At 64.5% G+C, this 53,233-nt stretch overlaps 4 protein-coding genes across 4 annotated transcripts in view; 2 read left to right on the forward strand and 2 right to left on the reverse strand.

The window, feature by feature from the left end:
* The window catches only part of LOC132317879 (semaphorin-3F-like), a 21,349-nt gene extending 2,824 nt beyond the window's left edge, over positions 1 to 18,525 (forward strand). The window contains 18 exon segments of the mRNA XM_059823318.1: positions 6,650 to 6,810; positions 6,973 to 7,035; positions 7,768 to 7,887; positions 9,308 to 9,388; positions 11,601 to 11,694; positions 12,085 to 12,204; positions 13,429 to 13,568; positions 13,643 to 13,757; positions 13,956 to 14,025; positions 14,152 to 14,296; positions 14,412 to 14,634; positions 15,497 to 15,586; positions 16,177 to 16,217; positions 16,473 to 16,592; positions 16,594 to 16,631; positions 16,711 to 16,782; positions 17,795 to 17,921; positions 18,013 to 18,525. Of these exon segments, the coding sequence (XP_059679301.1) occupies positions 6,650 to 6,810; positions 6,973 to 7,035; positions 7,768 to 7,887; positions 9,308 to 9,388; positions 11,601 to 11,694; positions 12,085 to 12,204; positions 13,429 to 13,568; positions 13,643 to 13,757; positions 13,956 to 14,025; positions 14,152 to 14,296; positions 14,412 to 14,634; positions 15,497 to 15,586; positions 16,177 to 16,217; positions 16,473 to 16,592; positions 16,594 to 16,631; positions 16,711 to 16,782; positions 17,795 to 17,921; positions 18,013 to 18,423 (2,231 nt within the window). The 3' untranslated portion in view covers positions 18,424 to 18,525.
* Positions 18,526 to 21,707: 3,182 nt separating this feature from the next.
* On the forward strand, positions 21,708 to 25,314 carry GNAT1 (G protein subunit alpha transducin 1). Its single transcript, XM_059823287.1, has 8 exons — positions 21,708 to 21,813; positions 23,466 to 23,508; positions 23,797 to 23,938; positions 24,011 to 24,168; positions 24,262 to 24,390; positions 24,484 to 24,613; positions 24,721 to 24,874; positions 25,124 to 25,314. Exons 1-8 carry the CDS (start codon positions 21,708 to 21,710, stop codon positions 25,312 to 25,314), a joined length of 1,053 nt encoding a protein of 350 aa, XP_059679270.1.
* A 1,835-nt stretch (positions 25,315 to 27,149) lies between these two features.
* GNAI2 (G protein subunit alpha i2) lies at positions 27,150 to 42,841 on the reverse strand. The gene is made up of 9 exons (XM_059823218.1): positions 42,724 to 42,841; positions 33,530 to 33,572; positions 33,208 to 33,349; positions 32,665 to 32,825; positions 30,049 to 30,177; positions 28,695 to 28,824; positions 28,303 to 28,456; positions 27,722 to 27,929; positions 27,150 to 27,563 (listed from the first exon to the last, which is right to left on the reverse strand). The coding sequence occupies exons 1-8, from the start codon at positions 42,839 to 42,841 to the stop codon at positions 27,739 to 27,741; spliced, it is 1,068 nt and encodes a 355-aa protein (XP_059679201.1). The 3' UTR covers positions 27,150 to 27,563; positions 27,722 to 27,738.
* Positions 42,842 to 46,929: 4,088 nt separating this feature from the next.
* SLC38A3 (solute carrier family 38 member 3) lies at positions 46,930 to 52,607 on the reverse strand. Its single transcript, XM_059823001.1, has 15 exons — positions 52,484 to 52,607; positions 52,254 to 52,338; positions 52,043 to 52,158; positions 51,451 to 51,524; positions 51,278 to 51,370; positions 51,094 to 51,175; positions 50,162 to 50,244; positions 49,947 to 50,005; positions 49,301 to 49,477; positions 49,087 to 49,166; positions 48,517 to 48,617; positions 48,291 to 48,415; positions 47,796 to 47,940; positions 47,206 to 47,309; positions 46,930 to 47,096 (listed from the first exon to the last, which is right to left on the reverse strand). Exons 1-15 carry the CDS (start codon positions 52,591 to 52,593, stop codon positions 46,992 to 46,994), a joined length of 1,539 nt encoding a protein of 512 aa, XP_059678984.1. The 5' UTR covers positions 52,594 to 52,607; the 3' UTR covers positions 46,930 to 46,991.
* Positions 52,608 to 53,233: the final 626 nt, after the last annotated feature.

The raw sequence follows: 53,233 nt of genomic DNA on the forward strand, positions 1-53,233 counted from the left end.
GCTAACAACTCCCCCCGCTCTCCTGTACACATCCTGCGGCCCCCTCTCCTCCAGGCCTTCCTCCATGCTGGGGGCTTAGGCACCAGAGGGGTCGGTGCTTTCCCTGTGAGGATGCAGGAGGTGATGATGATGATGGTGATTCATCCCTCCGCGTCCTGCTCCCCGTCCGGTGTGGGAAAAGCGTGCGGGAAGGAAGGGTGGGCTCTTGCCCCGCATCGCTGTGGGAAGCCCTCGAGGTCAGGGCTCTCCGTGGGGCTTCAAAGGGGGAGCCGCTCCCCCCGGCCCCAGCGACTGGAACAGCCGTGCCGGCACTCTCGGAAAAGCCGCGGCAGAGGTCCAGCCAGGGGACGGCCCTGGCCGGGAGGAGCCGGGTGAGAGGCAGGGCAGTTCCTGCAGGGGAAAAAAAATCACTTTAAAAAGAATAAATCAAGCGGTGGAGTCTCCTCTTGGCTCTGCTGCCAGCTCCCTGCCTGACCTCGCTCCTGCATGCCTCGTGCCTCAGTTTCCCCTCCCGCCCCACTGGCATCTCAGCTGGTAGTGGGGGACATCGGCATGCTTGATCCAGGGCGGGGGGTGGCAGATGGCTGGAGAGGAGCCCAGCGAGGGGGCCGTGTCCCCGGGGGCCGCCCAGGCGCCCTCCTAAGCTGCTGCAGCTGTGGGCACTGCTCGGTGACAGCGGGCTGGGATAAACATGGGGGGGACATGGGGGGGACGCGCGGGCAGGGCCAAGGGCTCTGGGACAGCCAGCCCTGGGGACGTGCTGGGAGGGCTTGCACCATCGGTCCCCACCCTGGTGTGGGTCAGGGGGTGCACTGGACCCCCATGCTGCTCCTCAGAGCTCTTGGAGGTGGGGGGGGATGCCGTGGTCCCCTATCCCATGCCATGGGGGACGGGGGCGCGGGGCTGAGCCCTGTGACCCCTAAGAGGATTTCTCTGGCTGGGGCGGTGGGGGACTGCGGCAGGGTCCCCCCCACCTGCCAGGACTGGCTGCCGCTGGGGCTGAGCCCCCCAGGGCTCCGGCTGCAAAGCTCCGTAAGCTCCTTAACGCCTCCCCCATGCGATTTCAGCCCCCCCAAACCAATATCTAATAAGCTTGTTATCCCACAAATGAACAACAGTCCTTCTGGAGCTGTGCAGCCAGCGTGGTCCTTCCTGGGGTCCTGGCGCCTGTGTGTCCCCCCAGCTCCGGTGCTGCTGGCCCCCGCCCGGAGCACCCCCAGCCGCTCCCTTCCCTGCTGCCTTTTTGGCGCAGAGCAAATGGCCTGGAACAGCAACCGCCTTCCCGCCCAGCGCCTTGCCCTGCTCTTGGGGGCTGCGGAAGAAAATAATGTCAAAAAAATTTTAAAAAAATGCCCAAAGGCGGCGGGCGGGGACCCCTCCGCTCAGCCCTCTGCTTTTGCGGGGATTAAAGTGTTTTTTCCAAAGCCCGGCTCCTTCCTGAGGGGGTTTTCCTGCTGCTGGAACACCCCCTGGCCCAGCTCCCCGGTGGGGACCGGGGTCACCGCTGGCGAGTGATGCTTGCTGGGGACAGGGTCCCCCCTGCCAGCGATGCTCGCTGGGGCACGTCCTCCCGCCAGCGCTTTGGGCAGCCTCGCCGGGGGATGAATCAGCGGTTTCGGCTGAAAAAATGTGGTTTTACTTTTTTTGTTGTTGTTGGTTTTTTGGCCTGCGCCCAACTGGCCGGGCGGCGATGGCGGGGCGGGGGGGAGCACCCGGCTGGCCCCGCTTTCATCCTGAGGGATTTGACCCGGGCGGCCGCGGCACCTGTCCCCTGCTGCGGGGGCCGGCGAAGCGGGTGCCGGCGTGGGGCGATGCTCCCGGGGGGGTGCTGGAGATGGTTGGGGGTGGAAAGCAGCGAGCGGGAGCCGGAGCCATTTCATCTCCCAAGCCCCGGCAAGGCATCTTTGGTTTCCTCCCACCTGTGAATCGGTTAAATGGGAAAAGAGCTTGGCTGGGGGCCACGGAAACTCTCTTATTACATGTAATTAGCTTAATTACATCATAAATAACCCATCAAGGGGTAGCGGAGTGACGCTCAAACAAATAAGCAATTCTGCTTTCATCGAGCGACCCACCCAGCTCTTTGATCAGCCCCAAAAACAACAAATGCTTTAAACACGCGAGGGGATGCATCCAGCCCCCCATCCCTCTCCTGGCATCGCTCCCCATCCCTCCCCTCTGCCACATACCCAGAAAGCTGCATCCCAGATTTCAAGCGGGGAAAAAATTAGGGGGGAGCATCCCCAGAATTTGGGGTGTGCTTATAAATTTGTGGGATAAAATACTCTGGAATGGAGCTGGGATTTATCCCTGCTGGGCCAGGCTCCTTTGGGATCAGCGCTGGGCTTCTCCATCGGCATTTGGAGTGAATTCATTCGCCCCTATGGAAAGAAAGGGCTCCCGAAAGGCACTGCCACTGCCAGCCGGGGGGGAAAGCAGTTATTGAATATAAACACGCTGTGTAATTTACATGCTAATTATGTTGAATGCGCTACAAGCCCATAATTAGAAACTAATTAGGTGAGAGTGCCTGTAATTGGTTTTGGGAGGTGCAGCAATGGTGCACCTGGGGAGGTGACCGGCTCCGGTCCTAATGGCATTCATCCTTCGTGACGGCACCTTGGTGACGTTTGGGGGGGCTGGGGGGATTTGGCGGGCTGGGGTGGGGTGAGCAGCACCCCGGGATGCTCAGTTTATCGGGGACCCCCAAAATCTCACCCTTGCTTTGGAGGTTGGTGCTGGTCTCTGTGCCGATGGGCAATGGGTAGGGACCGCTCATCCCTGCCTGACGGGGACGGTGGTGGCAGCCAGCAAGGGTGGAGGGGTGGGCAGCTGCCAGGCAGCTGCTGGAGCTGTAAATTCAGCCCGAATTTGGCTTTATGGGGGGAATTTGGCTTTGCAGAGTGTGTAATCGGGCGGTGCTGCTCACCGCCACTGCGGGCAGAGCCGAGCATCGCCCTGCCTTGCCGGCCAAGGGTCTGACGGGTTCCTGGCCTCCAGCATCGCTCGAGGGCGCGGGGTAATTAAATCCCAACGCCCGAGGCCACAAAAAAAATGCTGGGGAGGCGAGTCCTGGCAGGGGGGGCTCGGTGGGATGTTGCAAGGGGATGTTCCCCAGGGAGGCCACCCCGGCTGCGATGCTGGGCGGCTCCTGGCTCCGGTGCTGGGCAATTAAAATGGGATTAGGCTCCCGGCCAGCTGGGGAAGCTCCGTCGATGCTGGGGTTGGTGGCTGGGATGCGGGAGGGAGTACGCTCATCAGGGCGCATCTGGTAACGAGCCAGCTTCTCCAGCCCCCGGGGGGGTCCCCCACCCCGCTCCATCCCCGGGGACCCCCTATGGCTGCCGGGAGCTGGTCTGGGGGCACGGCGGTGGCAGGGGATTAGGCGGGGAGGGCTGGGGGGTGGTGGTTCGGGAGGTCAGAGGTTGGGGCGGGGGCTCGCCCGCCCCTCCATCCCCTTTGGAGAGGGCGTCACGGGGCAGCAGGTCTGTCACCGCCCCGCTTTGGGGGTGCCCCCTCTGATCGCTGGGGCGTGGGGGGCTGAATGGGGCCCCCGGCGGAGGATGGCAGCCCTTTGTGCTTCTGGCCCCATCCCCTGCCGAGCCCTGGGGCCGCCCATCCTGATGGATGTGGGATATTTGGGACTGTCGCTGGCATGGGACCCTCCGCCTCTGGTGTCCTGGCGCTGCCTGGCTCAGCCCTGAGGTCCTGGTTTGGAGGGGAGGGCAAGGACGGGAGCGCGTCCGCTGAGGAGGTTGGACGTGGCGTCCCTGGGCCAGGCAGCGATGGCAGATGTGGGGCTGTCCTGGCACGGGGGCTCCCGTCCAGTTTAACCACCGTCCCCAGCTCTGCCTGCACCGGGGTTATCTCTGCCCCAAGCGTGGTGGCTACCGGTGCCAGCAGTGGTTCCCCGACGCAGGGGACGACCTCGCCTGCTCCTCCGCCTGCGTCACCCCGCTGCCGGAGCCGCCCTGCCCTTTCCTGGCTGTGAGCCCTGGCCCCCACCGACACAGGCGTCCCTCTGAGGGAAGGCCCAGAAAATTCATACCGTGCCCCCAGAGCACTGCGTGGGGCACACAGACGCATGGCGTGGGACACAGGCACCCACACAGGAGCAGGCACACACTATGGGGCACACCCGTGCAGACACATGTACACACACACTGCGGCGGGCACGCATGCACATACACACAGGTTGTACGGAGCACTCACCTGCACTCGCGCATTCACACACACTTGTGTGCACATGCACGCACGTACGCGCACACATGCACACACACATACGGTGTAGGGCACACACATGCGCTGCATGGGGCACGCACGTGCACACACATTGCACACTGTACACGCACACCCCATACACACACGCACACCCTGCAGGGGCCAGTGGGGCAGCCTCAGGCCGTGGGGCAGGCAGGGGCTGGACCCAGGCAGGGGACACCGTGGGACAGGCTGGGGATGCCACGGGTGGCGGGAGAACCAGCACTGGCAATAGGGAGCATCTGGAGCCCAGATGGGAGAGGCGGGAGGAGGAACATGCCATGGGGTGGGCGGGTGGGCAGCCCCCCCCGGCCCCCCATCCTTTGCACTGCTCCACCCCACCTCTGCCACGGCGGGGGGCACCCCCCCTGCACACAGCCCGAACCGCCAGCCCCTCCACATGCCCAGGCGGGCACCGTGCTCCGCAGGGCACCGTGCTCACCCAGTCCATCCAGCCCCGGCGGGTGGGCAGACCCCCGGGCTGGGGGGAGGTTGACGTCACTCCTGTGACATCGTTTCCCGAAATGTGTCCCAGTGGGTTTCCACCCCGTGGTGCCCAGCATGTACTGGCCTCACTGCTGCAGCTGAGCGGTGCCAAGCGGGTTGCGGGTGCCCCGCTGCAGGGCTGGGGACCGGCGAGCACCGCTGCTGGCTGTGGGACAGAGCGGGTTCTCCCGGGATGGCAAGTGGGGGGTCCCCAGGGCTGTGCAAGGGGGTCCCTGGCACCACCAGGGTGCAGGGCACAGCCCCCCCCCCCCATCCCTCAAGCTCCCCAAAGAGGGCAGTCCCCCACGTTCCCAGGGTGCCCAGGGTGGGAAGGGGACACCCGTGGGATGTTGCCAGCCCTCCGTGGGGCTGGGAGGTGGGAGGTCGGAGAGATCTGCGGGCGCTTGGCATCCCGGCAGGAACAGCAGCTGGCCGCTGGAGCCCTGCCTGGCCCTGCCTGGAAGCCGGCGTGCTCCTTGGCGCTACCGACCTGGACCTGCAGGACCCTCCCCTGCTCCTGCCTGGGAAGGGGGGGTTCCTCGGGGGCTGCCCCCAGCCCCCGGCACCTGCACAGGGCACGCCCTTGCGTGGAGGGACAAACTCTGCAGGGTGGGATGCTCATGGGTCCAGCGTCCCATGGGAGTGGCATCCGATGGCCAGGGTTAGCATCCAAAGGGGTGGCACCTCCAAAGGGGGTGGCATTTGGGGCAGGTGGCATCTGATGGCTGTTGGTGGCACCCAGAGGGGGTGGCGCATCCAAAGGGAGTGGCATCTCCAAAGGAGGTGGCATCAGTGGCAGATGGCATCACATGGAGTTAGCATCCAATGACTGGGGGTGGCATCCAAAGTGGGTGGCACCTCCAAAGGGGACGGCATCCAGGGTAGATTGCGTCCTATGGAGGTGGCATCTGGTGGCTGTCGGTGGCATCCAAAGAGGGTGGCAGCTCCAAAGAGAGTGTCACCTCCAAAGGGTGTGGCATCAGGGGAAGATGGTGTCCCATGGGGGTGGCAGCCAATGGCTGTTGGTGGCATCCAAAGGGGGTGGCACCTCCAAAGGAGGTGACATATGAGGAAGATGACGTCCCATGGGGGTGGCATCTGATGGCTGTTGGTGGCATCCAGAGGGGGTAGCACCTCCAAAGAGGTGGCATCTCCAAAGGCATGGCATCCGGGGCAGATGGTGTCCCTTGGGGGTAGGGTTCTCTGTCTCACTCGTGCCTTGGCCCCTGCCACGTGGTCCTTGGCACCGGCCCACATCATCTGCAGCACTTCTGCCTTCCATCTGGCTGCCTCATTGCACTTGTGAATATTCATGACCCTCATTATCCTCTCTCACTCGTTGCTCCCACACTCAGGCTAAAAATAACTTTCAAAGGGGGGGATGGGGTGCACGGGGTGGGGGAGAGGCTCGTCCCCTCCCTGAGAGCTGACTCCTTGGGGTCCCAGCTCCTCCATCTGAGGAGCTGGTGGCCTGGCTGGGACCTGGAGACACATGCAGGGGGACCGGGGCAGAAGAGGGACAATGCCGGAGATTTTGGGAGCTGTGGGCTCTTGGCTGGGGTGCCGCGGAGCCACCCCCTTCCTGCCTCATCTCAGTGGGGTTCTGGGTCTTGTGAGGCCAGATCCTGCTGCCCCCTCCCCTGGCCACCCTTGGTTGTCCCAACTGGCCATGAGCATGTCCATCACTGTCCCCTGTCCTGCGTAGAGGTGGCAGCATTGTGGTGCTCTTGGAAGGGGAGGTGGGCACCATGGGCTGGAAGGTTGGCACCATGGGCTGGAAGGTGCCCAACTCCTCTCGCAGGAGGTCCTTCAGCTGGGACCAGGCTTGGACTCAGGGGCAGGGATGGCACCAGGGAAGGTGGGGATCCCCTGGTTGCTGACGCTTGCCCCTTTGCCCCTGCAGAGCTGAAGGCGACGGGCACGGCGCACTTCTTCAACTTCCTCCTCAACTCCAGTGACTACCGCATCCTGCTGAAAGACGAGGACCACGACCGCATGTACGTGGGCAGCAAGGACTACGTCCTCTCGCTGGACCTCCACGACATCAACCGCGAGCCCCTCATTGTAAGCTGCCATTGCAGGGCACGGGTGGAAGGGGGGCAACAGGGCGCCCAGGGAGGCATTTCGGATGCCAGGGCAAGAGCTCGATGGGCATCGCTGGTGCTGGTGGGGAAGAGGTGGGGCTGGGTGGGATCCCTGGTCTCCCCTGGGCTGGTGTCTCCACAGATCCACTGGCCCGCGTCCCAGCAGAGGATCGAGGAGTGCATCCTGTCAGGCAAGAACAGCAACGTGAGTGGCCACCACGAACCCGCTTCTGGTAGCGGTGGGGGGGGCTGGTGGTCAGCACTGGATGGGGGGATTCGTGTCCTTGTGTCCTACCCTGGAAAAGCCATCGCCCAGGTCCCCTGTAGCTCGGCAGCATCTGCACCCATGCTGGGTTGGGGTGGCACTCCAAGGTGTCGCGGTGTCCTGCCACCCCTTCTGTCCCAGCCGTGCAGGTCCTGGTGAGCGTTCATGGGTGAGCAGGAGGCCAAGCTCCCCACACTGCTTCCTTCCGTCAGCCAGGGCTGGGCCCTCTGACGTGCCAGATCGTGGCCCATGCCAACCCCTGACCCATGGTGTTCCATGCCACATGCCACCCCATGCCAACCCGTGATCCACAACAACCTATGACCCATGCAAACCCATTGCCCCATGCCAACCCATTGCCCCATGCCAACCCATGACCCATGCCAACCCATGGCTCCATGTCATCCCAAGACCCATGCCATCCCATGACCCATGCCAACCCATGACCACACCAACCCGTGGCCCCATGCCATGTCCAATGCCAGCCCATGCCCCATGCCAGCCTCCCACCTTCCTGGCTCCTTGGCCTGCTTTCTCCCTTCCCAAGGTCCTACCCTGTGCCAGGGGGCTGGACCCCGTGATGCCCACCCCAGCGTGGGTGCTGGGAGCTGGTGGGAAGGGGGGTGCCCCTGTCCCCTTGCTGGGGTTGGCACCCCCTCCTCTGCTTCCCAGGGGGAGTGCGGCAACTTCATCCGCCTGATCCAGCCTTGGAACCGGACCCACCTCTACGTGTGTGGCACTGGCGCCTACAACCCCATCTGCGCCTTCGTCAACCGCGGGCGCAAAGCCCAGGTGAGGGGCGGGAGGGACAAGGGGGCTGAGCCAGTGCCCAGCCCAGCGGTGATGGTGCAGCTGCCATGGGACTGCAGCGGGGTGTGGGAACGCAGTACGGCACGGCTCTGCCGGCTGGTGCCGGGAGGTTTGGGGGGCAGAGGATTGGGGGGCAGCGGCAGGCTGAGGGGTGACCGTGGCTAACGGTGCCATGCTGCTGAGCGGGGCCAAGACGTCTCTGCAGACAGGATTTCTCTTCACACCGGAACTGGGCCATCCTGGCTGGACACCAGCTTCCATGCGACATGCCCTCCCGCCCCACTGGCCACAGCCGCCACTGGATCTCCGCTGGGGCAAGGGACGCGTGTCCCCCCAGCTTTCCATCCATCGTCGGGCCACCAAGCCTCTCGCCAGGGATGCGGAGGATGCCCAGCACTGCGCCAGTGCCAGCGTTGCATAAGGAGAACCATGGCAGAGGCCATGCCGGTGCGTGCAGCTGTGCCAGGGGTGTCCCTGCATGGATGTCACGCAGCCCCGAGGAGCACGGCGTACAGCGAGAGGGTGGCATCGAGGCCGTGTGCCACCAGGCTGGATGCATGCCAGACGGAGGAGCACTTTTGGGACGGCCCTGGGAGGGAGCTGGTCTCTGCAAGTAGCAGCTCAGGCGTCCCGGGGGACCCCGAGCCCTGCGAGGTGTCCGTCCCCTCTGCGCTGGGATGGCAGGTCCTGGGCTGTGTCCTCTCCTGTGGCTGGAGCGAGCCGGGCGCTGCCAGCCCGAGCTGATGGAGGAGCACGGCGCTGGACGTGGAGGACAGGTGTCTGCCCAGTGCCCACTGAGCCTGGCATGGGCACCGAGAGAGGCGGATGCTGTTCGGGCCACTCCAGATTGGGACCGGATTGGGACCGGATTGGGACTGGATTGGGACCGGACTGGGCAGTGGCAGCATTTGAGGAGGACCAGGGGTGCCGGTGCAATTGAGGCCAGCATCGTGTGTCCCCTCCAGCAGCGGTGCGGCAGGGACAGGGGGTCCCGGTGACCCCTGCGGTGCAGGTAGCTTCCCCCGTGCCGCAGCTCGGCACCAGGGTGTTGCTCCTCTGCATGGGGCACTGCCAACTGGGTGGCAAGTGCCCGTGTTGTGTCCCTGGGTGTGAGCCCAACCTGGCCGGCTGCGGGCAGCCGCCTCTCTGGTCTCTTCTGCCCTGCACCGGGGCACCCTGGTTCTGCGGGAGAGAGCAGGATCCATCCCGGAGAAGCTCCTGCTGGAGGTCAGCCCAGCCCGGAGCATCTGGGGACCCGCCGGCACCACCCGGGGGGACCACAGCTCTGCTGCTCCATGGGTACTCGTCACCCCAGCTCTTGGGGTCCCCCTGCCCACCCCTGGCCCAGGGGGTCCTTCTCCCCCCGCCGGTGCTAACTCTCTGCCCTGCTCCTTTTCCCCAGGGGTTTCCGCCGAGCCAGCCGGGAGGCCGGGAAAGCAGATTCGCCGACGGCCCCCTCAGCCCGAGACCAGCACAAAGCAAGGTGGGAACCGGTCTGGGAGCCCGCCGCAGCCATGCCCACCTCCCTCCCAGGGTGCGCTGGAGCCACAGGCTCCTCCTTCCCACCGGCATGCTTCTGACCCCTGGGCCGGGCGCCCCGGGCCATGGGCATCCTCGCCATATCCTTCCATCTCGGCACAGCATCCTCCAGCCACCGGCCTGGCATCTCTGCTCTCCTTCTTTCACTAACTCCTTCCTCCCAGGCCGCGCACGGGTCCCCTGCAGGGGACACTGTCAGGGACGGTGGCTCTCCCTGCTCCGCTGCTGGCTTTGCCCAGCTCCAGGCTTGCTGAGTCCCTTGGAAGCAGGACCATGTGTCAGCAGAGCCACGGGAATCAGGATAGTTCACAGGGGAGGATACCAAGGCAATGTGCAGGTGTTTTGGTAGGGTCTACAAAAACATCGCTGAGCAGCTGCTTCACCCTGCCCCGGGTGGCACTTGTGTCATCCCAGCGGGCAAGCGGGCTCAGGGAGGCGACGGCGTCTCCGGCTTCTGGGGACACCCAGCGCCCAGCCCACCCTGACAGTGTCACCCCCCGAGCCTCTCCCCTCCAGACTAACGTGGGTCGGTGCATGGGCCGGGGAGCGCGTGGGGCACGGGCACCCTGCGGCAGTCTAGGGCTCCCCCCTGCCTGTCCCTCTGCCCCCTTGGCCCCTCCACTCCAAGGGTGGGTGGTAGGTGGGCAGAGGGCGATGCTTGGCTTCGAGCATCTTGCCAGCTGTGGGCAGCTCCTGCTGCTGACTTCCCCAGTGGGGAAGCATTCTATTCCCCAGTGGGGAAGCCATTTCAGCCCCCTTGAGCCCCCCCCCGGTTCCTCCCTCCCTGCCAGATCTGGTCCCAACATCCTCGGGGAGAAGCTCCCCGGTGTGAGTCCCTGTGCCCTGAGCAGGGGCTCCCTGGGGGCTGCCGGCACCCGCTTTCTGGCAGCTCAAATGTTGGCACGTTAGCCAAGCGGCAGTGCTGGCACCGCAATGGCTCGTGGGTTGCCCGGCGGGGAGGGTGAGATGGTGCGGCCAGGGCCAGGGCTGCGGTGGAGAGCCAGGTTGTGCCTGCGAAGGGTTTGCCCAGCTCAGGCGTGGGGCCGGTGCCGGGCAGAGGCATTTGTGATGGTGACGGTGACGCAGACAGCACGATGCGGCAAAGGGGACAGCAGAAGTGCGGCTGTGCCCATCTCTGGGGCTGGTTGCCCCAGGAGGAGCTGGTGCCAGCAAACCCTCCGGTGGGAGCGGTGAGTGGTGAGCATCCCGGCTCCCCACCCCCTCCTGCCCTTCCCGGAGCCGGGGGCTCCGCCAGCACCCTGCTCGCCTCTTGACAGAGGGTGGCCGCCACCGTGTCTGTCACTCCAGCATCAAAGCCAGGGCAAGGGGCCAGCGGGCAGCTCCACCAGCCTGGTTTGATTGCCCGAGGTCCCCCCCGTACCCAGGCTCCCCGTGGGTGCTGCCGTGCTGCTGCTTCATCCCGGCTCCAGGGGTATGTATGCCAGGGTCGACGTGGCTGGTCCAGCCTGGCCCTGCCTGCCCCTAACCGGCACTGGCAGAGGGATTTGTGTGTGTCTCTGGAGGCAGTGTGGGTCTCGCCCCTGGCCAGGGATGCGTGACGGTGCCAGGGATGGCTGCGGGAAGGCAGAGGCGATGGCAGGGAGAAGGCTCCTAATGGCGTGGAGCAAATCCCCTTGGAGCGGGCACAGCGGCTCACTGCAATGCCACCCCGGCAGTGCCTGCTGGAAAATGGGTCCTGGCAGGAGGAGCATGGCAGGTCCAGCAGCCAAGCCATGCCGAGCTGTGCCACTGGCCAAACCTTGCCTGCCGAAGCTGCCAGAGCTGCGTGACCTGGAGCCGTCCAAGCGGCACCCCATGATGTGCAGCACAGCCAGCCAGAGCGAAGAGGCGGCCAGAGGGAGACGTTTGCCCAGAAGCGGACATGGGGGATCGATGCCCCGTTTCAGCCTGGTGGCTCAGCCAAGTCTCCAAGCGGTGGAGGGCCCGGAGAAGCACCCAGCAACGTCGGAGGAGTAGCTCACTGGGGCTTTGGCTTCTCAGGAGACCTGCAGACCCCTGCTGTGGTCCATCCGCATCCGTCCTTGCTGCTGGGCTGCATCCCGGAGGAGGCTGCCTCTCCCAGAGGGCTTTGGAAGGTGCCATGGGGATGGAGGGGTGAAAGTGTAACCAGCTCCTTGGTTTGCTTCCTTCTCCAGGATTATATCTTCTACCTGGAGCCGGACAAGCTGGAGTCAGGCAAGGGAAAGTGCTCCTACGACCCCAAAGTAGACACTGTCTCTGCATTAATAAGTGAGTCCTGTAGCTCCCCTGGGCCAGTGCTGCCTGTGTGGGGCAGAGGGAACACGCAGGCCAGGTGGGACGACTGCTCCCAGCATCTTCCTGCATTGCCCAAATATCCCCAAGGAGTCGGGCTCCTGCCCCTGCCACCCTTGCCCGCTCCAGCTGTGGATGGCCGGGCAGCCACGATACCCCGTCCTTGGGCACCTGGCCCAGCAGAGGTGGGGGTCCTGGTTACAGACCAGTGCAACCTCCCGAGCTCTCTGGGATGGCCACAGGCAGTGACTAGTGGTTGCCTGGTGGCTACCAGCCAGGCCTGGGGTTGGATGGAGCCTGGGGCAGTGGGAGAGGTGGGTGGATGAGACTAGGTGGGGGTCCCCGGCTGATCTTTGCCCTCTGCAGATGAAGAGCTCTACGCTGGTGTCTACATCGACTTCATGGGCACTGACGCAGCCATCTTCCGCACCATGGGCAAGCAGACGGCCATGAGGACGGACCAGTACAATTCACGCTGGCTCAATGGTGAGTTCGGGGTGTCATTGGCTCAGGTTCCCTGCGGACCCCACGGCTGCAGCCCTAGACATGAGACCCATTGTGTCATACAGCGTCCCTCTCCCAGGACAGAGACAGTAGGTCTGTGGATGGGTGGTGGTGGTGTGGGAGGGTGGATGGATGGATGGGCGGATGGACGGACGGACAGATGGGTGGACAGATGATGGATGGGTGGATGGATGGAAGGATGGTTGACAGTTGATGGATGGGTGGACAGATGGATGGACAGATGATGGATGGATGGGTGGATGGATGGACAGGTGGATGGATGGACGGGTGGATGGGTGGATGATGGATGGATGGGTGATGGATGGATAGATGGATGAAGGGTGGATGGATGGATGGGTGATGGATGGATGGATAGATGGATGACGAATGGGTGGGTGGATGGATGGATGACAGATGAGTGGGTGGATGATGGATGGGTGGGTGGGTGGATGGATGGGGGGGGGTGGGTGGGTGGGTGGATGGATGGATGGATGGATGGATGGATGGATGGATGGATGGATGGAAATCTAGGCAGAAGAGCAGAGGGATAGCTGTGTGGGGCACGGTGACAGATGTGCTGGGGGCTTCGCTGGGCAGCGGGAGCAGCCAGCTGGTGAGAGATGGAGCTGGCTCTGCCAGAGTCTGTGCGTGGGTTTCTGCAGGACTGAGATGTCAACTATGTCGCCTGCGATCGGTGACCCTGAGCACTCATCCTGCCCCCCTCGGAGCACCCCTGCCCGCGGGGCGGCAGCTGAGTAAACAGAGCAGAGCAGATGGGCTGATCCTGCCGGGCTGGGGAGCCGGCAGGGCGGTAACCCGAAGAGGGGGAGCTGTCAGCACGGGCTGGGCACTGGCTGATGGATGGCAGGGAGAAGCTTCCTGAGAAGTTTCCAGGCTGTGTGGTTCCTCCCCAGGGGGGAAGACCAGTTCCCACCGCCCTGCTCACAGAGCTGCTGGAGCCCTCCACCCTGTGGACCTCAGGGATGCTCCGAGCCCCTCCCGGAGCACCTATGACCACCAGAGAGACCTGGTTCCTCAGCCCACCTCTGCAGCTCTGGTGCAGATCCAGCTCTTGCCCTGTGACCACGGCAGTGCTCTTCCAGGAGTGGGGCGATGCCAAAGGAGAGGGGGACTCAGCATCCCGCTGTGGCATGGAGCAGGGGTGCTGCTGGGCTGACGGTGCCATGCCATACCATGCCATTCCAGACCCAGCCTTCGTCCGTGCCCAGCTCATCCCCGACAGCAGCGAGAGGAACGACGACAAGCTGTACTTCTTCTTCCGAGAGAAGTCGGCCGATGCCCCGCTGAGCCCTGGGGTCTACTCCCGCATAGGGCGCATCTGCCTGGTAGGTGGAGCAGGGCAGGCAGGGTGCGGGCAGGGGCGCAGGCAGGGCTGAGTGCGGGGGTCCCTCTGTTGCAGAACGATGACGGGGGCCACTGCTGCCTCGTGAACAAGTGGAGCACCTTCCTGAAGGCCCGGCTCGTCTGCTCTGTGCCGGGACCCGATGGAATCGAAACACACTTTGACGAGCTCCGTAAGTGAGGGGGATGGGGGCTTCTGCACCCCTGTGGGCTTGGGGGGCACCCTGGGGAGGGGTGGGGACCCCTTTGCTGCCTGCCACCTCTTACCTCTCCCATGGGGAGCTGCTCTCTCCCCTGCCCTGGCGTCCCTGGGTACAAGGAAGGTCCCTGCACACCTCCCCATGGTGACACCCCCATCTTTCTGTCCCAAGAGGACGTCTTCATCCAGCAGACTCAGGACACCAAGAACCCTGTTATCTACGCCGTGTTCTCCGCTTCGGGGTGAGTGCTGACCCTCCTGGCATGGGGCAGCGGAGGGGGGGGGTCCCCAGCTGGGTGGGGGTCCCAGCGATGCCGTGGTGGCAGGCAGCACCAAGCCGGAGGGTGGCAGCAGGTCCTTCCTCCCAGGTCGGTCTTCAAGGGCTCTGCTGTCTGTGTCTACTCCATGGCCGACATCCGCATGGTCTTCAACGGGCCCTTTGCACACAAGGAGGGACCCAACTACCAGTGGATGCCCTACACAGGCAAAATGCCCTACCCCCGGCCAGGCACCGTAAGTACCCCCTGGGCATGCACGGGGAGGTGAGCCAGCGCCTGCCGGGCAGCTGGCACCCTCGGACCCATGCTGGATACCGGGTCACCAAGTGCTGGTGATGTTTGTGCCACAGTGCCCCGGGGGGACTTTCACCCCATCCATGAAGTCGACCAAGGACTACCCCGACGAAGTGATCAACTTCATGCGTGCGCACCCACTGATGTACCACGCCGTCTACCCCACCCACCGCCAGCCACTGGTGGTCCGCACCAACGTCAACTACCGCTTCACCACCGTGGCCGTCGACCAGGTGGATGCAGCAGACGGGCGCTATGAGGTGCTTTTCCTGGGCACAGGTACCCACGCCGCGCACCGCGGGGAACGCAGCATGCTCCGGCGCGGCCCCGGAGAGCACGGGCACCACCAGGGCTGGCCAGACCATGGTGCCCTCCGCCACACTGGAGTGGGGCGAGGGGCTGAGACCCCTGCCCCGAGATCCCTGCCCCTCTTCAAGGCTCCAGCCTGGTCCTTCCCCTGCCCTGGTGCCCATCCCACAGACCCCACCATCCAGCCTGATCCTTCCCCTAGCCCAGTTCCCGTCCCCAGGGCCAGCAATCCAGCATGATACCTCCCACCCTAGGGATGCCACCATCCAGCCTGGTCCTCTCCCTACCCCTGTGCCCATTCCAGGGGCCCCCCCACCATCCAGCCTCATCCTTTCCCAACCCCAGTGCCCATCCTGCAGGCTCTGTGATCCAGCCTCATGCTTCCCATTGCCCATCCTAAGCCCACTGTCATCCAGCCTCGTGCCTCCCCTGCCCAACTGCCCATCCTAGAGGCACCAGCATCCTGCCTTGTCCTTCCCCAGCCCTGGTGCCCATCCTGGGGGCACTGTTGCCCAGCCTGGTGCTTCCCCTGCTCTAACACGCCTTCCCAGAGCCCCCCATGATCCAGCCTGGTCCTTCCCCTGCCCTGGTGCCCATCCCCGGCTGCTGTCCCCCACCCTGCCACGGGTTGTGGCAGTCCCTAGCCACAGGCAGTGACCTGAGCTGGTACGGCCGCACCACAGGCACAGCTGCCCGCTGCGACAGGAGAGATGGGGATGGGCTTGGGGGGGTCCTTCCTCCCCCTGGCCCCAGCAGGGAACCCCTTCCCAGGAGGTGAGGGCACGGGTGCCCGGGATGGCACTGAGTTCCCGGGCACCGTGGTGTCTTGCAGATCGGGGCACCGTGCAGAAGGTCATTGTGCTCCCCCGGGATGACATGGAGACGGAGGAGCTCATGCTGGAGGAGATCGAGGTGTTCAAGGTAAGGGTTGTCCTCTTCTCCACCCTCCGCTGAGTGTCCTTGAGCCAGTCAGCCAGCCCCTTGGGACGCCAACCAGCCCCCTGGGATGTCAACCAGCCCCTTGGGACGCCAGCCGGCCCCCTGGGATGTCAACCAGCCCCTTGGGACACCAACCAGCCCCCTGGGATGTCAACCAGCCCCTTGGGACGCCAACCAGCCCCCTGGGATGTCAACCAGCCCCTTGGGACGCCAGCCGGCCCCCTGGGATGTCAACCAGCCCCTTGGGACACCAACCAGCCCCCTGGGATGTCAACCAGCCCCTTGGGACGCCCAACCAGCCCCCTGGGATGTCAACCAGCTCCTTGGGATGCCAACCAGCTCCTTGGGACATCAGCCAGCCCCTTGGGACACCAGTCATCCCTTGGGACATCAGCCAGCCCCTTGGCCGGCTCTGGAGGGACTCCAAGCATTGGTCCCCCTGCCTGCTGCCCCCTCGCAGCTCCCCCTGCCCGCCCCTGCTGCCTGGGGAGGTCTGGGGTGCCCACCCCCCTGCCGCAGCACCAGGCCAGGTGCTCACCCCTCCATCTCTTTTGCTCCTGCTCCCATCTAGGTGCCAAGCACCCATCAAGACGATGACCATCTCCTCCAAGAGGGTGAGTCGTGGCGCGGTGGCAGGGGGCTGGGCAGATGCCACCATGGGCCCGGACATGGCACTGCCAAGTGTCACCGCCAGCACCAGAGCAGGAGGCACGTGGGTGGCCCCAGGGCGAGCTGCCTCTGGTGGCCCTGGGTGGCTCTGGTGTCTTGGCCAGTCCCAGTACCGGCAGGCTGCAGCTCATTCTGGGGGTTGTCCTTGCAGGGTGGGGACGAGTTGACATCTCACCCTGTCCTCTTTGTCCCCCCAACAGCAACAGCTGTACGTGTCCTCAGCCGTAGGCGTGACCCACCTGGCCCTGCACCGCTGCGACGTGTACGGGGAAGCCTGTGCCGACTGCTGCCTGGCCCGGGACCCCTACTGCGCCTGGGACCGGCAGCGCCTGCACCCGCTACTCCGCCTCCTCCAAGAGGTACAGGGGGCCGGGGAAGAGTGGCTGGGAGGGACCCTCTGGCCCCAGGCTCCCCCACTCATCTCCTGCCTCCCCACAGGCGGAGCCGGCGGCAGGACGTCCGGCACGGCAACCCCATCCGCCAGTGCCGAGGCTACAACTCCAATGGTGAGTGAGGTCTGGGGCATGGGGGGGGGGGCTGCTGAGGGGCAGCTGGGGGGCGTGTGAGGGCAGGGGCAGGAGGGTGGGGGCAACGGCCAGAGGGGGACATGGGTGGATGCATGTCTTGGTGGGTTGATGGTTGTGTGGGTGGATATATGGGAAGAGGGTGAGCACAGATGGATGGATGGATGGATGGATGGATGGATGGATACATTGGGGAGGAAGATGAGCATGGATGGGTGGGGTGTGAGTGGATGGATGGATGGATGGATGGATGGATGGATGGAAGGAAGGAAGAATGAATGAACTGATGAAAGAATGGATACATTGGACAGGAGGATGACCATGGATGGATGGATACATTGGGGATGAGGCTGAGCACAGATGGGTGGGTTGGTAGGTGGCTGGCTGGCTGGCTGGATGTTTTGATGGATGAATAAATGTGTTGGAGAGGAGGATGAACGTGTGGGTGTGGGTGGGTGTGTGGATGGATGGATGGATGGATGGATGGATACATTGAGGTGTAGCATGAACATGGATGAATAGATGGACACATTGGGGATGGAACATGGATGGATAGATGGATATGTTGGGAGGAGAATAAGCAGATTTGGATGGGTGGGTAGAGGGATGGATGGATGGATGGATACGGTGGGGGAAGGATGACCACAAATTGACGGGCGTGTAGATGAATGAATGGATAGATGAATGGATGGATACTTCAGAGGAAGATGAACATGGGCAGATAGATGGATGGATAGATGGATGGATGGATGGTTGGATAGATGGATGGATGGATGGATGGATGGATGGGTGGGTGGACGGACACCCTTGTGGAAGCATGGCTACACTAGGGAGGAGCACACTTGCTGGGTGGCTGGGGAGCAGGCAGACCCATGGCTGGAGGTGGACAGGAGCTCCCCCCTTGGAGAGCAGGTGGGCTGGGCAGGAGGGCAGTGGGGCAGGGGTGCGAAGTGCGTGTGTGACCTGGCTGCCCGTGGCCCACCCCTGCAGCTAACAAGACACGCGGTGGAGGCGGTGCAGTACGGGGTGGAGGGCAGCACCGCCTTCCTGGAGTGCCAGCCCCGCTCGCCCCAGGCCAGCATCAAGTGGCTGCTGCAGAAGGACAACAGCGACCGGCGGAAAGAGGTAGGGCAGGGTGCTGCGCCGGGAGTGTCGGCGGGGTGCCGGGGGTGCTGGGTGCCAGCCGGCTGAAGCCATGCCGCCTCTCCCCCTCCAGCTGCGGGTGGAGGGCCGGGTGCTGCGGACGGAGCAGGGCTTGCTGCTGCGCGCCCTCCAGCTTGCCGACAGTGGCCTCTACTCCTGCACCGCCACCGAGAACAACTTCAAGCACACGGTGACCAAGGTGCAGCTCCGCGTCCTCAGTGGTCGCGCTGTCCACGCCGTGCTGGTCCAGGCGGAGACCCCCCCTGGCCTGCCAGGTGCCCCCACTCCCCGCTACCAGGACCTTCTGCAGCTCCTCACCCAACCCGAAATGGGACTCCTGGACCAGTACTGCCAGGGCTACTGGCGACACACAGCTGCCAGCCCCCCCCAGCCACTGGCTGGCCTCAAAGCCAAGGAGCAGCAGGACCAGAAGAAGCCTCGAAACCGCCGGAATCACCAGCCAGAGACCTACAGGCATACATGAAACCGTCATCAGGGACTTTGATAGCACAGTGGTCTATTTTTCCCCCCTTTTAATATTAAAAATATCTATAAATAAATATATATATATATACATCCACGCACACACGCACGCAGACACACGCACTCCCCCCTCCCACGGGAGACGGTATTTATTTGTAGGGTGTATATAGTCACTGGGGCGATGCAACCTCCACCTCCCAGCCCCGAGGAAGAGTGGGGACCCCCGGGGCGGCCGCAGCCACCATCACTGTCTCCCCCCCTCCGCGGGACCCCAGGATCCTGGTGTGCGGGGACCACTGGGCACCGTGACCGCTGCCTCCCCCCCGGCTGGGGCACGGCACCACACCGGGGGCCGGAGGTGCCACCTTCTGCTGCAGGATGCGGGTGATGCCCTGGGGAGGGGGACAAACTCCAGCCAGGGGGGATAAGGCAGGGGGAGAGGTGGCAGCCCCGCAACCTGGGCACAGCCCTCACAGCTTCGTGCCTCAGTTTCCCCACATGGTTACTGAGGAGCAAGTGCTTTCTGCGGGGAAGCTGCAGACTACCAGGCAAGCCTAGGACAAGGGGGCTGTGGGGCCAGGGTACGTGACCCCATCCTCCCCCCAGGGGCTTGGCAGGGGGGAGACAGGACTCTCCGGAGAGGACCCAGGTGTCCAGGCCACAGTGGGAGCTCAGCCAGGGTCTTTGAGTGGGAAAGGGAAGCAGAAAGGTCCGTGCCAGGGTAAAACCTCAGGCAGCCACCAGCACTCGCTGGCACCCATGGGCATTTGGGGCACCCAGCGCATCAGCTGCCCCCCTTGGGGTACCCCAGTGGGCATGTGGGGTTGTAAATAGTTGTACATGGGGAGAGCAGGGGTGGCCAGGGTTGAGGAAGTGTCCCCAACACAGGCGGGGGCACCCCCAAATAAACACTGGCTTTGGGACGGATGCGGGGCGCCTGCGTGTGCTCTGTCGGGGAGGGGGAGCAGGCGCGGGGAGTGGCTGTGCTGCTACCTGGCCCCACCATGTAATCCCCTTAACTCTGCCCCTGAGCCCCCGAGATCGCTGGGAGAGCGGAGAGCTGGGCTGGGGCCAGGTGGGGAGCGGGGATGGTCCTCAGGGAGCACTGGGAGCACTAGGAAGCCGAGGGTGCTGGGTGCTGGGTGCTGGGCACTGGGCAGGATGGTGGGCACGGGGAGGTGGCAGTCCTGGGTGGTACTGCCTGGGTGTTAGGGGAACACTGGGGGCATACACTGGGCTGTGCTGGAGGGCAGTGCAGCGTGTTGCTGGACGCACTGGGAGCACTTGGAGTCAGTACTGGGAGCACTGGGGGAAGCACTGGGGCGTTAGGATTTGGTACTGGGAGACAGTGCTTGGTGGCACCGGGAGCACGGAGTGGGGGGTGGTACTGGGCTCTATAGGGGGGCACTGGGGGTGGTGGTGGACGATACTGGGCTGTACTAGAGAGAGTCTGGTTGGTACGGGGGGCAATGGGGGTGGTACTGGGCTCCTCTGGGCAGTCCTGGGAGGCACTGGGGGTGGTGCTTGGATGTCCTGGGCTATAGTGGAGGCAGCACTGGGGACACTGGAGGTTGGTACTGGGCGGTACAGGGAGCACTCAGAGTCAGTACTGGGGGCACCGGGGGAAGTACTGGGGCATTAGGATTTGGTACTGGGAGCCACTACTTGGTGGTACTGGGGCACAGGGTGGGGAGTGATACTGGGTTCTCTAGGGGGCGCTGGGAGTGGGTGATACTGGGCTGTATTGGGGGCACTCTGGTCGGTACTGGGGCAATGGGGGTGGTACTGGGCTCCTCTGGGCCGTCCCGGGAGGCACTGGGGGCGGTGGTGGGAGGTCCTGGGCTATACTGGGGGTAGTACTGGGCGCACTGGGGGCCGTACAGGGCTGTACTGGGGGCTCTGGACTGGACTGGGAGCTGTGCTGCGTCCGTTCGCCCCCTGGCGGCTGAGCGCGGCGCTGCAGGAGCGACAGAGCGGGGGGGGACACAGGGGACAACGGGGGTGGAAGGTCGGGACAGGGGGACACTGGGCTCTACTGGGGACACCTGGGGGAGTCCTGGCAGGGCCTGGGGACACTGGGGGCGGGGAGACACAGAGGGGTTACTGGGGTGTCCCTGGGGACACTGGGGTGGACACGATGGCAAGGGGGGGCAGTGGGGACATGGCGGGGGGAAGTGGTGGCCTAAGGACACTGGGGAGGGGGGCTGAGGGGCCTGGGGACATTGCGGGGGTCACTGTGGTTGGCATGGGAGCACGGGGATGGCACTGGGGTGCGCCTGGATGTTGGGCAGGTTTGGGGTTTTTTTCTGGGGGGGGGTGTCCTGAAGACACTGGGGGGACTGGGATTGCTTGGGGACACTGGGGAGATACTGGGATTTCTCCTTGGAATACTGGGGAGTTTTACTGGGGTGGGGCTTGGAGACCCTGGTGGGGGTACTTGGGTGTCCCTGAGGACATTGTGCAGGTGTTGCTGGGGGGACCGGGGACACTCTGTGGGGTGATACTGGGCTGGCCTGGTGACACTGGGACTGTACTGGTGGGTTGCTGGGGACACTAAGGCGTGCACCCGGGGGGTCTGGGAATGTTGGTGGAGGGTCCTGGAAGGGCCCCTGGGGACACAGGGTGGAGTGACTGGGACTGTCATTCAATCACTGGGGGGGGTGCCCCTGGGGACACTGGGCACGGGCACCTGGGGAAACTGGGATGGCTTACTGGGGGGGGGGCTGTGAACACTGGTTTGGAGCAGTGGAGACGAATAGCATGAGCTGGGGACAATGGGGACATTTCCACCCACTGCCCCCAGCCCCTGCCAGACCCCAGCGGAGCCCCCCAGCTCCAGTCTGCCCCGGGGTCCACAGCAGAGGCAGAGCTGGGTGGGGGTCCCACATCCCCGGGGGTAGCCAGGTCGCTGTCCCCAGCCCCAGGGCAGGGGCAACACAGGGGGGCTGGCTGGCCTTGGCCCCCCCCCCCCCCCAGCAGAAGCGCTGACGCCAGAAGCCGCAGGATTGCTGAGCTCAGCCCACTGCAGATTTAAGGGGGTTTATCAGGGGAGGGCAGGGGGGGCCCAGCTTAAGCCACGGGTGCTGAGCGCAGCACCCCACCGGGCGGCCCCCCAGGACCTTGGCCCCGTCCTTGGCCCACATTGGGTGGTGGTGGCGGCAGTGGAGCAGGCAGCGGCGGGCGCAGGGAGTCAAGCGCTGGAGGTGGCGGGGGGCTGGAGCTCGTTGCCCATCCTCGTGCTGACCTCCAAGGAGCGGGGTGAGCCGCAGGGCTGTGGGGCTGAGGATGGGCGCCGGGGCCAGCGCTGAGGAGAAGCACTCCCGCGAGCTGGAGAAGAAGCTCAAGGAGGATGCTGAGAAGGACGCCAGGACCGTCAAGCTGCTGCTGCTGGGTATGGGGGGGACAACACCCTGGGGGAGATACCCATCCCTTGAGCATCTCACTCCAACAGCCCACCCAATGTTCCTCTGACACCTCCCAGCACCCCTCAACGCAACCAGCCCACCCCAACAGCCCACCCAATGTTCCTCTGACACCTCCCGGCACCCCTCAACCCAACCAGCCCACCCCAACAGCCCACCCAATGTTCCTCTGACACCCCCCAGACACCCCCCCTAAACCCAAGCAGTCCACCCCAACAGTCCACCCATTTTCCTGACTCCCCCAGCACCCCTAAAACCAACCAGCCCACCCCCACAGCCCCCCCCAAACTCTATCAGTCCACCCAACATTCCCCTGGCCCCCAGCCACACCCCTAAAACCAACCAGTCTACCCCAATTGCACACCCATTCCCAGGCAGCCCTAAACCCAGCCTGCCCACCTCAAGAGCCCATCCAATGTTTCCCTCATGCCTCCAGCACCCCAAAAGCCAACCAGCCCACCCCAAGAGTGCCCCCAACAGCCTCCTACTCCCAGGCACCCCTAAAACCAATGAACCCTCCCCAAGAGCCCACCCAAAATTTCCCTGACCCCCCACTAAACCCAACCAGCCCAGCCCAACAGTCCAGCCAACAGCCCCCCATTCCAAGGTTTCCCCCAACCGGCTCATCTCAACAGCTTACCCAACAGCCCCCCACCGCCTGCTAGGCACCCCTAACCCAACAACCCTTCCCAACAGCTCACCCTAAGAGACCCCATCTTCCAGGTACCCCCAAACCCAGCCAGCCCACCCAAAATTTCCCTGCCCCCCCCCCGAACCCAACCAGCCCAGTCCAACAGTAACAGTCCAGCCAACAGCCCCCCATTTCGAGGTTCTCCCAAACCAGCTCATCTCAACAGCTTACCCAACAGCCCCCCATCACCTGCTAGGCACCCCTAACCCAACAACCCTTCTCAACAGCTCACCCTAAGAGACCCCATCTTCCAGGTACCCCCAAACCCAACCAGCCCATCCAACAGCTCACCCCACCATCCCCCCCACACCCAGGCCCCACCCCAAACCCAACCAACCTATCTCAAGAGCCTTCACCAATACCACCTATGACACCCCACCCTGGCAGCCCCCTGCCACCCCATCCTCCTGGGCACCCTCAGTCACCCCTGTGCAGCCCATGCCACCCGTGCCTCTGCCCAGCCCTGGGGCCTGTCCCTGCAGCCCCCCAGGACTGCAGGTCTGTCCCAGCCCTTCCCAGCTGCCCCAGTGGTGCCTGAAGACTGGGGTGCCCTGGACATGGTGGACATGGGTGCCATTGCTGTCCTCGCAGCCCAGCCCAGGGCACATCCTGCTGCACTGCCACAGGCTTGGGGCATCAGGTGGTGGGTGGTGGGGCTGCCATGCCACCGTGTCCCCTACACCTCCCCTGGGTCCCCAAGTACATCCCCAGCTGAGCCACCACAGATCCCATTAGCCACAGCAGCTCAGCCCAACCTTAATGCATGCTGGCACCAGGCTGTAATCCCCCTGCCCTGCGCCACAGACCTGGCATGGCCACCAGTGTCCCCTGGCTGTGCCAGGCACCGGCGGTCCCAGGGGGCCAATGTGGGGTGCAGACAAGGGTGCCCATGGCACAGGCACTGCCGTGACATGTGCTTTGTCCCCACAGGAGCAGGGGAGTCGGGGAAGAGCACCATCGTTAAGCAGATGAAGTAAGTGCCAGGAGGTGACACTTGGCTGTGCCCCACCGTGCCACATGCCTGCCCCACGCTGCAGCCATGGGGTGCCCCTGTCCCACCATTCCTGGCTCTGCCCCATGCCACAGCCATGGCGTGCACCCATCCCTTAGTGCCTGGGTCAGCCCCACGGCGCCCAGCTCAGCCCAGCACCACAATCATGGGTGCCCTCACCCCATATCTCAGCCCCATGCTGCACCCACGGGTGCCCACCCCACCCCGCAGCACCCAGCTCAGCCCCGTGCCCCCCCCCTCCCTGGCCAGGATCATCCACCAGGATGGTTACTCGCTGGAGGAATGCCTGGAGTTCATCGCCATCATCTACAGCAACACGCTCCAGTCCATGCTGGCCATCGTGCGGGCCATGACCACCCTCAACATCCAGTACGGGGACTTGGCTCGCCAGGTGAGGAGCACTCCACGCTGGGCAGGGGGGTACCCCCAGCCCCCGGCCCCGCTGAGCCCCTCTCCCTCGTAGGACGATGCCCGCAAGCTGCTGCACCTCTCGGACACCATCGAGGAGGGCACCATGCCCAAGGAGATGTCAGACATCATCGGGCGGCTCTGGAAGGATGCGGGCATCCAAGCCTGCTTCGACCGTGCCTCTGAGTACCAGCTCAACGACTCGGCGGGCTAGTATGTTTTCGGGGGGGTGGGTGGGGGCACTGGTCAGAGAAGGGGGTCTGGGGGTGCCAACCCATGTCTCATGCCCACTGCGTGCCCGGCCAGCTACCTATCGGACCTGGAGCGCCTGGTGACCCCTGGCTACGTACCCACAGAGCAGGATGTGCTGCGCTCCCGTGTCAAGACCACTGGCATCATCGAGACCCAGTTCTCCTTCAAAGACCTCAACTTCAGGTGGGGGGGTGGGGACCGAACCCCCAGCAAGTGCTGGTGCCAGCGGGTGGGCAGGGGGTGGGGAGGTGCTGACTCCCGCCCCGTCCTGCCCAGGATGTTCGATGTGGGCGGCCAGCGCTCAGAGCGGAAGAAGTGGATCCACTGCTTCGAGGGTGTGACCTGCATCATCTTCATCGCAGCCCTCAGCGCCTACGACATGGTCCTGGTGGAGGATGATGAAGTGGTGAGGAAGGCTCCCAGGGCACATGACCACACAACACACCCCACCCTCATCACCATCATGATGGGGGGGGGGTCTCCATGGGGCTGACAGGGCTGTGTCCCTCTTAGAACCGCATGCACGAGAGCCTGCACCTCTTCAACAGCATCTGCAACCACCGCTACTTCGCTACCACCTCTATCGTCCTCTTCCTCAACAAGAAGGATGTCTTCCTGGAGAAGATCAAGAAAGCCCATCTCAGCATCTGCTTCCCCGACTACGATGGTGAGGGTGGCAGTGGCTCGCCCACCGGCTGCAGGCGGGTGGTGGTGGGGTGGCGGTGAAGGGTTGGGTGCCAGCACCCCGCAGCAGCCACCCACCAGGTGTCCTCAGCACCCCATGCAAGCGATGCTGCACTAGCATTGCTCATGGACCAAGCAAGGTTTGCCCACCCGGGGGAGCGCTGGTGGCCAGCACCCATGGGGTGGGATATACCAGCCCAGGAGGGGATCCCACTCACTGCCATGCCACCAGGTCCCAACACGTACGAGGACGCGGGCAACTACATCAAGCTGCAGTTCCTGGAGCTGAACATGCGGCGGGATGTGAAAGAGATCTACTCCCACATGACCTGCGCCACCGATACCGAGAATGTCAAGTTCGTCTTTGACGCCGTCACCGACATCATCATCAAGGAGAACCTCAAGGACTGCGGGCTCTTCTGAGCCCCAGCCCCAGCACCCCCTCCCCAGCCCGGGCCTCCCCCTCCCCTGGGGCCCAGCCCCACCACTGCCCCTACCCCACCTCCGCAACCATCTCCACTTGCCCTGAACCCCTGGGATCTGACCCGTTCAGCCCTGGAGCCACCCCTGGGTGGGGGGCACGTCTCCGCTTCCACTCCCCACCAGCCCTCCCACTGGCTACTGCTGTGGGGCACCCAGTCCCGCTGAGTTCTGGGGGTCCCTGGGTGACCCTGGATGCTGGAGGCCCTTGGGTGCTGCAGGGTGCTGAGGGTCCCTGGTACCCTTCAAGCTGGGAGGTGCTGGGGTCTCTGGGTACCCCTTGGAGCTGGAGGGTACTGGGAGTCCCTTGGGTGCTGAGGGTCCCTGGGTACCCCTTGGATCTGGAGGGTGCTGGGGGTCCCTGGGTACCCCTTGGAGCTGGAGGGTGTGGGGGTGGAGGTGTCCCTTGGCCCCTGAGGGTTCCTATGTACCCTTGGAGCTGGGGGGTACTGGGGGTCCCTTGGGTGCTCAGGGACCCTGGGCATCCTTTGGAGCTGAGGGGTACTGGGGGTCCCTGGTAACCTTGGAATTTGGTGGTGCTGGGGGTCCCTTGGGCACTGCAGAGTGTTGAGGGTCTCTGAGTGCCCCTTGGAGCTGAGGGCTGCTGGGGGGTCCCCAGATGACCCTTGGCACTGAGGAGGCTGGGGGTCTTTGGGTGCCCCTTGGTGCTGTGAGTCCCTTGGGGTCCTACAGGGTGTTGGGGGTCCCTGGTACCCCTTGGAGCTGAGGAGTCCTGGGCACCCTTTGGAGTTGGGGGGGTGCTGGGGGGGTCCCAGGGGGTCCCTTGTGTGCTGCAGGTTCCTGGGTGCCCCTTGGAGCTGGGGGGTGCTGGGGGCCTCCAGGAATCCCTTGGAGCGGGAGGCTGCTGGGAGTCCCTTAGGTGCTGCAGGGTGCTGGGTGTTCATGGGTGCCCCCTGGAGCTGGGGAACTCTGTGGGCTGCTGGGTCCAAGGGGTGCTAGATCTCCCTTGGGACCACAGGTCAGTGGGTGGCCCTGGGTGTCCCCAAGCACTGAGTGGTATTGGGGTGCCAGGAAGCCCTGGGTGCCATCATCCCCCTGCTGCAGGGCCAGGGGGTGGTCATGGCCCCCCACAGCAGCACCCCGAGGGTCCCACTGCTGCCCTCACCCCCCACACCCAGGAGATGCTGCTGAGCCCCCGGGGTGATGCCAGCACACCCCATGTCCCTTTCCCACGCCCGGGGACCCCCCCCACCCTCCTGCAGAAGTGAAGCACCCACACCCACCCCTGGGTCGGGGGGGGGGAGGGGGCAGTATATATATTTTTTCCTCTTTTTTTTTTTTCCTTTCTACATTTTATTATTTCAAACCATGTGAACAATTCGGTAAAACATCCCGTGGGAAAAGCGAGGCCGCGGGCACCGGCTGAGGGGGCCCCCCCGGGCTGGGGGGGGGGGGACAGCAGGGGCCGCTCTGTCCAGCGGGCTCTCCTCGCCCAACGCAACAGCTAGCCCTACAAAACTAGGCTTAGAAATAAGGGGGGGATACAGGCAGTGGGCAGCACCCCCTGCCCACCCTCCTGCACAGCCGCTGCCCACCAGGGGCTGCCCATCCCTCCGGGCGGGGGGGCAGCAGGGTGGGGTGGGGCGCGGACCCCCCCCAAAGGCACACGGTTGGGGGGGTGGGCTGGCCATGGAGGACACCGCCACCACGTAGCGCTCGACGCTTTTAAATAGTTTGGTAAAAAGGTTTCTTTAAAAAGCAACCTCACCCCAGCCGGTGTGGTGTGGTTTTTTTTTTTTTGCACGGTTTTGGTATGGTTTTTTTTTCTTTTTTTTTTTTTTCTGGTTTACTAAAAGGAATGTTGTCGGTCGTGTTTTCGGCCGGGTGGGCATCCCCGAGGGGACCCCCGCGTCCCTCCCGAGCCAGCAACACTTGCAATGTAAACAGTGAGAGCGCCGGGGCTTGGGAGTGAATGAACGGGGTGGGGCTGGAGGGGTTCAGGGGTTAAAAAACCAAGATTAAAACCTCATTTTCCCCACGAAGGCAGAAAGGGTGACACGGGCAAGGAGGAGGGGGATGGCGGGGGGTGAGTGGGGGCAGAGGGAGGGGACATGGGCCCTGCCACCGCACTGGCACCAAAAAAGTCTCTTTATGGGGTGGAGGGATGAATCCGAAGAAAAGCTGGGGAGGGACATGGCGTGGTCCTTCCTTCGCCGGCGCGGCTGGGGGTCCTAGGAGAGAGTGGGTGGTGAGCAGGTGGGATCTGGGGACAGGGGGCATGGGCACCCCTTGCCACCCCGTGCCACAGCGGGGACGGCAGGCAGGAGCACCCTGGAGGGTGCTCCGTGACCACCCCATTTGGGGGGCCACCACCAGGACCACCACCCACCTGGGCAGCGCCGGCCCTCAGAAGAGCCCGCAGTCCTTCAGGTTGTTTTTGATGATGACATCAGTGACGGCATCAAAGACGAACTGCACATTTTTGGTGTCGGTGGCGCAGGTGAAGTGGGTGTAGATCTCCTTGGTGTCCTTCCGCTTGTTCAGGTCCTCAAACTTGCTCTGGATGTAGCCGGCTGCCTCGTCATACTTGTTGGCCCCTGGGGAGGAGGAGACGCTGGGCTGCCCCGCGGCCGCCTGGGGACACCAGCGCCCCACTGCCACTGGCACCAAAAGGGTTTGGGCTCGGCTCGGCTCCCCACGCCACTGCAGCCACCACCCTGATGCCGAACTGATGCTCCCCAGGCACAGTACACCTCAGCTAAACCCCTCCAGGGATGCTGCTCCTTGCCTCCCTGCATCTTCCCCCATCCCCTGAGGCACCTCAAACACCACTGCACCCCACATGCCGCTTCCTGGGCACAGGAGATCAACATCTCCATCTCAAACATCTCCTGCTACGCTGCCCGGGCAAGGCACTGCCTGCTCCTCCTGCCAGGGGGGCTGGGGGGGCACTGAGGGACCCAGTGGTACCTGTGTACTCAGGGAAGCAGATGGTCAGGGGGCTGTGCACGATCTTCTCCTCGAAGAGGTCCTTCTTGTTGAGGAAGAGGATGATGGACGTGTCCGTGAACCACTTGTTGTTGCAGATGCTGTCGAACAGCTTCATGCTCTCGTGCATCCGGTTCTGGGAGGGGAGACAGCAGCCTGAGCCAGGCAGGGACGCCCAGGCAGCGCCTGCCCCACTGCTGCCCAACCTGCCACCCTCCCACTGCTCCTGCCTGCCCAGGCAGGGAGTGCTGCGGGCCCTGCAAGGCTTGGGCCACGCTAGCCAGGGCGCTGGTGGCCACCAGAGAAGGGGGTGCTACCCCAGCCCCCCAAGGAGGGGACAGCTCATGGTGCCGGCTCCATCCCCCCCGACTCACCATCTCCTCGTCTTCAGCCAGCACCAGGTCGTAGGCGCTCAGGGCCACGCAGAAAATGATGGCCGTCACCCCCTCGAAGCAGTGGATCCACTTCTTCCGCTCTGAGCGCTGGCCGCCCACGTCAAACATCCTGTGTCAGGGAGGCGGCATGGTGATGGGTGGCAACTCTCGGCCCCACCACCCTTGCCCCATACCCTGTCTCATTTTCTCCAGCTGCCCGGAGCAGGAGCAGCACTGGGGCGGGCAGAGCACGGTGCCTCTGGCCCAGGGATTTTGCCAGTGCCGTGAATCTGCCCCAGCACCGCTGCCCATCCCAGGGACAGGGCGGTGCCCGGGCTCATTTCCCAGCCAGAGCAAATCCCTGCTGTGAGCCGGGGCAGGATCAGACTGCCTTTCCCAGGGGTGCCAGTGCAACGCTCCCCAGAGCTGGGCTCCAGGAGGTGCTCTCGGAGACCCACTCCAGAGCGGGCGCTGTGGCATTTTGCCAGAGACCTTGGACCAAGGGGAGCCGTGGTGCTCAGCTGAGCCGCTGCGGGCTCAGTGAGATCGTGGGCAGCTCAAGGACTCAGGGGATGATCCCGGCGCACCACACGCCTCTCCCGCTGTGGGCAGCAGAGGATGCCCTGCCTCCACGGAGAATATCCCAGCAGCAGCAGCGCAATGTCCACCGCCAACCGCCCGGCTGGCAGGGAGGCTTCCACACCGCTGTGCCCCCACCGGGACACGCTGGATCCCCCCAGACCATTCTCTCTGCCGCACTGCCACCTCCAAAGCACGGCCCTGGTGACCCACAACCGAGCACCACCATCCCACCGGGGTGGCAGAGGGGTCCCTGCGAGCCCCCCACACTCGGGGAGGACCCCAGCAGACCTTTCTGCCAGCAGCACCGTTGCCAAGTGACTGAATACCCCCGGGATGCATGCAATGCCAGCTTTTTGCCTAGGAAACCGGAGCCCTATTTCCCGCAGGTTTTTGGTGGAAAGCAACCCCGGGGTGCCAGTGGGCAGCCGCACTGGTGCCTGACCCCAGGACCCGTGGCTCCTGCCCAGTGCCCTTCCCTCGGCAGAAGTGGCGTCACAGCACCCGGAGACGCCTTCCGCCTTCCTCTCCTCACCAGAGGCTGGATCCGCCCCCAGGCCAAGCCCTGCAAGGCGTTTTTGAGGCTGCTCCAGCTATTTCGGCAGTTTCCGCTCTCTCTGAGGCAGCAGCTCCCACCATGAGCAGCTCCTCGGCCCCAGCAGCAAACCCGGGGGGGCTTGGCGTGTGTAGCGTGCAAGCAGGATCCAGCCCAGGGAGGAAGGGTGGGGGGTTTTTTTTGCCTTGGAAAAGGCAAAAGGGAAAGGATCGGACATACTTGAAGTGCAGGTCCTTGAAGGTGAAGTGGGTCTCTACGATGCCAGTGGTCTTCACTCTGGTGCGCAGCACATCCTGCTGGGTGGGGATGTAGTCGGCCCGGGCTATCCTCTCCAGGTCGTTCAGGTAGCTGGGGAGGGAGCAAAAAGGCACTGGGGAAGCTGGACCATGGGTCACAACCCACCCTGCATCCCACAGGGCATCCCCACACCATCCCAGGGTCCCCTGCCCATGTCCTGGCATTGTCCATTTGGGGTGGGCAGTGCCAAGCCGGGCAGTACCGTGGACCCCAGGGTCACCCCCCTGCCCTGCCAGACACAGGCAGGGCAGGGCAAGACGGCCAGCTGCCGGGGTGGCAAGGGGACGCACGGGAAGGAGGGCTTGGGGGGCAGCGTGCTGGCACCGGGGGTCGGGCAGGGGATGCAGCTGGGGCTGGGGGGGCTCCCCCCCCCCGTTTGCCCGGCCGTTTGCATGGGGGAAACGGCAAGAGGAAAGTATTCACTGCTATGGCAACCGGCCGCAGCGCCGGCGGAAACAATCGATGGCGCTGTGCCATTTATAGTCAAAAAACCACAAAGGGCCAGCGTCCTGGGAGGAAGCGGGAGGCGGGCGGCTGAAGGGATGGGGAGCAGCATGGCCAGGGGGCTGCTGCCCACCCCGAGCCCCCCAGTGTGGCATCACCTGCCCTGCTGCCTGCTCGGCCCTGCCAGACTCCAGCTCCTGGCAGCGATGGTGGCTCGGTCCCCAAGCAGCTGCCAGGACCAGCCAAGGGATGCTGGGAGGATCAAGGCGGGTTATGATTTCTCCAGCTCACATTGCTTTAATTGGGTTATGATAAACGGGCTGCTTTAAGCAAATTAGGCTTGCGCTACTTAAGGCCTTCGCAGCCCCATAATCTGGTGAAAGCCAGATTACAGATCGCGAGGCCACAGGGATCCCCAGCTCCGATGGCAACGCAGCCGCTCACCAGCTCCCGGGAAGCCAGGGCAAAGCTGGAGCGCTGGGTGCCCCGGGACCCTGCGGCGGGTGCAAGGGCGGGGGGGCCGGCATGCTGCCACCGCCGAGCAGCTTGAAAACAGCCGGAAACACACGCGGCCTCTGGCTGACAAAAAAACAGGAAACACCGCGGCAGGGCCGTGCGCGGCGCCAGCAGTACTCGGACCTCACGCCCAGCCCCGGGGTGCCGGCAAGCGCCCGCCCCGGGACCCCGAGCTCCTGGCACCCCGAGGGGCTGCAGAGGAGGAGGCTGGGGGCTACTGCAGAGCGCTGGGGCATGGGTGAGCTGCGTGCTGGGCACGGCATGGGGCTCCTCACGCCCGGGGTGCCCTGTGCTGGCGGCACAGCGGGCACAGCACTATCCCCGCGGGAATGGACAGGGCATTGACTACTGCACTGGCACCTCCGTGGGGCTGGAGAAAGGCTGGAGCAACTAATTAATTAATCCTAATTAATACTTGTCTAACTCCCGTAATGTGCCAAACGCTCCATAAATGCGCTTATGGCAATGCTCAATTTGCAGACACTTTGCAGATGTATTTGCTCGAACTGTGCGTGCGAGCTGCCAGGCACCTGCCGGGTCTCCCATGCCTCCAAACCAGCACCCACGGCACAGCGCGGCACTGCCGGGGAAACGCCGGCTGGGGAGCAATGGGGCTGAGCAGGACAGGGGCTGGGGAGGGTGCGTGGGTGCCGGGCAAAAGGAATTGAAAGCCACGGGCGCTGGAGGAAAGCGCTGGTGGGAGCTTCTCCGGGAGCTTTCCTGCAAACTCTTCCCCGCAGTGACCTCAGTGCAGAAGAGGCACCTGCCAGTGCCGAGCAGGAGGGGATGGCTGGGCTGGCACACAGCGGGAGCAAGCAGCTCCCAGGATGGCAGTGAGTGCCAAGGGTGCCAACCTTGGCAGGGGTTTCCCGGCACACCATGAGCTCCCCCCAGCCCTGCTTTACCACGAGGGGTCTGGGCAGAGAGGGCAGGAGGGCACCGTGCAAGCTGAACACAGCCTCAGCCGCACCACCCTCTCCAGCAACCCCACTTTAGGAAGATTAACTTATTTATTAAATCTCTTCAGGGATAAACCCAGCCAGATGCCGGCAATTTATCTACCTAAACACTAGCTTGCTGGCTAATACGCTAGTGTAATGCCAAATCTTTCCATATGAACTCAGTTAAAAAGAAAAAAAAAGCCTCTTGTGCAACTTACTCATCCCGTTCAGACATAAGGATCCCCAGTTCTTTCTTAGGGGCTTTTTCTTGCCTTCGTGGCCCATGAAGGGCGGGCAGGAACCCCAGCTGTGCTCACATGGGGGGAACCATCTCAGGGAGGCCAGGGGAGAGCATTCCCCCCCGGGAAGGCCAGTGGGCAGAGAGCAGTGGCAGGCAGGGGATGCCCTGATGTCCCCCTCCCAGGGGACGCAGCACCCCGCCAGAGGAGGAAACAGCTTTCGAAACATCCGCCTTCCCAGTTCTGCTCCGGCTCAGCCCCAGAGCTGGGCGGGAAGTGGCAGCACCAGCCCCCAAGCCTGGAGATGGGGAACAACAGCCCCCGGGGGGATTTTCTGTTGCTCAGTAAAAGTGACACCGGATCCAGCCGAGCTAGGGGAGAGGAGCAGGGGTACTCACTAGGCAGCAGAGTCGTTCAGCTGGTACTCTCGGGAGCGGTTAAAACAAGCCTGGACCCCATTGTCAGCCCACAGCCTCCGGATCACGTTGGCCAGGTCCTCCGGCATGATGCCCTGCTCCTCAGCGGTGCAGGAGAGCGCAAACAGCTGCCGGGCATCATCCTGCGGGGAAAAACCAGGGCTCGAGCATCGGCACGGGGTTATCGAAGCTCGCTCTGCCCCAAAGGACCTGACTGGAGCCCACCGTGTCCCACCTGGATAGCAGGGCAGGAGCTCCAGTGGTGGATGGGGATGAGACCCAAGGGAAGCAGTAGGACCCCCACCCCTGCACCCATCAGGGGCCGTGCCAGCGCAGGCCACCCATGGGTTATGCTTTGGGTCCCCCCATCCTCAGCACCAGAGATAGGAGGTCACAGCCAGCCAGGGAGTAGCAGGGCTTTGGGCAGGGCCACGCTTAATGCTGGTCCAGCTTTGGGCTCATCTGCTTTTGCCCCCCAAGAACCCCCACCCCTGCCAGGCGCGGCAGGAGTAGGAGGGCACCCACCGCTCTGGAGGAGTCTCCAAAGTCAATCTGCAGGTTCCCCATTGCCTTGATGATGGCCATGATGGACTGGATGGTGTTACTGTAGACCACGGCTTTGTACTGCCGGCACTCCTCCTCCGAGTAGCCGTCCTCATGGATGATCCTGGGGCAGGGGAGAGATACAGGCAAGGTCAGCCCTTTGCAGGGCACCCTGGGGTGCTGTTCCTCACCCATGCTCTGAGGCAACACCGATAGGGAGCTTTCCCCGGCCGCCACCAGTTTCGGAGCCAGCAGCCGAGGTCTGTGTGGTGTCGGCCGCAGCGACGGTGCGGGGACCACTCACTTCATCTGTTTGACAATGGTGCTCTTCCCAGACTCGCCAGCACCTGCAGAGAAACGAGAAGGGGAGACAAGCAGTGAGGTGCTGCTCAAAGCCGGGGACCCCCACACTACTGGGCCCCCCCCAGCCAAGGGAGGGAGGGCAGTGGGTGCCTCAGCCATTGGAGAAGAGGTCCCAGCGTGGGCCAGAGCAGATGCTTGGATGGGCACTGGGAATGTCAGAGCCAAGAAAGTGGGAGGAAAATGGGAGCCTGGGGGCACCTTGCAATAGCTCCCGAGGGGAGAAATGACACCTGCTCTGGGCCAGGAAAATGGCATCAACGCACTGATGTTTGCCCTGTGGTCCCAGCACGCTGCAGCCAAGACGACGACTGGCAGCCCCGGCTTTGTCTGAGCTTAGGGACCCCATGCGACAGGGCCCTACCCATCACCTGCCATCACAGCTCCAGGCAGAGCCTGAGCTTAGCTGCTGCATCCCGCATCCCACATCCCTATTGTGCCAGAGGATGATGGAGCACCAGCCTCACCATCTGCCCACAGCTGGAGCCAGCAGCAGCCAGGACACGGAGATGTTCGTGCCACCAGGTACGGGCAGGGGGCCAGGCACCCGAAGCTGAGCACCCCAGGGAACTTGGGAAGAAGCTGCTGCCTCCCCCAGCCGGCTCGAGCGGCTCCCAGAAGGATCAGCTGCCCCTGGGTTGCTTTTTAAATAGCGCGCACTTCCCAGCCTGCCGGGTCCCGTGCCCCAGCCAGGCTGCAGAGGTGGCTGCCAGCAGGGAAAGCCGACGGCTTTTGGGGTGGGTTTACTTTTTTTAGCATCCGAACATGGGATGCCAGGGGTTCAGAGGGGACAGCCGGGGCACCTAAGGCTCCCCCTCCACCACCCTGTCCCCCTTGGGGACGTCACCCCCGCGCAGGCAACGTGCAGCTCCTGGCCCAGCCCTCCCTCTGTGTGCTGGAAGCGGGGAAGGAGTGAAGTCACCCTGGCTGCAAGAAAGGGGAAGCTCAAAGGGGAAGCTGAAAGGGATGGCGCGTGTCCCTTGTCCCCTGTCTGGGCAGGGAGTGCCACCAAGATGGATAAGCACCTGGCTTGCCTCGCCCCAGGACCCCCAGCAGGACGAGCCCTGTTCTGCCAGGGACCAAAGCGGTCCCTGCCTCCAAGTGCCAATCCCAGGGGATCACCCCGAGCCGAGCCTGTCCCTACATCCCCTCCCACCCCTCTTGGGGGTCCCTCTGCCACTGCTCTCAGCCCCAGAGCTGCCCTTACGGGGGGCCCCCAAGCAGGCAACGGCAGGGCTGTGCCAGCACGACCACAGAGGGGGAAGAGAGATTACAGAGGAGAGGGGAAAAAAAAAATTTAAAAAATTGAGATTATGCTAAAATTAACTGGGAAAAACAGAGCCCATCACGCCAGCTGAGACACGGCGGCAGGGAGCAAACGCCTTCTGTCCGTGCCACCGGCATAAACGCAGCCTGGGTGATGGGCACGTACACCTGTGGGCACCGTTCGGGGCACGGAGCCCCCCGAGGCTGGAGCCATGTTGAGGCTATACTGACCCTATATTTACTGCCACAACCACCCTGCTCCACAGTTTCCACACTGTATGGACTGGGGGAGCAGCTTTGCTCAGCCCCGAGGTGAGCATTTGGCATGGCAGGGCCTCCCCGGCGCTGCTGACCGAGCCTCCGCCGGCGCCCTTGGGATGCTGACGCGGCACCCGGCACGGCCTGGCCATGCCGGGACAGCGTTCGTGGTCAGCGCTGGCAACTCCTGCCCAGAGCTGGGAGCAGGGGGGGGAAGGACTGAGCATATCCCTTCATTTTTTCCATTAAATATCTCTGATTTCTGGCAATGCCACCCCATACCGCTGGGCTCGGCAGCCACGGCCGGCTGCATTCACCGCGCCCTTCCCTGATAGGTGCCCGGACAGGGAAACTGAGGCACACAGCACGAGAGGACCCTGCCTACAAGCATCCCTGGGGCAAGGTGCCAAACAGTCATCCCCCAGCCTCCTGCTCTGCCTGACCCTGCCTGCTATTTGCTCCCTGTCCGGGAGAGGACAACTCCCCCGGCACCTCCTGCCCGCTCCTGGCAGGACAGCCATTTCCCTCGCAAACTTTCCCGGCGTCTCCCGGCTCCTTCCCCGCCGCTGCAGAAGGCATCCGTGCCATTGCCCCCCAGTTTCAAGCCAGCACATCTGCTCAGCGCCAGGAGCTCGCCCAGCACAAGAGCCCACGCGCTTGCAGCGAGCAGAAATTCAGGCCCGAATTAATAACACTCCCGGTTGCCCCACCAGCACCCAGAAGGAAGCCGGGGCAGCAGCAATTAGGTGTGCGTCCCCCCGATTTCCCTTTCAAATCACAGCCTTTTCCTAACGAAGGGGCCAGGTAATTGTGGAGGAAGCTGTGCGCTTCCCCCCGCCACGCCACCCCCAGCGTCTGCTGGGACCCCATGGGTGCCCCAGCACCCCCAGTGCCGGCGATTCCCACCCAGCCAAGAGCCGGGGGACCCTTACCAGCTCCCCTGGGCGAGCATGGCAGAGGGGAAGGGTTTCCAATCCCCGGAAAACCCTGGCTGCCGTCCATTCAGCCCTCAAACAATCCCCGGGCAGGATGCCAGCTTCCACCCTCCTGCCCAAACCAGGCAGGCAGTGCCGTCCGTCGGACCCCCCGCGCCAGCCAGGCATCGAGGGGGGGACGGAGAGAAGCCCCCCGCCATGGGCTGACCCCACGGCTGGGCTTCCTCCAGCCCTGCCCACCCTTCCTGCCTGCCGGGACCAGGCAGCGCTCATTCCCAGAGCGGTGCCTGTCAAAAATAGGAGGAGAGCTCTCTCTCGGGCTGATTTTCCCCTTTTTTTGTTAAAAATAATCTTCAAAAAATTTAAAATAAGCAAGCAGCTGCCCGGCTCCAAAACGCCCCGTTAATCCACCGGCAAAAAATTTATTTAGCCAACATATATTTTGCAGCCCGTGATTTAAGGTGCTTTCTGGCCAGCATATATTTAACGCAATATATGCGATATATTCCTGGCCAGCATATATGTAATGCCATATATTTAAGGAGATGGTCACAGGTTTCAGGGTCGACCTCACCCCACATCACCGAGAGGGGATTTTCCATCTCGCCGCACGGCACCATCCTGTTTTATGCCTTCAAATATCCAGGCGTGGATGGAAGCAATGCACAGCTGGAAAAATTTCCTTATTACAGGGGAGAAGCTGGAATTCAATCCGTTGGCGGGTCCAGGGCCATCCCCATCCCCAGCACTCAGAGCCCTGTCCCCAGCCGCTGTGCCGGCAAGTTTTCCCAGCCCGGCAAACAGCAGCTGTTACTTGTGCATGGATTTACTGAGGGTTTTTACTGCCCGGCTGGACAGAGGGACGGCTGGACAGAGGGACGGCTGCGGAGCCCACCCTCCTCGGCACCTATGGGGTCCCAGCCATCAAACGGGACTTTCAAAAGTTTGTGTTAAAAACAGAGTTACCCTAAAGACTCAAAAAATAATAATAAAAAGAGATTCCCCTCGACATTTTCCTTCCTACCCAAAATAGATGGAAAATTGCTGTAAAAATAATCGTGTTTTTTTAAAACCCCACAGCGGCACAGGGCATTTTTCCCAGGGGCCGTCCCATTCTGGCGCAGGGCTGGCCACGTCCCACGAGGAGTCTGCGCATCAACAGCTGGTGGGATGCTGCATCCTGGGCAGGACCCCAAAAAATTGGGGGGCACCAGGGAGGCGCAGACACCCCTGTCCAAGGCAGCCGATGGAGATGCAGCTAAGCCCGGCAAAAACACACAAAAATAAATAAAACAGAAATGAATCGGCAGCAGGAAGGACGTTGAGAGCACACAAGGGAGGAGGAGGTGGGCTGGGGATGCTTTCCCAGGGGGAGCACAGCAAACGCATCCGCGGTGCCGACAACGGCTGCTGGTGTTGGCAAGCTGGACAAAACTATCCTTGTACTGCTTTTTTCCAGGAATCCTGGAACTTTGCGGCTCTTCTTCTGCCCCTGCCATAGCTGTAGCTGTCCCTCTCCCTTCCGCTGCCACCAGCCACCTCCATGCCCTTGCCCCCCACACCGGCTGTGCCGGCACCGGGGAAGAGCCCCCGCACAGCCCAGCGGCGAGCTGCCCCCTCCTCCAGGACAGATTTGGGTCACCAGCATCAATTTTGGGGCTCAGCCCTAGAAAAGGGGATTCCTGAAGACCATCACCCACCGCACCCCCCCAGCCGCTCCAGGCATAGGGACGCCACAATGCTCCCCACATTCCCCCCTGGAAACACCCAGAGTGGCTCCGGTGCAGCCCGTGCCGGAGAGCTGCCCCCAGCAGTGCCATGCCCTGGCACGTGGGTGCCATCATCCCCTCCATCCCGCCCTGCCGGGGAGGGGGCTGACCCGCTGGCACAGCCGGGATGCTGCTAGCACCCTGCTCCCCGCCCCGGGTTTTCCGCCAGCGGGGATGGATGATTACTCAGCTCCCCCAGCTCCGGTGATTCAGCCAGCCTCCGGCCCGGAAACCCACGCTCCAGCCTGAAGCAGGAAACCCAGCGGCTGCGGAGAGGCCAGGCTGGCCCCGGCTACGGCAGCAGCGCTCAGGCACACCGTGATCCCGGCCCTGGCACCCACCAGCACCCACAGCCCTGGGCGGGCTCAGCCCATGGGAGACCTTCTTCTGTAAAGCTATCTATCTATCTATATGTAAAGCAATATATATATGCTTTTAAATACATATAAAAATCAATGTATGCATTGCTCCATACAAAAGAGCAATATATATAAACAAAAAGGCCATATATACATTTTTAAATAGAGAAAGTATATTTCTAATGCATATATGTAAAAATATGTATAAAATATATACATATAAGCCTGCTGCCTCTCCTGGGCAAAGCCTAAACACTCATCTCAGAGCAGAGGGCAACTGCCTGCACCCGGGACATCACCAGCAGGGACATCAGGGTGACCTGTCCCAGGGCTCGGGTGCCAGGCTCCTTCATCCCATCCCATCCCATCCCATCCCATCCCATCCCATCCCATCCCATCCCGAGCCCGGCCGCCAGCTCCAGGGGGTTGGATGTGGGGCCCCCCCCTGGATCTAACATCACCAAGCGCCTCCCTGCTCCCCCGCACCACAACACCTCCTGGTCCCTGGTCAGAAACATCACCGGGGCCCCACCAGTGTCCCCACCAAAGTGGGGAGCTGGTCCCCTCCCATCACCCTGGGCTGGGGCAGGAGGAGGGACAAAAACAAAACCCCAAGACAGGACAACACGTAGCAAACGCGGCCGCTCGCACATGAGCCCAGGGCAGCACCGGGGAAACGCAGCCTCCGAAAGTCACAGCTGGTCCCTCCCTTCCTCTATTTTTATGCAAGCCCGGAAAAAAAAAAAATAAAGCTGCCGAGCCCTGCCCTGGCCGCCCTCGCCCCGGCTACCGGCTCGCCCAGGCAGGATCTTGTACAGGCAGCTGCCTGCGTGACTTACCCCGGTGTGACCCAGCCCGGGTGGGGTGTCAGGGGAGCATCCTTGCCCCGGGGTTTGCACCTCCAGCACTGAAAATCGCCGGGGGATCAACACGATCAACCTGCCAGCGCCTTTCCCTGCCCCTGGCGCCTTCACAGCCTCTAACGCCTCCCGAGCAGCCGAGAAATCCTTTTGCTTTCCTAATCCTCCAAAGAAGATAAGGAATCAGGGGCTTTGAACGCTGCGACCGCTTGCCTGCTGCTGATCCTGCTTTGCCCAGGAGCATCCTGGCTCCCGCGGGCAGGGAGGTGGGCTGGGCAGGACCCGACTTCCACTGCTGCCCAGCAGAAAGAGCCAGTGACTCCAGCGGTTTGAGCCCTGGCGACGCTGAGGAGCTGACTGCGGCACCGGGAGCTGCTGGCAGCACCACTGCATGGGGTGGATGCTCCAAGGCTGGGGACCTTCAGGGGCTGGCAGCAGCTCCCAGACTCTCCCAGCACCAAAACCTTGGGAGGTTGCTGGTTTCCAGTGGCAGGGAGGGGGGATTGCTTCGTTAGCAGGGGGATTGCTTCGTTAGGGTCTTCTCCCCATCAGAGACCAGAGCTTCAAACCATCCGACGTGCCACCTATTTGCCAGAGCCGGCAAACAGCAGAGGAAAACCTCCAGGCAGCAGCAGGCGCTGCAGGCAGGAGCGGTGCTGTGTCCATGCCTGTGGTGCTGGGTGCCATCGGGGCGGTCCTGCCAGGCCCCGCCGCACGGATGGCGCGTGTCCATCCCTCTCTGGCTCACCCACCTCGGAGGACGGAAGGCAGAAGTGGGCTCATGGCCACACACAGGGCATGGTACCGAGCTGAGGCGGCTTCACCGGTCAGCCCCAAGCCCTCCGTGGTGCCGGTGACCGGCACGGTCCTCCACTCCCACTGCCACCACCGCACACCGAGACTGGTGCTCTCCACTCGCACCGTGTCCTGCCTGGCTGCACCGGCAGCTCCAAGCCGTGGCTGCAGGATGGCATGAGTTGCCAGCAAAAACCTTGGAAGAGGCATCTCCTCTTTGTGCCGCGGGCTGATTCTGCACAAAGGGTGAAGCTATTTTTCTCGGTTTTTTCCCTCCCTAATTTTTCCCCCGTTTCTGGAGGACGCAGGAGGGCTGCAGCCCCCAGGGAGGACTGCAGAGCTCTGCCTTGCTGAGCGTGCCCAAGAGCCATGGCGCTCACCAAAAAACACCCACCCGGGCTCACGCGAGGTCCCAGTTCTCCTCAAAGCTTCCTCCGACCACAGGGAAAAAAATAAGCCGTAGGAAGGGCGGGCAGCGGGGACACCAGGAGCAACACCCCAGCACCGCGTCCCCACCTCGAGGGGTTCTTGGGGACGGGTGGATGCCACAAGCAGCAGCCCGCAGCGGGGGGAATGCCGGCCCCACCTCCCCAGCCGCTCTCTGCCGGCTCAGGAGGATTTTCCAGCCACAGCTCAGCTCGGAAAGAGGCAGTAGTGACCCAAGGCTCCAGTGCTATTTACACCTGAACAGCTGTGAGGGGAAAAAATAAACATTAAAAAAAAAAAATTTAAAAAGAGCCGGTTTGCTCTATTTTTGGCTTTAGAAACCAGCTGAGATCAGAAATGCCGCTCGTAAACGCTGGCCCCGGCAGAAGGGGCCTTCTGCCTCTGCTTTGTCACGGAGCAGGACACGGGAAGAGGGGTGCTGGCCAGCCGGCCCATTCCGCAATCCTAGCCGACGGGCGAGCCCCCGCCACCCCTCGGCGATGCTCAGTGCCAGCCCGCTGGGCTCCCCCAACCCAGGCACCCACAGTCGACATCGCCGGGGTGATGCTGCCCATCCCGGCCAGTCCCCGGAGCCCTGCGGAAAGGAGGTGCCAACCCCCTCCCCGGGCCAGCTGCACCCCCCGGCACCGTTATTTCACGCCAGGCAGCGGTTCGAGAGGAGCCGAGCCAGCAGCAAGGCCTGGCGCAGGAGCAGCTCGCGGTAAAGGGGGGACCACGTGTTTCCCCAACAGCCTGCAAACCCCGTGGGGTTTCATTCCGCCGGCGCCCTCCCCGCCCCGGAAACAAGCGGGTTGGCGAGCTTGCACAACCAGCGAGCCCCCCCAAACAACGCAGACCCCGGCCTGGCCCACCTAGGACGGGTCTTGCCGCCGGCACGGCTCACGCCAAGGAAAAAATAAAATAAAAATAAAAGCAAAGAAAGCTAAGCGCTCTGTTAAACGAGCGTTTCAAGGCGTTAACTACGTATTTCTCAAGGCAGGCAGGGGTTGAGCAAATAAAGGGCTGCCGGATTTCGGCGTGACTTCCTGCTGCCGGCGGCTTCCTCTGCCAACGGCGACGAGCCCAAAGACATTTTCTGCCGGCGCTCCCCAGGCAGCAGCCGGGGGTTTCTCCGCCCGTCCCGGCTCCCGCCGCCCCACGGTGCCGTGGGAGCCCCGCGCGCTCCCGCATCACACCCGAGCGAGGTTCTCCCTGGGAATTGCGGAAAGGGAATAGAAACCCCAACTGGGAGTTATTAAGAAAAACCCAATAAATTAAAATAACCAAGCGGCTGCCTTGCCCGCAGGCGCAGGGCAGGTCTGTGAACGCCCACGGGAGCATCGCCGGGCCGCTTTGAAGAGCGCGAGCGGCCCGTTATCGGTATGAAAATTGGGTATCCGTGGGGCAGAGCACCCGCGGGCTGCGTGGGGCCCTGCCTGCTGTGGGCAGCGCGTGGGGCAGAGCCGGCTGCCCGATCCCCCCTGCCTCCCCAGGGCGAGCGGAGGGCGAAGGCGGGATGGAGGGGCTCAGGCCCAGCCCGGCGCCCCGGCCAGGGAAGGCGGGGGACAGCGGGTGCTGGTCGGCTCCGTTACCTCCAGCCCAGCCGGCGTGGGGCCGTGGTGTGGGGAGCCCATGGAGAGGCCCCCCACACGGCTGGGCAGCCGGGGGTCCCAGGCAGGCAGGATGGGGTGCCCAGACTTACGGGGCCTTTGCTGGGGGGGGCCCAGCCAGGAGGGTGGGGGTGCACCCCCAAGGGATGTGCCCAGGCTGGACACCGATGGGGTTGGGGGGACGGTACCGCAGTGGGGTAGGGCTGGCACCCCACTTCTGGGGGGAACCCCCCAGCCTGGCGTGGGGCTGGCACCCTGCTCCTAGGGGACACCCAAGGCTTGCCGTAGGGCCAGGACCCCATTCTGGGGGGACCCCCAAAGCCTGGAGTGGGGCTGGCACCCCACTCCCTGGCAGGATACCCAAAGCCCGGGGTGGGGCTGGCACCTGACTCCAGGGGGGATCCCCAAAGCCTGGGGTATGGCCGGCACCCCACTTCAGAGGGGACCCCCAAGGCCTGCTGCAGGGCCAGCATCCCACTCCTGGGGGGGAGCCCTGGGATGGGGCCGACACCCCACTCCTGGGGGGATCCCCAAAGCCGGGGGTGGGGCCAGCATCCCACTCCTGGGGGAACGGGAAGCGCGGGGCGGGGCAGGGACCCCACTCCCGGGGGGATCCCCGAGGCCCGAGATGGAGCCGACACCCCACTGGGGGGGGCCGGACCCCGACGCCTGGGCCGGGCCCAGCATCCCACCCCACCCCGGGGGATCCACGGGGCGGGGCCGGCACCCCCGCGGCTGCTGCCCAGGGTCGCTCCGGGGCAGCACGGGGCGGGGGGGCGGGCGGCGGGGCTGCCCGGTTCCGGCAGGGCCGGGCGGGGAGCCCGGGGGGTGTCCCGGGGGGGGGGTCCCGGCGGTCTCACCCAGCAGCAGCAGCTTCACCTCCCGCGCCGCCTTCTCGCCATCCTCCCGCAGGTTCTTGTCGATCATGCGGGAGCGCTCGGCGGCCGCCTTGTCCTCGGCGCTCACGGTGCAGCCCATGGCGGCGGCGGCGGCGGCTGCCTGCGCGCGGCCGCGGCTCTGCCCTGCCCGGCCCTGCCCGCCCCGCCCCGCCCCTGCGCGCCGCCGCGGGGCGGGGCGACGGAAGGGCGGGGGCGAGGGGCGGGGCAAGGTGAAGGGCGGGGCGGGTGGGGCGGGGCCGCCGCGGGCAGAGGGGCGGGGCCTCATCCCCGCCCGGCGGGACGGGCCCCCACGCGGCAGCTCAGAGCACGGGCGTGCGGTGAGCCACGGTGTGCCCCGGACAGGCGGGCGCGGGGCCTCGGTGTGCCCCGGACAGGCGGGCGTGGGGCCACGGTGTGCCCCGGACAGGCGGGCGTGGGGCCTCGGTGTGCCCGGGACAGGCGGGCGTGGGGCCACGGTGTGCCCGGGACAGGCGGGCGCGGGGCCACGGTGTGCCCGGGGCAGGCGGGCGTGGGGCCTCGGTGTGCCCCGGACAGGCGGGCGTGGGGCCTCGGTGTGCCCGGGACAGGCGGGCGTGGGGCCACGGTGTGCCCCGGACAGGCGGGCGTGGGGCCTCGGTGTGCCCCGGACAGGCGGGCGCGGGGCCTCGGTGTGCCCCGGGACAGACGTGGGGAGGGATGTGGAGTCTGGGTGCTGGACTTCAGGCCTGGGGTCCTTTGGGTGCAGAGAGGTGGGTGCAGCCCCAGGGCCGGCGGTGTGGCGGGACGCCGTGTCTCAGGGCCACCTTCTGTGGGGACACGGTGTCACAGGGCGGTGGCTCAGATCTTGGGGACCTGCTTGTCCCGTCACCGGCCATGCGGCTCAGCCCTTGGGGACCCCCGTGCCACGTTGCTGGAGGAGGGAGCTCCTCGGCGGGTACCAGGGCTGGGGGTGCCCTTGAGAAGGGATGGGGCAGGATGGGACCGGCCAGGATGGGCCACCTGGCAGCTCTTGCCCAGGGCAGGGGGTACCCCCAGCGCTTGCCCCTCCCCAGCTCCCAGGGTCGTTCCCTTGGGAACTGGACCCCCCATGCAGCCCAAGGAGGGTGCCCAGCTGCGCCAGCCGCCCTGCGGGGCTGGCCCATGCCCAGGAAGCCGCCCCAGCTCTGTGCCAGTCCCACGGGAGAGCCTCACCGCCCGCCTGGGCCCCCCAGCCGCTCCTCACTCCCCAGGCTGGCACCCAGCGAGCGGGGTGGGGGGGCACCAAGGGATGCTCCACTCTAGAAACCTCCATGCCAGGGGAAGGGGTGCAGCATCCTCCCACGCAGCCCAGCCGTGGGGTCCGTGGGGTAGCGCCCGTGGGCCTAGCATGGAGGGAGCCGGGCTGTTCCCGTGGGAGCGGGCCGCGGTGCTAATAAGGCTTCGCTAACGAGCTGGCACTGCGCCCAGGCCTGGGGCTGGCTGGAGTAAAGTCCCGTGCCCGCGGGCAGGGGAGAGAGGGCCCTGGGCTGGGGGGGGGGACAGAGGGCCGGGGGGGACTCACCCCCACTCCATGCCGTGCCATGGGAGAGGGCTGGGGGGCTGGGGGCTGCCCCCGGGAGTGCTGGGGGGGGGCACTGGGGGCACCCGCTGCCCTGGCACCGGGCACGGAATTCCTCCAGCCCTGCTTCCGCAGGAGTCCCGCTCCCCAGGGGTCCTACTCCCACAGCAGTCCCGCTCCCCGGAGGTCCTGTGTCCCCGAGGTCCAGCTCCCACGGGAGTCCCCGTTCCCCCGGGCGTCCCGCTCCCACGGCGGTCCCGCTGCCCCGGGCCGGCGGCCCCCGGCGGGTCTCCCGCGGGACGGATCCGTGCGTGGGAACGCAGCGCCCCCTTGCGCCCGCAGAGGCCCGCCCCCCCGGCGTGCGTGTCCCCGTGTCCCCGTGGGCCTGCTGCCCCCCCCGCCGGTGCGCTTCTGTCCCCGCACCCCGGTGCCTGTGTCCCAGCGGGCATCCCCCTGCGCGTGTCCATCTCTGTCTGGCCCCGTGGGTGCGTGGGAGTGTCGCATGTCCGTGCTGTCCCCCTGTACGTCTGTTCATGTGTGTGCACTGACCCTGTGCGCGTGTGTCGGTATGTCCATGCTGTCCCGCTGTATGTCTGTACATGAGCACACTGACCCTATGCATGCATGTCCATATGTCCGTGCTGTCCCCATGTATGCCTATGCATCCATGGGCACGTGTCTGTATGTTCGTGCTGTCCCGCCGTGCATCCATGTGCACTGCCCCTGTGCATGCATGTCATATGTCTGTGCCATCCTGCTGTAGTTTGTGTATCCATGTGCACTGCCCCTGTGCACGCATGTCCGTATGTCCGTGCCATCCTGCTGTAGCCTGTGTATCCATGTGCACTGCCCCTGTGCACGCATGTCCGTATGGCCGTGCCATCCTGCTGTAGCCTGTGTATCCATGTGCACTGCCCCTGTGCACGTGTGTCATATGTCCATGCCATCCTGCTGTAGTTTGTGTATCCATGTGCACTGCCCCTGTGCTTGGCTTGCATGCCCGTATGTCCCTGCTGTCCCCGTGTACATGTGTGCATCCATGTGCACACGTGTCCATACGTCCGTGCTGTCCCAGGACGCCGCGTGCCAGGTGCCAGCCTGCGTGCCAGCTCCTCGCCCACCCCAGTGACGCCCGAGACCTGCGCACATTCACGTCTTTATTCTCACTGCCCGAGGCTTCGCCGGCCGGCCTCCTCGCCAGCACAGACATCGCCCCCACGGATAATTTAAAAGCGTCGCCCCCCGGCAGGGCGCAGGGGTGGCCACGGGGCAGCCAGGCTGGGGACAGGGACACCGGGACTGCGCTGCAGCCGGCAGTCCTGGGGCGATGGCGAGGGTCCGCTGAGCCCCTCACTGGCGCCGGGTCATGGTCCCCCTCTCCGTCCCATATACATATGTACATTATACAGAGCTACCCAGAGCAACACAACACATTAAAAAAGATCTACTCTTATATACAGTATTTATAAAAAGCATCCCAGCCTCCACCACCCCGGTAAAAAAATACCTCTTTTATGTACTTTGCCGCAGGACAGCCCCCCACCCGGGCTGCCCACCCTGCTGGGCTGCCCCCCAGTGCTGGGAAGGGAGGCTGGGGATGGGAGAGCCGCTCTCTGGGTTTTGGCATGGCACGGGGCGTCCCGGCAGCATGGGTGGGTGGATGGATGGGTGGGTGGGTGGGAGAGGGCTGTGGAGGCCTGAGCGCTGGCCCTGGGTGCAAGGCGAGCAGGGCCAGCTTGGGTTGCAGGGGTGCCCATCACCCTGGTGTCTGAGCATGCAGACAGGGGGGTGGCTCCGGAGCCCCGAGCTGGCCCCCCAATGAGCACTGCCCCCAGCCCCCCGCGCCCCCCACCTGCGCCCCTTGGGGGGGCCAGGCCCCGGGCAGCCAAGTCACAGCACAGGCAGGATGCCAGCGGGCGCCAAGCCCCTGGCAGGCGTGCCACCTCCCAAAAGCGATGCAGCCGGTCCCCAAGCACGGCCTGGGAGTCACTGGGGTCCCGTCCGTGGGGACCGGAAGCTAACTGTTCCCCCGGTGGGCTCTAGAGCAGCAGGATGGGTACCACCAGCCACGGCAGCAGGACCACGCTCGCCTGCAGAGCTGGGGTGCCCCCGCAACGCCAGGGCAGTGGGGTGACATCTTGCTGGGGACCGGGGGACAGCAGGGGAAGAGGGCGGGTGGCATGGGCACAGGTGCTGCCATAGGTCCAACCACCCCACCAGACCCCAGTGCCCCCTCGGACAGTGTTCATCAGGGCTCTCGATGCTGTCTGGGCGGGCCAGGAAAATGCCCCGGTCCTTGGCCCTCACGGTGGGCAGTGCCCCACGCCCCTGGCAGCGCCCGCTGCCGACGGCTCTGGGTGTGCAGAGACGAGCTCCAGCTGACAGCCAGCTCCCGGTGAGGTAGGGCAGTATTATTCTCCCCATTTTACAGATGGGGAAACTGAGGCGTGGAGCAGGGAGGGTACTCGCTGGAGCGGCGGGGGGGCACAGCACCTGCCCCAGGCTCGCTGCCCCACCCTGGGCACAGGTCGGGGGGTCCCCGCGCCTGCCATGGCTCATGTGCCCCCCACCACCACTGCAGGTGATGGGCAGCGACAGCAGAGGGTCCCCGGGGAAGCCCGGCGGGGCTGTGGCACGGGGGCTGAGCCCAGGGCCGGCTTTCCCTGGGGCACCGGTGCGTGGGGAGGAGGTTGGCATGGGCACCCGGTGCCGGCTAGTGGCTGCCGCCGCTCTTCCCGCCCCCCGTGGCCCAGTCGATGATGATGAAGCTCAAGCTCATGATCATGAAGAGCACCCCGAGGAGGGCGAAGCAGGCAGCCTGGTGGGACAGGGCAGGGGGTCAGGGACAGCCAGGGCAACAGGGCCCCCAGCCCAGCCCCAGGACCCCCATCCTTGTCCCCATCCGACTCCCCCCTTCCCATGCTTACCAAGATTTTGGGGGTGGAGCGCAGCGGCTCCTTGTCCTTGGGCATGATGCGGATGTAGAAGATGGCGGGGAAGATGAAGATGAGGCAGGGAGCGGAGGTGGCACCTGGAGCAAACAGGGACAGAGCGGGCAGAGGCCCCCGCCCCACGGCTCAGCCCTGCCAGCCCCGCTGCCAGGCCAGGTCCTGTGCCCCCCCCCTACCCCCGGCCCTGGCAAAGCCTTCCAGGAACCCGGGGACACCGTGTCCTGGCACCGTCCCCATGCCGCCCCGCAGCCAGGGCCTTGGCATTGAGCCGGGCACTGAGCGGGGGGAGCCCGGCTCGGGGGATCAAGGGAAATGCCCAGAGGAAGAGCAAGTGCCGGCCGGCAGCACGGCAAGCAGCCGGCACCAGACTGCGGGAACCAGCCTGCCGGGACAGGGATGGGGCTGGGGGACGCCCCCCACACCACCTGGTCCTGGCATGGTGAGAAAGGGAAACTAAGGCACAGGGGGGTCAGGCAAAGCCGAGCGCCAGTTAGGGGCAGGGGCTGGTGTGGTACCCGCAACACCCAGTGCCCGAGGGGGGACAGGAGCAGGGCGCTGCCACGCACCGATCATGCCGAAGATGCCGAGGATGGAGGGAGCGAAGATGACCAAGAGGTTGATGAAGGTCAGCAGGACCACAGCGATGGTGACGTGGCGGATCCAGCTGAAGTCCTTCCCTTGGAACAGCATCTGCTGGATGGCCCGGCGCACCTGGGGACAGGGACAGGGACAGGGTGTCACACTCCATCCTTGGAGCCAGGGCCCATGCCATCCCCTGTCCCCGCAGTCCTGCTGGTCCCCATCACCCCTTCCCCTGCCTCAGCCCTGTCCCCATGGCCTTGCCAGTCCTCATCACCCCTGCCGCTGCCCCTGCCCCAGCTCTGTCCCTGACACCCAGCCGGCCCCACTCCCCAATGCCAGCAGCGCCGCCGATCCCTGACACCCTGTCCCTGGGCCTCAGCCCCATTGCTGCCTCAGTTTCCCCTCTCAAAGCCTGGTGCCGAAGCCCTGTGGCAGCCGGGAGTGGCGGTGCCACCTGGCATCCCCGCAGGGCCACTCACCGGGAAGAGGACGATGGGGACGGTGAGGGTGACAGCTGTCAGCACGGCCACCCGCACGCACAGTATGAGCACGTCGAAGGGGTCCACCCTGCTGTACGTGTGCAGCAGCTCCGACTCCACGCGGCCTGCGGGCACCAGTGGGGAGCCGCTGGGTCAGCCCCAGCACCGCCACCACCCCAGTGCCGGTGTGCCAGCAGTGCCCCCGGCCCCCTCCCCAAGGGCTTACCGTAGAACGTGAGGTAGCCGAAAAGGGCGGCCAAGAAGTACATGAGGTACATGACCGTGATGGAGATGTTGGAGATGCACTGCATCTTCTTCTTGGAGGGGCTGTGGGAGACGGTGGGCTCAGCACAGTCCCCGTGGCCCAGCCCACCCCCCTCCCATGACACCCACTGGCACCGAGAGCCCGCCCGGCGAGGAGGGGTGATGCCAGAGCACCCTGGGATGCAGGGGGGCTGTGCGGAGAGGGGCTGCGTCCCCCTCCCCGAGCTGCGTGGTGGGTCAGATCACCCACCACCACCACCCACCCACCCACTCTGGGTTGTAACACCCACCTCCCAGGGGTGATATCACCCACCCCCAGTCACCCACCCACCCACCCGTCCCAGGTCACGTCACCAATCTCCCCGGTGCGGTATCACCCACCTCCCGGGACTGATACCACCCATCCCAGGTCCTATCACCCACCCAGGGTCATCTCACCCACCATACCCCCTCGTATCCCCACGACGCCCCAGTGCAGGTTCCACACCCGGAGGGCGCTGCCTTTGGGTGGGTGTCCCCACACAGGACTCACTCCTTCAGCTCGGTGTAGATGGGCAGGACCTCGGGGTGGCAGACGAAGGCAAAGGCCATGATGGGGATGGTGTACGCAGTCTGCGCGAGAGGAGGGCAGCTGAGCGTCAGGGGCCAAGCTGGTGGGTACCACCAGCACCGGGACCACCTGCCTTCATGGGGTGCACAGGGTGGGGGCTCACCTGGAGCCCCAGGGGTACATCCCGGGCCCCTACCTGGGAATTCAGAGTGAAGAAGCTGGGGGTGCAGGTGAGCTGCTCGGGGGCCTGGAGGACAGTGTAGCCGTTCTGGTAGTCACTGGTGCTGACGGGGGTGGCGTTGAGGCTGCCCGTGAGGTTCCCCTCCTGCTCGAAAGGGAGCGGGCAGGGGATCTGGAACTTCTTATAGATGACCTGGGGTGGGGGGCACATGGGGACGGTCAGCGCCTGGTGCCACCACCCCCCAGCACCAGCCGCCCGAGCCAGCACCGCACCCAGTGTGAGGATGCCCCCGTCGGGTCCCCTCTATGGGGCACCCTTTGCCGGCAGTGCCCCATGGCGATGCTGGCCCCCAGGCCTGCCCCTGCAAGGGTGGGCAGTGAGGCAGAGCGGGGCAGCAGCACGTGGAGGGGCCGCACGTGTGGTTCCCCCCCCGGCACCCTCTCCCTTTCCCTTTCCCCGGCCCTCAGCTCCTTCAGCCAAAAATAACCCAGCAGTGTGACAGCACCGCCATGGCGTCCCCGCAGCCTGGAGCGCCCGCTGTCCCCACTGTCCCCACTGTCCCCGCAGCACACAGCCCGGCTGCGCGCCAGCGGAGCCACGCACGCCAGCAGAAGGGATGCTCGGCACTCCGAGCCGCCGGCACATGCCGGCATGTGCTCACCGAGATGAGGAAGAAGCCCATACAGCTGAGGGAGAAGCCGCTGGCGTAGCCGAGGTAGCCTAGGGAAGGAAGAGAGCGGCCCTTGGGCGCAGGCAGGACCCCCACGCTGGCTGGGTGGCTCCTCCTTGCCCGTCACCCCCAGGCTGGCACCGTCACCCCACAGGAGCCCCAGGATGCTGGAACCCGGTGCTGCACACAGCATCCCCTCGACTTACCCAGCTGCTTCATGAGGGCCAGGGGCAGGATAATGGTGACGGAAACCAGGATCACCAGGTAGTTCCCGTTCATGTACCAGTCCCTGGAAGCAGAGGGCCTGCTCACCACCCCGCTCTGCTGAGGCACAGGAGGCACAGGCAGCCTTCAGGGGGGGACTGTCTGCCATCTGTAGGGACCCCAGAGCTGGCAGCCCCAGGGACCCCCGAGGCTGGCATCCCTGCTGTGCTAGCATCCCTGGGGACCCCTCAGGCCAGTGTCCCTGGGGGCCCTTGAGCTGGGGTCCTGCCTACCCCCATAATGATGCACCCCCAAGGGCTAGAGTTGCTGCGGGCAGGCTGAGAACTGCTGTTCTCAGCACATGTTTGCATGTGGGCAGCCCAGGGTACCAGCATCTCCAAGGGGGCTCAGCCAGGTCCTCAAGGCCCCAGGCGGAGGGAGCTGCCCCTGGCCGCCCGTGGGGCAGGACCCCTACCCAGCCCTGGTCCAACGTGCGGTTGAGCACCCCAGAGCAGCCAGGGTCGAGCCTGGCTGGGATGCCCAGTCCCAGGCTGGTGGAGGTCCCAGTGGAAGCTCTGCCCAGCATCTGCCTGGCTCTCAGCCCCCTTGCCGCCGGGTGGGGATGCGGGCATGGGGTGGGGATGCGGGCATGGGGTGGGGGGGACCCATTCCCAACCACAGTTCCCGTCCCTCACCCCACGGCCCTGGGCTCTGCTCAAGGAGGAAAGCCTGATCCCAAGGGGATGTGAGGAGCAGGGATTGGAAGTTCAGCCCGGTTTAATCCAACCCGGGGGCTTATTCAGCACTGATGGTTATCAAAAATAGTAGTGGCTTAATGACACTAAATCCCTGCCATGGGCTGCACAGCTGGAGCCGGAGCCCCAGCGCCTGCTGGGGGGAAAGCACGCAGGCAGTGCAGGCAGGAGGCACTCACGTGGTCTTCTCCTCCAGGTTGAGGAAGGTCTGGATGACGAGAGGCACTTCAGATTTTACGATGTACAGGTAGCTGGACATGGCTGTGGGGCGGGGTAGAGTGAGGTTGTGCTGTGCCAGTGCGCTCCGGTCCCGTGTCCCCCCTGCCCAGGCCTGCCAGGTTCCCCCCCCAGCCCCATCCTCACCTCCAATGTTCTGCAGCGTGATGGCGATGGCCGCGGCCAGCTTCCCCGGCGTGCCGAAGGCTCGGTAGCCCAGCTGCTCATAGGCGCGGATGCCTGCGGGATGGGAAGGGGTGGCAGGGTGAGGGTCGGGAGGAGACCGCCCAGCATGGCCCCACCAGGGACGCAGCACTCACCCACGATGCCGGAGGACTTGAGCAGCAGGTGGATGGAGTAGCTGGAGAGCAGGGCCACTGCCGTCAGGAGGAAGCTGCGGGAGGACAGCGCCGTCACCAGTGGGTCACAGCACCAGGCTCAGACACAGCCATGGGGCAAACCCCACGCGGGCAGGCTCTGCCTGCAGGCAGCCATCCTGGCAGGCCACCCAGCCCCTCGCCTCGGCACCGGCTGGGTGCTCACGGGGCGGATGGGCCACGGGGACAGGCACCCCACAGGCAGGGGCTGCCGCTGCCCTATGGGTCCGTGTCCCCACGCCCAAGGGGAGCGGGCACACGCATCCTTTGGGCCACATGGGGAAATCTGGTCTTGTATTAAGGAAGTCAAGCCTTCATTCTCCTCATCCTCCTCAGCGGGGCACAGAGCCCGGCAGGGGCAGACAGGCTCATGCCAGGGACAGGCATTGCTCGGGCAGCAGGACACCGGCCACTGTGTCACCCTGAGCCAGGGACCCCTTTCTCACCCGCACCCCTGGCACCCACCGATCCCCTTGGAGGAGCCCCCCACACCCGGACTGCCCCACCCGAACCCCCGCGGGCACGCGGCACTCACAGGAACAGGATGATGCCAGTGTTGGCCATGGCGTAGGCCAGCCCCAGGATTCCGCTGCCCATGATGGCGTTGCTCAGGTTGAAGACGGACATCCCAAAAGACGTCTTCCCTTCAAACTGCGCACACGAGACACGACAAGGAGGGGTTACACTGGTCACACCAGGAGCTGCCCCTGTCCTGCTGCCACTGCAGTGCGCGCACTGATACTCACATCGGTAAAGTGCGTCTGCTTCTTCTCGGCACCGTGGGGCAGGAACTCCTCCATCTCCGCCATGCTGGACTGGTTCTCTTCAAACCTGGCCACCGGAGGGAAAGGGGTGAGGCCGAAGTAGAGCCAGGGGCCACCATGCCCCCCCGTGCCCGGGCAGTGCTGCCTGGGCAGGGAGCAGCCAGGAGGACCCCCCAAGCCCCTGGCACCCCTACTTGTCCCAGGGCCCCTACCTGTCACCCGCCAGCGAGGGGACGGTGGAGGCAGTGAGCGCGGCCGTGTGCTTCCCATTGGGCACCAGCTCCACCATCTCAGCCTGGAGGGGCACGTCCGTGGCGTCCATGGTGGGGGAGGCGGCTAGGCTCACTGCGGGCTCTCCTCGGGCTCTGCAAGAGGGGGGCAATGGGGGTCAAGCTCTGGGCAGGATGTCCTACAGGTCCCACATCTGCCAGAGATGCTGGAGTCAGGCTCAGCACCAGTGCTGGTGGCACCACAGGGACAGGCACCCGGGGATGACAGGGATGCCTGGCCAGGCATCACCATGGCTGGACTTCTCCCTTCTGCCTGCTCAGCACACAACACCCCACAGAGCTCGCCCCAGCCCCGCAGCCCCGCGTGGGTCCCCGGGGGGACAGTCCCCTCGCCTGGCCAGCCGTCCCGCAGACCACCCCGTGGGGCTGCTCCGCTCCCCGCCCCGCAGCACTGCACCAGCCCAGCCCCAGAGCCACTGTCTGCGACGCCTGCCCACCTCCACTCCCCTGCCCGCAGCTCTCAGCTCCATGCCTCAGTTTCCCCTCCCAGAGACAGTCGCCGACAGGCAAGCAGGGGCATTTCGGAGGGCAGCTGGGGACAAGGCGGGGAGCTCGGGGACCCCCCAGCCACCACCGTTATGTAAAGCCGGTGCGCTGCCCAGCGCGAAGGGCTCGCCCGCGTCCTGCTGCCCGGGGCCGGCACTGCCGGGGTGCCAAGGCAGGGGGCTCGGG

The sequence above is a fragment of the Gavia stellata genome, chromosome 12, assembly GCF_030936135.1.
Source record: "Gavia stellata isolate bGavSte3 chromosome 12, bGavSte3.hap2, whole genome shotgun sequence".
NCBI classification, from domain to species: domain Eukaryota; kingdom Metazoa; phylum Chordata; class Aves; order Gaviiformes; family Gaviidae; genus Gavia; species Gavia stellata.

What these genes read in the sequence shown, in the direction of transcription:
- GNAT1 (XM_059823287.1), top strand. Translation starts at nt 21,708, where the DNA reads ATGGGCGCCGGGGCCAGCGCTGAGGAGAAGCACTCCCGCGAGCTGGAG. An exon ending in CGTCAAGCTGCTGCTGCTGG is followed by an intron (nt 21,814 to 23,465) that starts GTATGGGGGGGA and finishes TTGTCCCCACAG; the next exon opens with GAGCAGGGGAGTCGGGGAAG. An exon ending in ACCATCGTTAAGCAGATGAA is followed by an intron (nt 23,509 to 23,796) that starts GTAAGTGCCAGG and finishes CTCCCTGGCCAG; the next exon opens with GATCATCCACCAGGATGGTT.
- SLC38A3 (XM_059823001.1), bottom strand. Translation starts at nt 52,593, where the DNA reads ATGGACGCCACGGACGTGCCCCTCCAGGCTGAGATGGTGGAGCTGGTG. An exon ending in ACTGGCATCATCCTGTTCCT is followed by an intron (nt 51,525 to 52,042) that starts GTGAGTGCCGCG and finishes GTCCTCCCGCAG; the next exon opens with CTTCCTCCTGACGGCAGTGG. An exon ending in CAAGTCCTCCGGCATCGTGG is followed by an intron (nt 51,371 to 51,450) that starts GTGAGTGCTGCG and finishes CCCATCCCGCAG; the next exon opens with GCATCCGCGCCTATGAGCAG.
- GNAI2 (XM_059823218.1), bottom strand. Translation starts at nt 42,841, where the DNA reads ATGGGCTGCACCGTGAGCGCCGAGGACAAGGCGGCCGCCGAGCGCTCC. An exon ending in TTGGAGACTCCTCCAGAGCG is followed by an intron (nt 32,826 to 33,207) that starts GTGGGTGCCCTC and finishes TTTTCCCCGCAG; the next exon opens with GATGATGCCCGGCAGCTGTT. An exon ending in TTCAAGGACCTGCACTTCAA is followed by an intron (nt 28,825 to 30,048) that starts GTATGTCCGATC and finishes TCCCTGACACAG; the next exon opens with GATGTTTGACGTGGGCGGCC.